Below are 51,204 nucleotides of genomic sequence, written 5' to 3' on the forward strand. Positions count from 1 at the left end.
TGTTAATCTCATACAAAAAAAAAAAAAAAAAGCAGGGGTGGGGGAGAGGTTGGATTGTTTCACATCCATTCAGCCTCCGCGCTCTGCAGGAGAGGAGCTCCGGCGCTGTTTGATCCCGAGCCTGGAAGCGCAAAGGTAGCCCAAAGCCGTTTACGGACGCATTAATTTCTAAGCCGCTCTCTGTGCCTGCTTGCAGACAGGAAGGAGCATGGATAGAGAGGAATTTGCTCTGACTAGTGCGTTGAGGGGATTTGCAGAGGTGGGGGTGTGCTCCTGTGGAAACTAAACTAAGGACAGTGGCTGAAGCGCCGTCACTGACAGCTCGCCATTTCTCTCCAAGCTTCCTTTTGTTTATTATTTCATATTTCTTTTGACGAGGAGATTTATTATTTTGCCAAGCAGTCATGGGGAAAGATGAGTGCAAAACAATGCTGGACGCTTTGAATAAAGTGACCGCCTGCTACAGGCATCTGGTGATCGCTCTGGGAAGCACCTCGGACTCGCAGAACCTGCGAGAGGAGCTGAAGAGGACCCGCAAAAAGGCCCAGGAGCTGGCCGTGGCCAACAGGACTAAACTGACCTCTCTGCTCAAAGACAAGAGCATCAGCAAAGAGGACCGGGCCGAGTACGAGCGCCTATGGGTGCTGTTCTCGAGCAGCATGGAGCTCCTGGAGGTGGACATGAAGAGGTCCCTGGAGATAGGGCAGGATTTCCCCCTCAAGGTGCCGACGAGACACCTCATCCAGACGGGGATGACCGGCAGCACCACCACCGTGGCGGCCCGGGCCATGAGCGTGCAGAACATGAAGTACGAGGCGGACAGCAACATCGACACGGCCGACCTGCGGGAACTGCAGTCCGAGATCTCCCAGGTGACCCAGATGATGGAGGAGATGGAGATGAAGGTGCAGGTGGCGCCGTGGGCCGTGGAGGCGAAGCAGGAGGCGGGCGCGGAGCTCAAGTCCAACATGAGCGTGGGGAACTCCTCCGTCGGCGTCATCTCCATCTGCGAAGAGGAGCCCAAAGAGGAGGAAGGAGGAGGCAACAGGGATGCTGGCTTCGCCTCCATCTGCGCCGTGCTCGTCTTCTTAGTCATCATCGTTGTCGCTGTGGTTCTGGGATATCTGGTCATCAATATGTCCTGAACTGTCTAACCAGCAGCAGCCCACCCTGATGGACACCCTGCGCGGCCGCCCACCGGAGCGCCACGGTGGCTCAGAGCCAGCAGCTCCACAGCATTGTGGGCATGAGGGGCTGAAAAATTGCGGACACACGAAGTTATACATTTTTCTCGGATTTGTGAATGTATTCGGTGGAGTTGAGGGAGTTGCACTAGATTTAAGAAAAAAAAAAAAGTTTAAAAAAAAAAAAGTATAATATAGGCCAGTGTGCGTGAGAATGGACGGCACAATTTGAGGTTAGCCAAGTGTTTTTGAGAGGCCAAGGGGTTATGGTATTTTTGGAAGAGTGGGGGAGAAAAAAAAAGTCATGAAATTACGTGACAGTGTCTGGCCATCAGGATGATACAAGCAACACGTAATCCAAGTGGATTAGTGGAAAAGCTCAAGCGTAAATGTAGCCTACACTTAAGTATTCCCCCTGATGTTCTGCTGATTGATGCTTTCAGTTTATGAATTTCAATCCAGCAAAGTCAGATGTGCTCCAGCAAAGCGAGCAGGGGGGGAGACAATCCGCAGTATAGTGAGAGAAGTAGGGTCATGTTATATGGGGACCCATTAGAGCCAGGGTTACAGTTAAGAGCTCCTCACATCACACAGGTTGGATGTGATCTAACCTGCACTGTTCCACACTCCTCTTAGCACAGTTTTAATATCAGATCTGTACAGTCAGATTGTAGAAGGCCTGCATCTTACTTCATTGCATTGAATCACAATGTGCTTCAAGGGAGCCTTGGGACCTAAGAGACTGTACACAGTCTATTTTTTTATTTTTTATCAGTGCACCCTTTCACTGTAAGCCTGTTCATGTTCCTTTTCAGGTTTTTTTTTTCTTTTCTTGCAAACAGTGTTGAATGTATGCATCGCAACATGTGAATAGAGGGGTTTATACAGACTTCTGTGTCAGATAATGTACATACATAAGTATATTTATTATAATAAAATTTTGCAACACAGTTGAGAATGTGCTTGCAGTTTGCAGAAGCAGCTCCGAGGTTTTTCTTTTTGCATGGATTGATGAATGCAACATGAGGCCTATGAGTTAAATCTAATGGTTTTAGATGAGAGCAGATACTAATGTGCTTGACATACATACAGTACATCAGATGTACACAGAGGATTGTGTTGGTTTTTTTTAGCAGAGGATTATTGTCTTGCACATAAGCACCTTGGTGTTAAAATAGTGGTCGGTTTAAAATGAAAACAAGACTAGGACAGATGCTTTAACTCCCTAATGGTTTTAGTTTTAAGAGTCTTTGAAGGTATTTCTGGAACGGTACATAATGTAGGTGAACTGAAAGCTGTAAGAGCCAAAGCTGCACCGGTGGCTGTTAACAGGGACTGGGCGGTGGGACAGTTGTCCTGGGTCATGCATGATTTCATAAAGACATATTTTCATGTCTGAAATCTCAGTCTTAAAACCTTAACGGAGAGATGCTTGTTTGCAAGAGTGTGGCTGTTTTGAACTTTGCAAACTTTGTGTGATTTTATGAAATAAGATGCAAGAACAGCAAATGATGATGCTCTGCGGTGGCCGATCGTGTGTCTCCTTTTCTTCATTACAGTTTTAGAAAGACTGACCTAAAAAAAAATGCATTTTCAGTGGGGAGAACATTTTGTGTGCCAAAAACATGGGTGTCACTTTGATTCTCGTCACTTTACTCCTACCTTCCTTTCACCTGATGACAACCATGAGGATCTTTTGGTGACTTCTTTTCACAGTAACTGAACAGTAAAGCTCATGCAACATCATACCGGGGAAATATCCAAATGTTTCAAATTTAGTTCAACACTTAATTTCTTCCTCAAAACTGTATTATTTATTTGACACAAATTTCTCTGTGGGTGCAACATAGTCTTAATTTAATTCAATTACATTTTCCCAAACTGGAATTGAGATGATGAAATGATCAATAAATACGATAAGATAAGATAAGACTCTTTATGTGCCACTGTAGTCATACAGAGTGTTTGCTTTTGTAGCTCTCAGGGACCAGCAGCAATAGAGAACAAGATTAGAAAACATGAAGTTAAAATAAGTACCTATTACATTCTCCATAATTTATATAGTTTATGGCACCTTTTTGTAAATACATTTATGAAAAAGAACAGCACTGCATGACTATTTACAAGGTCTGCACCAGGAGCTGAATTAAAGACTGAAAATAGCAGACAGTACAAAAGGCCTTAGCGTGCTGCTAACAAATACTCCTCAAGAGAAGTGTTAAATTATCAATGCTGAGATGTTACTGTAAGGATTCTGTGTCTCTCCTCTGTTCCTGAATCACAAAGATCCTCTGACGTCAGCTAGTTTTTGTCACTGACTGGTGTTGGACAGAGTGATCTCAGGAGGATGAATACAACCATGTTGTCCACTATCACTGACAGTGCAGCAATTTTATAATCCTTTTTTACAAATGCTGACTTATTGCTCCAACGTGAAATCTAATTAAAAGTCTGCTGGAGCTGCTCAGAGCTCAACAGTTGCACATGAGATGAGCTCTAAATCCACTCTGAACGATCACCTCCCCCATCCTTGAGGAGGTGATCCAGTAATTGTATGCAGCAAGTAGACCGCTGGCATTTAAAGACCATCCAGCCGTCGTTGCAGGCTGCTAGTTTGTAAAAATCTAAAAGGATTAAATTCAATTACAGCCACCTTCTTCTTTTAAGAACTCCTTGTGGCAGTAATGGATTTGCAACAAAATTATATTTTTCTTACTGTAGTGTAAAATATTCAAGTTAAGATAGCAATCATTTGGGACATTAAATGTTTATTCAGCAGACTGCTTTAATGCCTTCTCCTGTTTTCCACTGTGTTTTAACTCTGACTGCAGTCTGTCTGTGGCTTCTCAGCCCCTCGAGGTTAGAAACATTAATAGAACGTCATGAAAAAAAATGCTGAAATGCAAGAGAACTTGACTCCTAAAAGCACTGAGGCCACTGAGCCGAGAGTATTTTTTGGCAGGACTTTGATGCATGAAAAAAAATCAGTGGCATGCTGCGCTCACACCCGATTCACATAGCAGGCTTTCTGACATCTTGTTTATCCTTGTTGTCATCTCACAGAGGCACCGAGCTCTGCTAACAATGAGTCATGAGCCTCTTGAAATTCACGACAGACTTACATTGTCATCCGGAGATCCAAAAATATGAGGGCGATTAATTAAACATGGGGAGGAAAGGGAGAGCATTTAAATAGTGGACGAGGGGAAGCCTCCAGAAACGCTGCACTTGCACTAAAAAATGTCCCTCCAAGAGGTGGAGGAATGTTCATGCACAGAGTCTACCTTGATGCAACTTTGAGACTGTTTCAGGCATGTTAAAAATGATTTTGCTGCAATCTCTGTTATATAAGCTGCTTCTCAAAATAGCCTCGGCATCAAAGTTTTAGAGCATGTGCTTCATTAGGTATATAGATTGACCCCTCACAGGTGAGTAAGTCCACTTCCTCTACAGCTGTTTGGAGGTGTTTTATCTGAATTTATGCATGACAGAGCCATTTATTTGCTTCACTCCACTCTTGGGAACCCATAAGCCACACAGACTGGTTCACAGAGAGGCGAGCCGCAGCTTTGGCAGAGACAGACCGCTGCATCATCACCTCATCTGGACGAAGATGGTGGGTTTCCAAGGCTGTGAGTTGCCATAGAAACCCTCAACGGACTATCCAGCGCAAACAGCACAGAAGGTTGAGCGGTGTTATCTCGACTCACCCCCTTCTGCCACCGCCATCCCACACACACAGCACTCGAAGCAGAAGATGTGTGGTGTGAGGACAGAAGGGGTGGGGGACGAAACCTCAGAATCCTCCCCCACGCTGGCAGATGACATGTGTCAAAAAGATGGAAACCAGACTGAGTGGTGCTCTTCTGTGCTGTCATCAAGTCAGGAAAAAATGCTATGATCAGGTCAGAGAGACTTAAGGGTACCTTACCTGGCTAAAACAGGAGCAACATTATAATACACACACAAGATTTCACAAGAAAATCCCAAATCAATAGATTTAATCACTCTATATATGGATTTGTACATCTAAAGTGTAAAGAGATGAGGAATTATGGCCAGAAATTGGACTCCTAAACTATATATTTTGTTTGTTTTAAAAGATTATGCTTTTTTAAAAACAACACAACATTTATAGTAACAAATTATTTTGACAGTTGAAGATCAACACTGACCAGTTTGCTGTGCATTGCACTGGATCTACTTGATTGTTTTAAAGGTCTAGTGTGTAGGAAAAAACCAGGATACAGGGCATACCATCATTGTGTGTTTTAGACTGGGGCACAAGATTAAACCAAGTGATTACAAGTAAGCATAATGCTACACAGTGAAATGTCCATTGTGTTCCCTCTGTAGCATTTAGCCATGCTAAATAACATGCCCAGCTACTGACCTGTTCAAAAAAATACCTGCCCACACACAGTATGAAAATGCAAACGCAGGCTGTGAAGCGTACGCCAAAGCAACAGGTAACAGGTAGTGATATGACCTCTACCGTAAGGCCACGTTGGCCAATCAGAACAAGACAAGCCAAAAAACCGCAGTTGCTGAATATCTTCACCCCGGCAGGTTTTCCAAAAGCTCCGTTTTCAGTTAACTCAAAGCAGTTTGAGACTGCATCTGTAAAAACAGCCAATTAATAATGAATACAATTGATCGTTTTAATAATTAATTCATCCATAAATGTCAGACAAAGGTAAGAACCGTTTGACAGAGATGATTTTTTACGAGTTATCAGTTTGCCATGAAGGACACTGCTGCGAGCAGGGAAGTCACCCAAAGGAGTAAGGGTGGAAGCCCTGCAGTGCCTCCACCACTGACATACGCACTCCAACTGAGAGTCCCTCTCAGTAGGAGTGCAATCATAACACAAACACACACACACAGACACACACACACCACCATTTAGCTGCAGGTGTTGTCTCACTATCCTTTTAATATATTTAGTTCTCAGCCTGTTACTATGGTTACTTAAAAGCTAAATTTGGTCAAAATAAAACAGTTACTGCTGTGTTTTCCTTTTAGTGTGGAGCAAACTAAAATTCAAAGACAAGGTCCAGCCAGCACGTATAAAACAATTTAATATTTATTTCCACATAGAACTCACTTCTTAATATTTCATCACAAGTTGCTCATAATTGACAAAATAAACTATTATAAAAAGTCAGATTTAAAGTTATACTTTTAATCAGAGTGATATGTTTTAAGGAACAATCTCCTTTAATCAAACAAAATTCAGCAGCGTACACCAAAACAAAGTGCCTGAACCACTTCAAGTTTGATCACCCTCTTAATGAGGCCTCCTCAAGTCCTGTGTACAATAAGGCCATTAGCATTTACTCCATATTTGTTAATTATATAAAAAAAACAAACTAAATCTGATGGCAGTGACTGTGACATAACAGTCCAAAGACAAAAAAAAAAATCAAATAACAAACCTTAACAGGCATTAATACAGTCATGTTAAGATAAGGGGGTTATACTCCGAAGAAAGGAGATCCAGGCTTGTCACTGTCGAGGACTCACTACGCCTTTTCCACTGAGCACATTTTGACATGTTACAGTGGGAAAAGCAAAGGTGTAAATATAAAACAATTGCAGTCCTTGCAATTTGGATATTGCACTTAGTCATATTGCAATTTCGATTCATTGTGCAGCCCTCATGTCGGCTATGAAAAAGCAGATGTTATCTGATATTAGCACAAACAGAGGAGTTGTGGGGCCTGTACTGCAGGTTGGGCAAGTCAAAGCTGACTGTTTGAGTCAGCTTTGCTCTCTAAGGCTTGTCCTACAACAGGGAGCACATGGTTGTACTTGGGCGTGATGGTGATCTGTAGACTTAAACTGTATGGATCTGAGATCAACATGCGGTGCAGTCCAGAATCCTGATGATGCTCCTGCGGAGGGTCTGCGCTCTTATCCGTCTCAGCCTCACCTGAAGTGTCCAATGGGTAAAGTTTGTCACCTGGAAAGACGGAAACAGAAAAAAGCAGACAGACATAGTTAATTTATCATTAGCCTTCATGTTACTGTTTCATTCAGAAACTTATCGTCATACGCAAGAAGATGAGTAACATGGGTAACATGATGGAACATCATGGAACGAGGTGTTCTTCCCGCTGTGTTTCATTAAATATATACTTTACTTAATGGACAATCTGCTTGGCTTCACTGCTGGTTTGGATGTGGAATAGATGAGATAAATGATCAGTACCTGGCAGCACCGATATGTAGTGTGGATCATTTATGACAACGGGCAACCAGTGCTCACAGCCCTCTGTGGCACGCTGGCTGGAGAAGTTGTGGAGGTCGTTCAGCAAAGGGAAGCGGCACATGCGGCTGAGCTCATAGAACTGTGGAGGGGCGATCCACAACTCCCGTGCCTGGTAGCTCTGCAGGACCTCTGAGGGTGTGGACCACTGAAACACACACACACACACACATACACACACACACACACACACACACACACACACACACACACAGAGAGAGAGAGAGAGAGAGAGAGAGAGAGAGGGAGTGTTTACCAATAACATAACGTTACATTACAATTCATCATCATTTCATAATCATGAAGCAACATTGAGTAATTTGGGGAGGAATGAATTATGCTTTGAACTGTCCTGTGCTTGGATTAGCTACAGCACTAGTTGTCTCAACCTAAACTGTCCTCCTTGTACTGGACAGTTGTTAACCTTTAACAAGATTTGTTTGTCAACTCACCTAACCCCTTTTAAAAAACTTTTTAAACCGCCTTTGAGGCCCTTCAGTCATTAGTATGACTGCTAGGGCTGTAACTAACAAAACTATCCATTATGGATTCAATTGATCTATTAATCGAATCACTGTTCTGTCTATAAAATGTTGTGTTGTGACAAAAGTGACATTTTCACATGGCTTGTTTTTCCTAACACCAAAGGATATTACATTCAATACAAGATATCTGGGAGTTCAAAAAGTCTGATAATGATATAATATAGTAGGTAGAACGTTTGTTCTCTAAAACAAACATGTAAAATACACAATTTCTACACAAATCCCTTTGAATTTTTCCAAAAAATGTGATCGATGGACGCTGAAACATCAACTTGTCAGTGCTCTCTGGTAAACAAATGATATATTAATATTTTAATATAAATTAAAATGTCTTTTTACTTATTAGCTGACAGATGTATCTGAAAGAAGATAATACTGAGTGTTATATCTGTCTGGCCATGTTATCGTTCTCGCTACAATATTAAGTTTACTAACGCATACGGAAGTTATAAGTAAAGTCGCAGCAGTTTGTCAGTTTCGCAGCATATCTGGGGATGAAAATTGATGGTTATCGTACCTTGCTCATATGCTTATCTATGATATTGGATTCTACTGCATTAGTTTTATTAAAAAAAAGAAGAAGATATATTTCTCCTCAATCATCAGAGTAGTTGATTTTCTTTTTTAAAGCTCTTATGATCACATATTTTTTGACTGCACACTCACTTGTCCATTTATTTTACTTATAGTTTCTGAGTGTGTTGTATGAACAGATTAATTGATTAATCACCTGAAAGCGCACTATTTCCTTCTCGTCCTGCAGGGTGTGAGGGATCTCCTGCAGGCAGCAGATGAAGAAAGCTGTGTCAAACCTCGTCACACCGTATCGACCTTTGGGAGTCAGCCAGTTGCCCCACTCATGTAAGGCCCAGATGTTGGGCAACACCTCCAGCTCTCTGCACATCCTGATGAAGTTGGAGGGGCACTGGTTCACCAGAGTCCTCCACTTGGTGAGTTCACTGCTGCACAGATCGTTTACTGTGCTGTGTGGCACATGGTTGTCTTTTATGCTTTCCAACGAGCTCTTCTCCTCCGGTTTGGACACCACCAGGAGCACTCCAGACTCCTCAAACGTCTCCCTGAGGGCGCAGATCCGGAAGGCGACCTCCCCCGGGATGGGAGAGCCCAGCTTCAGCCGGTCTGTGGCGAAGATGGGAGGTCTGCTCTCCACCGGCTGCTTCACACTTGTCAAACCAAAGCTGGGAGAGCTGCAGAAAGACTTGAAAATGTCCAACCATTCACTCGAGAAGTCCGAGGAGTCCACCATGCCGCCGGGAAACACGTAAGCATTGGGCATGAAGCCGCTTTTGCTGCTTCGTTTGAGCAGTAAAACGTCGTAATCAAAGCAGGACCTGTGCGGCAGGTGTGAGGGTCCGTGGCTGCCGGCCAGCGGTGAACCTGGAGCGGCGGACAGCGGTGTCCTTGACGACAGACTGTCCGCGCCGAGCCTGTGGCCCGCGGCTAAGATAAGAGTGGCCGCCTCCTTCCAGTGCCTCAGGGTGGTGTTCATCCTACAACTACCAACAGACGTTTTTATTGATTTTCACTCAGTGCTTCTGAAAGTCACACTCACGGGCCGCTCTGCCGGGGCTTCCTCGAGACATTTGTTTTTGGTGGAAGTGACGTGTTTTCAGGAAGGACACGAGCACAGCTGACACGAGCTGCTACCGCCACCTACAGGCTGAATGACCCACAGGCCCCGCATGTATTTTATTATGTGTCCTAAAAAAAAAATCGATTAGTGATTGATTAATCAGTCGATCGATTTTTACTTGTAAAAGTGCAAAACAACAACAACAACAACAACAATAATAATAATAATAATAATAATAATAATAATAATAATAACAATAATAATTATTATTATTATAAATCAAATCAGCATTGTATTTGTATGACATATTGGATGTGACTAATACTGATCAATAAATCATTTCAATTCCTGTTCTTGTACTTGCCCACATGACTTTCCTTCACTGTCAAACTGCTCATTTTTTGGACTTTAAAACTGTGTTCAATTTTCTATTATGCTCTATATCTATATTTATATATTATATCTATATTTTGATGTAACTCACTGACAGGCACACAGTGTCATTACCTTATATCATTAATTACCTTTTATATCATTACTTTATATGAACTTGTGTGAGTGTTGAGCCGTCCTGAAGTGAGCTGGTGTCCTTGATGTGTTTCATTTGTGTGTGAGAAACTTGCTTTTGTGTGTGTGTGAGGCGATCTTTGTGCTCAGTGCCGTCTACTATTCCTCCCTAGCTCTCCCTTTTCTATGTTTTCCTGCTTTACTCAGCAAGTGTGACTGTATCTGTATATGGTATAACTTCCACCACACAATGGAGCGAAGCCTAACATGGTAGAAGAAACAGAAGCCCATTTCCTGTTGGGTTAAAGGTATTACAACATAATCATTGTGATTTTGTCATTCATTTGCCTGTTTTTATGGGAATATTTTCATCCTCACTTGGTTGATATGCAGCTATGAAAGCACACAGGCTCACCAAGAGTGTTGCTGTAAATGCATGATCCTAAGCCCCAGTGAATGTGTGTGAAACTTGCACCGTGTTATTAGTCAGAAGTTCTTGTTTCTCGGGGTTACTGAGTTCATACGCCAATGTGTTAACAGATTACCATGAGCAGGCGAGGCTGTCTGTCTGTAACAACTATTTCAATTCTTTTCATAAAAACATGTCCTTAGTATTTCAGCCACTGGCCACAGGAGGAAAGTCAGTGTTACAAATCAATTGTGGATCAAACAGTAAAACTTGCACATTCATTAACGTCCTGTATCGTTTTTTGAGGATGTCATCTTTGAGATTAAGTGCATAAACACAAATTGAAACATTGGTAAAATGAAAAAAAGAGTTACTTTTGGTCCATTTTGGATTTACTTTACTTATTACAGTATTATGAATAGTGCAAATAAATACTGTATACAATACAAAATACAATGTATTGTGCAAACCTTCTACTTACGTCTGTTTATCACTGAGAATATATCATACTACACTCTGCACATTACGTTATGTAAGCTATTCCTACTTTAGATTTTAAGATTAAGAAATTCAACATAAAGCATGCCTTACATACATGTGCTATAGAAACTAATGCACAGATCTTAACATTTCAGTGTACATCTTTCTTTAAACTCTTCTCATATTTAACGTTTTGAAGGCTAGAATAATCTGCAAATATAACTCTGCCGAGGCTTACACTTGTGCACATGCAAGGGGATGGCTTGGGTCAGCAAAGAAGAAGCTTGACATTTCAATACAACTGACGAAATGTGATGATGCGCCGATGCAAAGGAGGACTCAGAGTGGAACATTACTGTGTAAAATGTAAGTTCTCGGACAGAAAGAGACTTTGCAGGAGAAGGAGGGGCAGAGTAGAGAGGGAATGTAACACACAAATGTGTGCACAGACACATACACATGCAGGGGTGTCATGTATCCTTATCAAAGAGGCATTGTGAGGGAAGTCACAGGTAAACTCAGACAGGAGGAAGTCTTTCGGGGCTTTCTAAAGAAAACTGAAACTGTCCTGAAAGTGTCAATAGTGTAAAAACTAGAAACTGTAAAGAAAATGATATAGTGTCTCCTATTGGATCAGCCACATCTAACTTTGTGAGCCCTTCTAGCATCTTCGTGGGATTTCTGGACTGGTACCTGAGCAACAGATGGAATGATTGCGATATTGCACTGCCATATATATATATATATATATATATATATATATATATATATATATATATATATATATATATATATATATATATATATATATATATATATATATATATATATTAAAAACAAACAAACTTTTTTCTGACTCAGATCAGTGTTTCAGACTATACAGATTCTACATTTAGTTGAAATTTCATGAATATTATCCAAAAAAAATTTGAAAATGTGAATGTGGTATAGTTCAAAACACAGATGAAAAATCCCTCTGCTTTTCCTAGCTAGTACGTTGTACACGAGACCTTTGAGCTCTGGATTTCACCCAGAAACTAAACTATCTCGGGAACACTCTGCTTCCCTGTCTTTACCCACCTCCTTTTCTACAAGGACTAGGATGTCCAATCAGATGTGGGAACCTCCCAGTGGAGGAGTGCGCTCAGTGGCAGGGAGCCCCAGGTTTTCATTTGCATCTGACATTCCTGCTCTGCTTCATTTAACTTGGCTCACTATTATTTGGGGTCACTGTAGCTTTGCTCAAAAGTAGCTACATTAAAGGTTCATGGAGCATCATTGAGGTGGTTTTTGTCTGACTCATGTAAGTGAAAAATCTGTTGAAATATTTATTTATTTGTTTATTGTCATGAAACAAGTTGGACGTTAGCAAAGTCACCATCAGATTCTGTCCTTAAAGGTATTTAGTGAACAGGACAGAATGAGTTTTTATGTTTGTTGCATGTATTTTTTTGTTGCACAAAACTTTAAAGTTAAACATTATCATGTGGACTTAGTGTATATTGTGTGTCAGTCTAAGTCAATAATTTAATAATAATCATAATGATAAAAATTTGATTATTAATAATAATAAGTGACTATGTCTGTTTAGTACTAAGATAGAACAGAAATCTGCCATGGTTTGACTTAAAATCTCCACACAAACAATGATTACACAAGGTGCATGACTTCTTGGAATTTATGGTGGTCCTCTCACAGCAAAGTGAAAATCCACCCTAAACCAGAATAAAGAAGTTTAGCTACTTTTCAGTCGATGAAGCCTGTCCAGAGACTGAACCGGACAACCATTTCTTGAGCTGACCCACTTGACAGTAAGTGTATAAAAGATCACTTGATGTGGGCTGATTTGTGGCACACAGTGTCTTCATCTAAAGAAACACTTTGCAAAGTCAAAGTCAAGATTCGTGCAATAGATCCAGATCATGGCCTTTTCTAGTAATACAATCAGATTATAGGATTAACAACGTAAACACATTTGGTTTGGGGCGTGTTTTTTCCAGAGTTGTTTTGCCTAGCTGTTTTGCTGGACAATTTTTACTGCCAATATTAAGACACAGACTCCCTGTAAAGCCCTGATGACCTTGGACAAACACAACAAAGATGAACTGGTTTAAAATGTGTGCATACATTTTTGTTTGTGTACCAGCAGACTGACATGGATGAAGGAAGCATCAGGAAGAGGAAGGAGTCTCACAACGGCTCCACTGGCCGCAGCGTAAACGGTCAGACTAAAGACAAGCGACCAGAGAAGGCAACAGTGCTTCAAAAAGATGTGAGTGTGTGTTCCTGAGAAAAAGTCTCATTAGATGTTCGCACCATAGGATCCCACCGTCCGTGCCTTTTTAAAGTAATGGGGGCTGGAAGTGAGTACCAGGCAGTACCGCAACAACTGTCTCCTCCTGTTAACGCCACAGTGATCCACACAGTATTGCTGTCCAGCCCCCCTAAGCTCCCTAAGCCCTAAAGTGAATTTAGGGTGACTGAAAGGGTTTATCTGGATAAATTAAGATTATTATGACATTTTTTCTAAAAAAAAAAAAAAAAAAAAAAAAAAAATTAGTTACCTAATTTTTCCCCTCACAGTTCTGCAAAAGGTGAACTATACATGTTTATTTTGAATGGAATCAAAAGATGTCCGTGATGCTTGTGGCGGATGAATTTGGATCCATTCCAGTTTCAGGTGGGAAAGAATCACATGACAGTGGTCGTTAAGTTTTCATGTGCTCAGATAAGACAAGCATTTACAGCCATGCTACTTTGTCCTATGGGTAGTGCTACATATAAAGTCAGTAGGACACTACAGACATTCAGTCGTTCTTGAGACTTTTTCCAAAAAAACAAAAGTAGGCAAGCGTATTTATATAGCAGCCTTCAGAAACAATGCAATTTTGTGCTTTGCAGAAACATAGAATGATTTTAAAAATAAGATTTTTTTTGTGTTTAAAAGACTAAAAAGAACAAATAAATAAATAAGTAACAGATTAAGAAGAAGTTATGTCTCTGTTGGAAAGCCACTGTAAACAGTAATTTGGGAAATGTCCTTTCACCTGCACAAAACACACCAGCAATAGTTATTGAAATATTTCAGTCTGGACCAAAGATGTAGACCAATCAACTTATCGACATTGCCATCCTTACAACAACTCTGCTAGCACGGCTAAAAAATATTGCATAATTACATAGTAAGTGGTTGAAGATAATTTATGCAAAAATGTATACATTGCAAAGGATAATAAGAAACCTAAGACATTTATATATAACTATTGATATTTTACTTAAAGATGCATTAAGAGATTTTAGATACTATTTGCTCACTAAATGCTTATTACTAAATTCCACTGTATGTAGACTTCAAGAAAGTTAAAATGTGATTCACTGAAGTAACACCTACCTTTTTTATGCCACGTGTTCTCAGGTTGGTCTGTTAAGTGGGGTCTGTCTGATTGTGGGAACTATGATTGGTTCGGGCATCTTCATTTCTCCAAAGGCTGTTCTGCTGTACTCTGGAGCTGTGGGACCCTGCATCAGCATCTGGGCTACCTGTGGTGTGTTGTCCACTCTGGGTGAGAACGTCTTGTAAAACAATGCATGACTTTAATCAGCATCAGAGCATTTAGTTTCTGTTTTTGTATGGAGACAGGTTAAGAGATCCACAGAGGACTTTATGTAATATGATACAGAGAACAAGGACATAAAAATAACACTGGGGTTTAACTCAAAAAAGCAATACTGAGTTAATTGTACCTGACTAATTCATACAGTAATATAACAATAACACCAACGATAGCTCATGATAAGCCATTGGGTCAGTCCTATTGTCTATTCGCTCCTGGGTACATTTTTGACCCAATGGTTTTAAGTGCAGTGGTTCCCAACCTGTTTTCTATCATTGAATAAAGTGATGACCCCTGACTAAGTGTCACATTTTATGAATATTTTATATCATATTCAATACATGACAATACCAGCAGAGAACAACTGATAAACTGTACACAAACCCAAATAGTGAATAGATTAACTGCAGAAAGTTTGTGTAAAACTGATGTACTATTACCTGCCATGGCAGCGTCAGCTTCACCCCCTCCACTGGACGATGCAAAGCAGATGCACTGTACAGGTACCGTCAGCTTTGCAAAAACGGGACCCAAATGCAAACACTGAGGCAGGCTTAGATCAAAGTTGAAAGTACAACAATCCAAAATGTGATTAGGCAGGCAATAAAAAGCTGGCAACGAAGAGAATTCAGACAACTAAAGAGTAAAACAAAAACGGAGAACAAACCTTAAATCCAAGGGGAACAAATGCAAAACACACAAGGACCGGGGAAAAAACACAGGAGAGACAAGATGACAACAGAAGCGCCAAAAGGACGAGGACAGACGAACCAATAAAGAGGCTTACGTACAAACTTAACTACACTCTTAGAAGTAAAGGTGCTAACTAGAACCATAAAAGGTTCTTCGGCTTGTTACCATAGGAGAACCCTTTTTGGTTCCTGGTAGAATCCTTTTCTAAAGGTTCCACCTGGAACCCTTTCAGAGGGTTATATTGGGAACCCAACATGGGTTATACCTAGAACCACCTGTTGGTAATTGTCATTTTTGTGCTGGTTTAATGATAAAAAAACAACAAAAAAACAACAACACACAATATATCTCACCTTGGATATACAATTAACATAGTGTCTATTCAATAAAGGTACACAGTTAACTATTGTATGGCATGAAATGATGGAAAAAGATATCAACCATGGCAGAACCCAAGTAAAATTAATTGATGAAGGGGATTCCAGATACATCTACATTTAAAAATACAATTTAACACATGGGTAAACATCTGAATGTTTGAGGGTGAGGATATTTTAACGTCCATGCTTTCAATAATCCTTAAAGAACACTTTCTTCCAAAAAGGTTTCTTAATGGAACCCTTATTCTTACAAAGAACCCTTGAAGAACCCTGTCTTCAAAAAATGGTTCTTCAGAAGCAAATGGTTCTGGGTAGAACCTCAAGCCCATCAGGAAGAACCCTTTTGGATCCTTTATTTCGAAGAGTGTAATGAGGGGGTGAGACGCAGTTGGAGAGACACTGGGAACAGCGCGGTGCTACGAGGCTGATGTAAGACAGGTGGCGGGGAATGTCAGACAGGGTATGAGCACAAGAACGTCATGTAACTTCTAAAAAGAAGAAAGGGTCATTATGTCACAGAGTCTTGTTTTGGTGCCAGACTGTGGTGCCAGCTGTATTGAAGTCAATGAGAGAGGCATGGAGATACACACTAAAACCCAACATATCTACGCTGTGTGACTTCTGATAATGAAATACCTCCAGAAAGTGAAAGAACACCCTTCAGGGAGTAGGTTGACGTCTTTTTATTGACGCATTGTTCTTTCCTTGAAAACAAGTTGTAAAACCTAGTTTCTGAATTGTGGTCTTTCATTTTGTGGAGGCATTTCTTCATCAGAAGTCATACGACGCTGGGTTTTAGCGTGACTTCAATCCAGCTGGCACAACAGTCTGGCACCAAAGCAAAGTTCGGTCTTGACCCTTCCTTCTTTTGTAAGTTCCACCAAAACACTGGTGAGTAGAATAACAAGTTGTCAGAAAATTACATCCGGCAGAAAATATTGTATTATTGGCACTGAACCTTCCTTGAATTTTCGACCAGAAGGAATTTTATGATGAGTTACTTTGAAATGTCTCCTCTTCTCTTTGTGTATGTGTTTTTATGTGTGGCTACACAGGAGCACTGTGCTATGTTGAGCTTGGCACCATGATCACCAAGTCGGGAGGGGAGTATCCCTATTTAATGGAGGCCTTTGGCTCTGTCGTAGCCTATCTTTACTCCTGGACCACACTCATGGTACTGAAGCCTGCCTCCTTCGCCATCATCACACTGAGCTTTGCAGAATATGCCTCCACTCCTTTCTACCCCGGCTGCACTCCTCCTATTGTTGTTACCAAGTGTCTGTCAGCAGCAGCTATATGTAAGTTTTACCATTACTTGTCAGTTAATGGTTAAAAGCAGTAAATTACACGTAGGATCTACTGCAGCCTAGTAGCCATTGTTAGGTATTGATCAAGTCCTGCATTACAGTCGTAAAACTGGACTGGCTGCATTGTTCTTTCCTTTTCATTTCTGTGTGTGAACAGGATCTCAAGAAGCTTCTGTTAATCATCATGAAAATATCTTCTGAGTAATCAACAGGTCAAGTTAACATTACATTGTATAAATCAAGTTAACCATTTAAAGCTCATAACAAGAATGGTTTTATATTAACAAAATGCAGCTGCAGGAAATTGTTTTCAGCAATTAGTAACTAGCCGGGGAAGATAGTTGAGCATTTAGCAGCTAAAGAGTCATATAGCTCTCTCAGGAGTTGGTGGAGACCAAAACAGGCGCTAAAAGGACAATAAAAAGCTCATCAGGTAACACAGCTCTAAATAAATGTTAATGCTTCTACATTTTCTGTGAATTTGTTTATACTGCCCCCTAGTGACAAATAAGTTAATGCAGGTTTAAATGAGTTTATCTGCCAAAACAACCTGCTGTTTTAAAATTAACTTCTGATCTACAGTGCTTATCTTTTGAACATATATACTGTAAGTCATAATTAGCTTGTTTGAGGACTCCAGGTTATGATAACTAATAGGCTACATTTGTACAACAGTTCAAAAAAACAAAGAAAAAATATTTGATGTCATAAAAGTACAGTGTATAAATAATAACTCTTCGTTAAGAGGTGGAATTAATTTCAAATGTCTAAGTTGGAGCGTTGTATATAGGGTTAGGGTTAGTATATAGGCTAACCCTGTATATCAAAACATTTCTTGTCTCTTCTCAGTTTTGATCGTTATGGTCAATTGTTTGAGTGTCAAGCTGGCAAGCTACGTGCAGAACTTCTTCACTGCAGCCAAACTTATCATCATTCTTATCATAGTGGGAGCTGGCATCGGCATGTTGGCACAAGGTGAGCCTGCTGGCACTATCAGTCTCTTTAATACCCTACATTAAAATTGGTCGTTCTTTGATGAATCATTTGATAATAAGGATATATATTGTTGTGTATTTGTGTCCAGGAAAAACTGAGACTCTGTCAAATGCATTTGAAGGCGCATCGCCGTCAGTTGGAGCAGTCGGACTTGCGTTTTATAATGGGCTCTGGGCGTATGATGGATGGTAACAGTTCTATTACTATTACTTCACTTTACTTTGGCCTTTTAACAGGATGTATGGGGTTGACCACACACCTCTCTAAGGCAATGCATTGGCGTTTTCTTTGTCATCCAGCTTTTTCTGCTGTACTGACTTAAGGAATAATTAAGGAATAATAATAATTATAAGGAACACTGTGACCCTACTCAGCCTTCCAGTAAAAGTTAAAGTACTCATGAGGCGGCAGAAGGGCCCCTGCTAATGTAAAGCTACTGTATTATATGCAGTATTATCCAATCATTATTGGTATACCATTACAGTTAATGTCGATGTGGAGCCAATTCTAGCAACCATACTTGATCGAGGACACATATTCGTTGTGATCTCATTCCCTTTTTTCTTTCTTTCTTAGGAATCAACTGAATTTCATCACAGAAGAACTGAAAGACCCATACAGGTAAGACAAACTCAACCATCTGTCATTTTTAATAGGTCCTTATGCAACATCAGAGCAGTGTGTCTGAGAAAGGAGGCTGCACACCCTTAAAATGTATTCAAGCTCATAGAAGTATATTCACACTATGTAGAGCTTGTACCTCCACCAAGGTCAAACATTCACCTTTAATTCAATCAAGCCTCATCCAATAACAAACTTGATAGCCCTGTATCGAATTTAAGCTAATCAGATCTAGGGTCTGCATCAGATTGTTCTCACTCATAGATACCAGCCATCATCAAGACCCATTGATCCTGGATCCTGATGACGGCTGCCCTCTTGGATGCCCCTATAGTAGACAAAACTTTATAAGGTGCACTGCCAGTGGAAAAAACTGAAGTGCAATCTCTTCACTATTAATACTACAAAACAACTTTCTGTGCACTGGTACCCCACTGCATACAGGTGGTGCCCTTTTTTTAATGTATCTTTGCCCCTGCCCCTCAAACATCCTGGGTTGGCCACTGTTGTCAGTGAATATTTCACTGTTATGTTCAGTATCAACATTTTGGCAACTTGCCCATTATGTTAATTAACAACATTTCCTAATAATGTCTACACAAAAAGTAATTCAATCTGCTTTACGTTTTCCTCAAGATGTCTTTGTTGTGGCAAATTAGTTGTATACAGGTGTATAATACACAACGTGTTTTCCCGTCCACTGATCTCAGGAACCTGCCACTGGCCATCATCATTGGGATACCTTTGGTAACTGTGTGCTATGTGATGGTCAACATTGCTTACTTCACTGTTCTGACCCCCACTGAACTGCTGTTGTCTCCAGCTGTTGCTGTGGTAAGAATAGTAGATGGTTGCTGTGGTTATCGAGAGGTCTTGAGCAATGGTGTTTTAAAAGTAGTTTACTTTTAATTTATACAGTACGTGCAAATTTTTTGTTTACCTCAGAGAACTTTAGATTAAAGGTCAGTAACATCTTAGTATTCATTTACTCCGCTCCCTCGTCTTTTCTGAAGGGTTTGTTTGTGTCTCCTTAGACCTTTGGAGACAGAGTCCTCTATCCTATGTCATGGATGGTTCCTCTCTTTGTTGTCTTTTCTACATTCGGCTCTGCCAACGGAAGCTGCTTCACTGCCGGCAGGTAAAAAAAACAACTGTCACATTATATATGAAACACAGAAGCTACAGAAGACATTTTTCCACCTGAACGTATGTGCAAAAAACGCTTGGTGTGCATACTTGTGTGTTTGAGAGAGAAGTCGCAAATAAACAAGACATTTGAAAGTGAAAGTGAGACTGCTGGTGTAGAAGGAGTTTGGCAGACAAGAAGAACGAGTTAGGAACAAAAAGAACTCAAGAAGAAAACTCAACATAAAACTCTGTCTTTCTCTTCTCACAGACTGGCGTATGTGTCTGGTAGGGAGGGTCACATGGTGAAAATCTTGTCCTATATCAGTCTGAGGCGCTGCACTCCGTCCCCTGCTCTCATATTCAATGTGAGTCCTGCATGCTAAATGAATTTCAATTTGGATTTGCTTGTTGAGCACGGTTAGTAATTTAAAGCTGCTAAGAAGTACAGTGAATAGACCTAAAATAAATATATCTCCTCAATATTATAATATCACAGATAAATAATCTATCCACCATGTTAACAAGGTATTTGTTTAGCTAACTTTTGTTTGTTTTCTCTTTGTTTTAGGGATTTTTGGCTATTTTCTACATTATCCCAGCAGACATCAACACCCTCATTACCTACTTCAGCTTTGCTCGGTGGGTATTTTACGGTATGACGGCACTTGCTCTCATAGTCATGCGCTTCACTCGGAAGGATCTGCATAGACCAGTAAAGGTGAGGCCTGCTGACGGAGTAGTTCTCAGTTGTGTTTAAGCAGTCTGATTCTTTGTTTACCTGAAACTGCAATCTTTGTCTTTACATACTAGCCTAGTGTTGTGTTTAGGAGGAAGCAGAGCAGAGGACACTAAATATAAAATTTAGTGTTCAGATCCTTTACTTAAGTAAAAATGCTACTTCCAGCAAGTAAAGTAAAATCCCTGCACTGAAAATTAAATGTTACGCAAGTGAAAGTATGAAGGGTATAGTATCAAGAAAATATCCTTCAAGTATTAAAAGTAAATGTACTCAATGCATAAAAAATGGCCCCTGTGACTGTTATATTTATGTTATATCATTAGATTAATTTCACACATATAATCTATGTAATCACATGAAATATACCTAAATACTGTATATAAAAACCCTGCCACTATCTGACAATAATGTTGTATACTTTTTAAGGGAATTCATTTGGAGTTGTGATCACAGGGCAGAAGTAAACAGTGGACTTTGTGTAATTGTGTGATTCGGTACTTGAAGGTACCGATTGTCATACCAGGTCTGATGGTCGTAGTGTCCTGCTACTTAGTCCTGGCTCCCATTATTGATCAGCCAGAGATGGAGTACCTCTACGCTACCATCTTCATCTTCAGTGGACTACTCCTCTACTACCCTTTTATCTACCGGAAGGTCAAGTGGGCACGCAGACTCATGAGTAAGTTCATTCTTATTTTCTTTTACTGAAATTCAGGAGTTCAAGTTATTGAAATATTTCAATTTGTCCTTCAGAATAATAAGATTATAAAAAATACCTCCTTGTAGGACCCATCACGATGCATCTCCAGCTGCTGATGGAAGTAGTTCCTTCTGAGAAAGCTGAATGGGAGGGGACAGAGCTGTTGACTGAAAACAGCGGACCGTAAATTTGCCGCTCAGAGCAGCTCTAAGCTAAACATCAGAGCTCACCTCTATTGAATAGCTGCACGACACAGGTAAATGGGGAGTGCACTGTGTTCATGATCCTGTGTATAAGGGTAAGATGAAACCATTTGTCATTTGGGTTCAGGGATGAAAAAAGAGGATTCATGTTTCTGAAGTGTGTCCTGTAGTTACAGTATATTACAGAAGAGCTGGATTGACCCTATTCTCATGATGTCTTTCCCCACATGGAGAAATAAATCACTTACACAAACGTACCTTTAGTGATTGTTCAGCTACAAATGAAAGATGTTAGGTAGTATTTTACTACACAACCTTTTTTAAAAATGAAAAAATGAAATAAAAAATGGAAGCTATCCTCATAAAGATTTCTCCATGTAGCTAATGTGCAATAATTTTTTTTACTGGGCTAAAGATCACGTGATGTAAGCTGCTGGATGATTTAGATCTGAATGAATCTGCACTTGGGCAAAGGGAAATGGATTGTGGGAAACAACATGAAGGCTCGGCAGCAAAAAATGTCCTAGTTCAAACTGCTTTTTCTCTGAATCTTTTGTGAAACTGTACATTCTGTATATCATAAAGTCACAAACAACACAACGAAGTGTGGCTAATGGTGTGTGATTATGACATGTTGTGAAATATATTTGCATTGGACTGGAAAGGTAGAGGTGTTTAGTAGAACTTACAGTAGATATAGACACAGGTCAAACAACTGATCATGTTTCACATCACACTTGCATCTGATGATACTAACAATACAAGCAAATCACCACCTCCAGTACATGTCAGATATAATAACGGTCTGACTCTTCAGATCAACATAAGGGAACTTGCTTTAGTCATGTAATGCAGGTGAATGAGGTGAGAAAGACTTGAAAGGCAAACGTCTGATACTGGAAAATAATCAAATACATAGTTTACAGTGATATAAATTCAGTGATGGAATGTAACCAAGTACATTTACTTCAGTACAGTTTTAACGTACTTGTACTATACTTGAGTATTTTTACATTTTCTGCTTCTTTATACTGCAAATATTGTACTTTTTACATCACAACATTTATTTTATGGCTTTAGTTACTTGTTACTTTGCGGATTGCATGCTGCATGAGACCCAAAGAAGCACACTATTAAATGAATTTGTCGGCAAACGGCTTAAAAAGTAACACACTGATTTCAATAATTAGGAAAATCGGTCAACCCATAGTATACAGTGTATACTGTACATACATGTGAATAAAGGTTTAATTACTTACTTGTACTTTTAATAGTGAGTACATTTAATGCCATATTATTACTTTTGATACCTAAGTACATTTTATATCAGATACTTTTACTCGAGTAATATTTGTATGAGTGACTTTTACTTTACTCAAGTATGACTCTGGGGTACTTTTTACAACACTGTATAAATCTGAGTTGTTTGTTTTTACAGGAAAAATACAGGAATTGTTTATTCCAGTTCTGATGTACACAGGGTTTTTACAGCATCACAAATATTACAGACGTAGATTTAGCTGTCAGTGTCAGAATAAACCATGTTGCAATTTTTTTTATCCAACCAAAAATCCAACATTAATAACTTCACTAAATTCATATTTACCACAAGAGTAGTGTGAACAAAATCACCCATATATGTTTGTAGCCACAGTTGTTAATTAGAGTATCATGAGTGAGGCTCGAGGTCATAATTGTCCACTAGATGTCAGTACAGTATTGTTAAATGGAACTGAAAAGGCATGGAGGGTCTGTGTTGTCATTATCATATGTATACTTGCCCAATATTAATATATTATGTATTTATCATATATTAATGGTATGTATATTTGATATCATTATCAGTAATATCATACTACTTTAATGTTATTGTGATTAATGGCAGCAGTGGGAGCTCTAACAGTAGCAAACACCTTATATCTAAATTAATCTAAGTTAAGGGAATATGTCTCTGGCCATGAAGGCATTGTAGCTCAACATGATAATGAATGCAGGTCTTTGTTGCCCTCTGGTGGCACACAGTCTCACCACACACAGTCAAAATAGAATCTCCCATGTGCACTACCCCTGGTGAAGTGAAGGTTTCCTGCCGGAGGTGCCAGTAAAATCTGCACTGGCTGTGCTGAATGAGAGGACATTTTCAGAATAGCTGTTTCAGTAACGTCGGCCAAATTAGGTTGGAACTGTCTATAGAAGCAGCGTGTTGGTTGTGCAGCCCGTTGCGTTTGGCTCTGCTGACATGTACATGGCACTTTAATCACAGGATGCTGTTGTCCTGCAGAATCAACTCAACAGGTCCCTCACTAAGACTGAATATATGTTGGCAAAATGCAGGACTCCCCTGGCAGAGACGAAGTTATGTTTCAGAGCACATAGCTGAAACATAACATAAATGCCTCTGGCTTACATCAAAACCGTCCTCCTATATTTTTGGCTTTCTGAAATTTAGTAGAGTTGAGCAATTGCTCTCTGTTTCATCACTCTTTAATGGGCAGTGGTTCTCAGGATGAAAGAACAACATTTTCCATTTGGATCCACTCCGAATTTACAAAAAAAAGTCTTTAGTTGTGTCTTCATGTGGTGTTGGTGCTTTGAGATGATGCAAGACAACTCTCAATCCAGTGTCAGTGAGTTCAGGGAATTGATGACAATACAGAACGAGATCAGTGACTTATTTATAGAGATAAAATATATCTCCTCGTGGTTCAGACATCCACATTAAACTCCCTTATATCACATTGAAATGTGACTTGTGGTTCTGTGGTATAAGTGTGCCTGATGATATGTTTGACAAATGAGGCCACATTTATCTTGCTGCTTATGGTGGGGGTGGGGGCAGATGTAGCAGTTCACAGTCAAGTTGCATGTCATGAATATAAGCCTGCTAAACTGAATACAGATAGTGTCCTACTGCGCTGGCATTGTCAAAAGCACTCAAATCTTTCTTGACATTTTGTTAAGTTGGATTAGTGGTAGAAGTTGTACCAATACAACAATGTAAAAGGTCTCCATTACAACTCAATCATGCATTCTCAATCCTACTTAAGTAAAAGCACAGAGGTATTATCAGCAATGTAAATTACATTCCCTGTAGTAAAATGTCCCCTGTGAGTTATAAATCATTTTATATGGCATTATTTTATTCTGATCAATGTGTGAGTAGCATTTTCAAGGTGGAACTAGTTTAATCTCCTTCTAATACAACATTGTCTGATGATTTTCAACCTAGGGGTCACAGCCTGTCTACAGGGGTAATCTGGCTAATCTAAAGGGTCATGGTGAGATGATTAATGGGGGATAAAAGAAGATTTAAACATTCATTTTTCATTTTCCATTTTTGGGATTTTTCTCTAATGTTTGCTTTTTTTAAAAATAAAATATTGGCTAAGCCATCCGAGAGGTTTAGAGAGGAAATCTCTCTTGGTGGAACAGCTAACAACTGAGAGACATCTGAATCATGACAAAGTGAGTATGAGCTTACAAGTTTTTTTTTAATGTAAAATTAGAATTTGTAGTGTATATAACTGTCAAATAAATGTAGTGGATTAAAAAGCACAATATTTATCTGTGAAATGTAGTAGAAGATAATTACTAAGTAACATAAACTGGACATACACAAGTAAGGCACAAATAATCTTTTCTACTTAAACTGGCAATGGACACATACTTTTTTTAATTTTAATATATCATTATGAAGTAAATGTTGACTGCACAATGTAATGGCTACTGAATAATGACACCCTCTGCGTTTAGATTGGTTCCCTATGAGCCACTGGCCATGAAATCTCCCAGGAAAATGAAGGCTGACTGGTGATCCAGTCTTTGTCTTGTCTGTGTCCAACTGCAGCAATCAGACATTTTTATTTAATATGTTTGAATATATTTATAATACTTTATATTATGAATTGCATAGCATAAATCATGTAGCAGTGTGTGGGCACATACAGCAATAAAACTCATGAAAAATTATGCACATAAGATTGCACTGTTGAGCTACTTTGGATCTCTGTTGGCTGACATCCCAGCAAGCACCACACTCTCTGGGCAGTTGTTTGCTAATTTTGGGCCAGTGAATTAAAGGGTAACCACCAATTTCACACACTGAAGTGTGTTTGCAGATCTTGGAGTATACAGCATATGAGAAAAAAAGTAGTATAAATCCTTTTAGGGCTCAAGAGGAAGCTGCATGTAATCTTATAAATTGCTTCCAGTGATGTCACTTAGTGGCTAAGTTGCATTGTTGGTAATGTAGGCACTAGGTTTTGAAAAGCAGTTAACTGGTATAGCATTGCACTCCTGTAACAATGTTGGACTCTTTATGGACAGTAAAAACAAATGATCAAAAATCGATACAGCCTCATATAACCTCGTATCAAAACTTTCCTTAAAGGAGATGGCTGTGATATCATCTGTGAAGTGCATTTGCTTCTGTTTATTACCGCCTCTGACATGTCTTAATCAAACTCTGCATTAGTGCAGTGGCAGATTGATTGAACATTAATATGCTAAATATTCTGATGAAAATGAATGCGCGCTCTAACACAAACACATGTTCTGTACATATGCACGCAGCCTTGCCTGCATGGACACGCACACTCTCTCTCACACACACACACGTACAGTACACTCAAATATCGTCTCATTAATGGGTAGACAGCTCTGATGAGAACTCATCTGCATATCATTAGCATCACATTACTGCACTTTTCCAATCAGTGACTGAATTAGCATTTGGATTAGAACCTCGCAATCATTTTGGCGACCTTTCCAAAACCTGCATTATAATGTGTCACTAATGAACATATGCTACAAATGAAGTCCCTGTTCTGATTGTTTTTGGATTATCAGAAATGATGCTTCAAGACCTCAGAGAGGGAAAAGAATTTGCTGCTGATTTCAATTTGCAAAAGTTTTGGTTTTTAATTTCCTGGGCCGCCTCAGGGTTTATCTGACATCCTTGATATTTGACTTGACTTATTCACTGTTTGCTCCGCTGAGTATTTTGTAATATTAAATTAGACTTATTGGTTTGAAGTGCCTGTCATTTGAGAGTAAAGGCACTCAGCGCACTGATTTTGGCACCAGATGGCAGATGAAATTAAGTGAGAAATATCATCTATAAAGAGCCCAAACACAGGTGGGGAAAAGAACCAAGTATCACTTAAACACCAGCAGAAGAGTCTGTTTTGTCAACATGACCTATTTTCCTCCATTGGAGGGCACACTTGAATAAGCAGTGGCAGTGAAGTGAGGCAGAGCCATTTCATGTACACTGTGATCCTTTTTACAGTAGAGGATCTACATCCATTTTTCCCTGACACATTCACCAGATTTGTGGCTCACCCCCACCTGGCACCGCTCCCAGAAATGTCCTGGCATTGCCTTTAGTGTTAAGAACATTATGAAAAAATGCTCTTCATTTGAATTATTATGTTTCAAATGACTGTTCTCCCACAAATGTCTCATTAATAACTTTGTTTGACAGCCTCTCACTTGCCATTATCAATGCCTGTTTGTCTTTCTTTTTATCCCAGCCAGAATGTAGGCCCGCTGCTCATTTTCTTAAAGTCACACCATGTGACTTTCACTGAATGATGTCACTTGTAGTATTCATGGGGTAATGCTGTAAAATAACGGTAACACAAGTAGAAAGGAGTCTTTAAGCCATTGAATCGACTCAGTCACGCCAGTTACACTGCAAAATCCATCTTAAAGCAACATAATGTCACTTTTTCCCCTAATAATAACAGGTTCAAAATCATTTTGTTGGTAGTTTCTTGTAATAGGGTGAATGGTGTCTCCGTCTCAGCCACTCCGCCCCCTGTAACTTGTTTCTCCACTATGTAACTTCAGTGAGAGGGTAGGATCACAGCGTTACATACATGTTTACTTCAACATACAAGTTTTCAGCACATAACACTTTTATGACGTAATGAGTTTTGTTTGTAGTTAGCACCTACATTACGTCTGACAAGTTGTTACATATTGGGATTTGTATTTACGACAGTGGTGATACACTCAGAAACTGTGGGGGGTGCCAAATCACATAAAATACCAACTTCTACATAATGTTGGTTTAAGTTTGCTAGTGTTAGCCAACGTTAGCGACCATAAGCTACTGGTCTTACCCACTGACTGTATAAAATATGAACCGAGTTTCAAGGACTGATGAATGGAGCTGCCAAAGTGCCTTAAACCTGCATTTTCTGTGAAGGCCAACATGAGGCAACTCTCCTGGGTTCATGTAAGCTTATGAGAAAATGACACTACTTCTCATTTGATTTATTACCTCAGAAAAACATGGGTTTATGGTCTCAATCACTAGTTTCAATTCTTCTTCAATACTGAATGATGTTCATTTTGTAAATGATGGTCCCATTAATAGTAAAATAGATGATAATGAAAGTATGCTTTGGGCGTGACTGCCTTGTCATTGACGAGTCCTCGGGTTGTCAGTCTAATCCAATCAGTATATCTTCCCAGACCCCATCCTCTCGTCCAAATATGTTCACTTGTGGCTAAAAAAAAACCAAGATGGCAGCGACCAAAGCGCTAAACCCGAAGCTACAATGCTTCAATTTAATTCCGGTGCATTGTATGAGGAAGGCTTCCGAAGGCCACATATTCATTACTCTCGCCAGACTTGCATAAAACTGGAATCGTGACAATGATGAAACCTTTGTTGGATACTGGTGTTTTTGTAAGCCTTTTGATATTTCTATCATGATAATGTCTGACGCTCTACTTGCAAAGTAAAGTAAGCACTAAATTTAATTTAAAATACCTTTTATGTGATTGTCTCAACTGGCACTCAAGGAATTACACTTTTTCATGAATCCAAACCATTTGGCATGTTGAGGTGCCTTTTCTCTCTCTGACACACACACACACACACACACACACACACACACACACACACACGAGCACATACAGTTACGCACTTTTCTAAAAACGTGGATTTGTTTGTTTGCTGCATGTTTGAAGCGTTTCCAGGTGTGGACGAGCTGAGCCCAAGGCGGAGGATAGAGCTGTTGATAAATTGTTTATGACACGAGTTGACCCCTGTTTTCTCACAAACTACGCCAGCTTACAGCGGTTTTACAATAAAAATGACTTCGGCAATGACTCACTAAGTGGAGAGACAATTAATTACAACAGAAACCCAAACATCAGGGTGACTTTTTCACTGCCATCCCTTCTATTTCTTTTTTAGTGTCTCTCTTCCTGTACTATCCATCTCCTTGACTGCCTTCTTGTTAACCTCTTCCCTGCCTTTTTCTCACTCGCATCCTCTCTCTCTCAGTGCACTATCTTACACATACTCTTCCTCTCTCTCTCTTTCTCCTGCCAGGATTTTCTCTGTATTCCCTTTGATCTTCCTCCTCCTCCTCCTCCTCCTCCTCCTCGCCCCGTTGAGGATCTTCAGTAACTTTAATTGAGCAACTTAGAGATCAGTGGCTGATGCCTTCATGAACAGTCACTCACAGGTGAAACCCCAGTTCACTGCATATATTGTATGTGTGTGAGCGCATAATATTTAATAAAAGGTATTTGCATGCTTGTGTTTCTGCTCCACAAATTTGTATGCACATATATGCACAACTGTGTCTGTGTGTGGACATGTCAGAGATCGGGAGTGGAATTTAATAAATATAAAAAAGTGGTGCTTGCTAATTGTGTTGCTGTGCTTGCTCGCCTCTTGCGCTCGCTGTAGTTTCTGGCTGTTTAGCGGCTCTTTGATCAGCACATAGGGAGATGGTCGGGAGGCTGGTTATGCTGGCTTTTCGCCTGATGCACGGGTGGCTCCGCTGCACATGCTGCACACAGTGGGAGGCTGGCTTGTTGGTGTGTGTCCATATTTGTGTGTATGTTTGACAGAAAAAGAGGAGGAAGAGGTGCACAGGCAGAGATAGATAAAGAAAGAACGTGTTAATGGTGAAAGAGAGGAAAAAAGAGACAATGAGAAAAGAGAATGAGAGGGAATAATTGAGTGAGGGGGGGATAATTTGCCTTGAACGATGGAGTGCAAACAGCCTTTACTGGCTGCCTGGCAGGGTCCTCTCTGATGTTTATCCTGCCTGTTTGTACTTCTGAACACTATACCAGCAGCCGCTGCTTCTTCACGGCCAAGTTATGATCTCTCAGCCTCCTCGTCAAAGATGGTTTTCCTCGTCTGGAAAATGAGCATTCATGCTGTAGAAAACACCATATTGATAAAACAAAAAGCATTAAAGAAATCTAGACAGAACAACGACATGAGAGACTGCACATGAAATGATTTAAGGCAGACTGCATCAGCTGTTTTCCATTCCAGATTGTTTTTGTAAATATCACCAAATAGCCATTAAACCAATATCTAATCTAAATCGCCTGTTTATTCCAATCAATAATACTGTTTTCACAGTTAATGGACTGAACTAGGTGATCCTCTTTCAGGGCAAATCTACAAACTGTGACATGTTGCTTGTCATCCAGTCAGTAACAGCCCATCCTGCCTATCTGTGGATGGCAATAGATAAGAAAGACTCTCATCTATGGACAAATGTGTTCATATAGATTTCCCATCTAATCCATCCATAGCACGTTGTAGAGAGCCCGCCTCTCCTATTAGCAGCCATGAATCAACTCTAGTTTTCGACACATGGGGTAATACAAGTGAGGCTGGGTTATCAGCATGTACAGTACTGTAGCTATAATTAAAAATATTACATTGGTTCCACAGGATGGTGAATTAACACCTTAGATACTGTTTAGGTGATACTGGGTTACACCAAACATGAATAAAGTGTGTTGCAAAACCCCTCCACCTTTTCACCTGTAACATAAACAGGGCTGTGTGATGTTTCACAGATTATCAGAACTTCTGCTCCTTTGATGTGAGCTGCGGGAAAAATGAATTTGGGAGCTGCCCTTGTGGCAGAAACTCTCTTTAAAGAACAGGCCTTCAAGGAGCAGTTGCTGTATCAAGGAAATTTCTCTTTGCATTTTTACAGGGCTGTGTTGGTGTCCCTCTGTGTGAGGAGCAAACCCTGCAAAATATCCCCCACCATATCCCTCTGTGAATAAGAGAGGGGTCAAGAGACTGCCAGTGTGAGCTGTCATGCTGGATGTGAAGTGAAATACAGGCGTCTACATACATATCAAACCCCATATGGCAAAACTCAACATGCGATTACACTATTCCCGGTATCTTCAGCGAGCTGAATTTACTAACCCATGTTTGATCCAGTGTCTAATTAATTCCTTAAGTTCTTGTGTTTGTAGCAGGGAAGAGGAGAGAGGGTATACAGTATGTAAGGAGAGGGGATCTGTCTTTGAAGTGGTGTTCTGCAAACCTCTAGAGGACGACCAAGCCCGAGGCTGGACTCAGGCTGTGGGGAGAGAAGCAACAACTGCTTATCCACTGCGGGGCCAAAATTGGGGCTTGCCATGGCCATGTTTGCAACACAGAATTACCATTGTTATCTGTTTATCCGAAACAATATTTCCCATTAGAAATGTAATGTCCTAAAGCAGCAAAAGGTCAACAGAGAAAAGACTTAAGTTTGCTTTGATTGAGACTCAGAGGCAAACAACAACTGAGCCTTTTCCAGCATTGTTTGGCCCTGCACTGGAATATGGGCTCTCAGCAACACTGAAAAACGAGATTCTGCAATTCTCTGCGGTATACTCTTCCCTGTGCCCAACTAGCTAATGAACTATCAGCTATCTATCTTCATTCCACCCAGGGCACACTTGTCCTTCCCTGCAGACAGAAGCTGCTTCTTGGCAGGTCTTGCTGAGGGGAATCCAAACCTCCTGGCTCTAAAGTAAAGTGTATTCTTCTCAAAGTCATTTTGAGGTGAAAAACAGAAATCAGTGATGTTATTTCTGTTGCTGTAGACAGCGCCATTGATATTTGTAAACACGAAACAACCTCATATAATCTACGATCTACGATGCTACGATGTTAGCAAAATACCAAATCGTAGGTTTCAATCACAACAGGTTGCACAGTGGTTTTGGGAGTAAATGACAACTTGAGATTAATCTCACAAATAAACCTATTCATTTTGTTTTTAATTAACTTGAATTAGCCAACGCAATCGCCAGGATAAATGTTGGCAATGTACGCTTCCGCAAACCATATATTGCAGCTTTACATGTCTTTAGGTTCAATTTTCAATTTGATGTTGTGATAAGGCTGTGCTTATGCTCAAGTTAGGTTTAGGCACAAACACCACTTGGTTAGGGTTAGGAAAAGATCATGTTTTGGCTTCAAATACCTGCTTTGGCACCCACAAACACTGTGGGAGAAATCCCAAGGTCTTGTTAAAAGCACCCGGTTTTGTTGCCACAAACATGGCTGGACATGTCCCGACTTCCCATCAAAATTTTAAATTTTTTGTCGCAACAAGCCCAGCTGGGAACGGTCCTAAGGTCTCCTTACAATATCTACAAATATGCCTAAGTCCACCACCATCCCCTCCATCTCCCACTATGAAAGTCAGGTCATAAACATCTTATGTAAACGTGATATGAAGAAATGTCAATATGCTACATATCTCATGACAATTACAAAAGATATCACTGGTTTGCAAAAGTGTGAGTTTTATTTTGGCAACTGGGCTGGAATCATCAGCAAAAACCTGTTGGATCTCTCGTGTTGGTTGATTTTTTTGCTCATATTTCTTATGTTTATAATCCCATTTCAAGACGAACAACATATTCTGCATGATAAAAACCGAAAGGTGGAAATTAATTAAAATGAATAAAAATGATAAAAAGATTATGATGGCTTGGCTTTATTTAGGTGTATTATAAAAGAAAGCCATGTCAGTGAGCATGCATGTACAATGGGGCCCTTAGTTAAATTTCTGCCTGATGGGTCAAAATGAGACAGGCTTAATCCATGTTGCATGTTGATGTCTAGCATTTCACATTGCATCTATGAATTTGAATATTAGTTTTAGATGTTTCTTGGCAAGCAGAAATTCTGACCTGCTGATGATGCTGCGCAATTAAATTTCAGGAGTCACCACTACTTATTCAGCCTCTTGGGATCATAACTTTGATAAATGGATGAATAGACAAAAGGCCAATCAAGCAGTGCTTATCAATTTATTTTACTCTGCAGTGTATTAAAGTGTTGGACAGACAAACACAAGGTAATCCTGAATGATGGGCTGTGATGGGGTGAGGACAGAGATTCAGCTAATGGACATTTAAGGTGAAAAGATCAATCAGTAAACCACTTGCTTCTGTCTTGTAGGCATGTCGTTTTGTCAGTTACCACTTAACCAAGACAATCATTTGACTCGTACTCACAACAGACATCACGATTTATCAATTGCATTTGTAATGGCTGCATTTGGGTATATTTTCTATGAAAAACACACAAAGAGCATTAAGTAACAATTTCTTCATGGCAGACATTTTGACTTGTCAAATCAGGAAAAGCACAGCTGTGAACCAGTAACGTTTCCATTAAGTGTCCCAGTAAGCCATGTAAGCGAGTGAGCACACACAATACCAAACTCCTGGAACTGGATCACCTGAATGGAATTCAGCCGTGACTAATCTTAGAAATTAAACATGTGCTTTACCTGCTCTGAAAAGCTAAATGTCTCCCGTGAAAAGGGTGTATTGTATTTAAGCCTGAACAAACAGTGAGCAAGCATGGACAATACCAGGAACCTGAAACTGAAGCAGCTATATGGAATTCTGCCATCATTTATTTCCTTCTTTTTCTTTTTTCTTTTTTAAACACTTGTACTTTTCCTACTGTGAGGTGTCAACATGTGCCTGGGAAAAAGGTCCATTACAACGTTGTTATTTTTTCTAAAGGGCCTAACAAAGGATAATTTTCAGCCATGTAAATTCTATCAGCCAACATAAATATTATGCGAGTAAAATGCAAATGCTTTTAGGAAGCACAAAAACATACTGTTGAAGGATTTGTGTTTCCCAAAGCACCAGAAATCCACAATAACATAGGTGGCATGTTATATCATTATTTTACAAAAAAATTAAATATGCAAATATTACTGTGGAAAGTGAATGAAATATAGACTAAATTCAATTTCTCCTTACCTAAAATATACCTGGTAAAGTCTCTGGAGACCCACTGTACCACGGTGGTGTGAGATTTCCAGTTGTAGGTAGATAGTTTTGTATGGAGCATACCATCTTAACCCCCTCAAAATCAAACCTTTAAAATCAACGATTAACTGAAATCTTGTGGCATTTTAGCTTACACGATATTAAAATGATCGCAACTGTATTTTTATGCCACTTTCCATTCAGCGCAAACGCGCCATTTTAACTTGTGTTCGTCCACTTTGCCCACACGGCTCCCCCTCTCTGGCGGTGGTACGCTCCTCGCTCCAGCTGATCGGCCCAGGATTCCCCGGTGGCTCTGTCCGTCGCTGCTTTTGACGGCTCCGGTGTCTCAACGTTGATTTAAACTGCTTTAATTTCACCGAGTCAGTGGCCGCTCGTGTCGGCAAATCGTTCCACGTGTAGTGAAACTTCCCGAAGGATAGTCCGACCGCGGGTGTTGACTCTTGTACTTGTCAAAGCCAGGGGATCTAAACGCAAAATACGAGGCCCTCACCCCATCCCCGGATTCACCTGCTACGCGAAGAGCCTCACACGGAAGACCGACATGGGGGACACGGGGAGCGAGGGCAGCAAGCCTCCGAGTAACGTTAACGTTATACCCCCGCGCTGCCACTGCGGTTTCTGGGGGTAAGTTTAACAGGAAAAACCACCAAAATGTCTTGTTTGTAGATGCTTTCTTTCTCAGCCAACAGCTAGCAGAGTGGCTAGCCACCAGCGTTAGCAGCTCAAACAGGGATGAGCTGCTTTTCTTGTTATTACCCCCCCCTCCCCATTGTTTTGTAGCATTAGCTGCTAGCTAACGCCAGCTGGCCTCGCTAACCTTTCTCCTGTAGAGGTAAGAGAGCGGGGCAGGAGTGTGGGATTAGCCCTGCAGGTAACGTGACAGGTGTGACAGCGCTAATAAACCGGCTGCTTTTAAAGTATTTATTTATAAATGAGGCCGTTTGTTGGGTACACACACACAGAGCAGCTGTTAAACCTTAAACAGGACATGGGTGGAAACGAGCACTGATGGTTTCACCAGTTCAAGCTGAAAGGCAGAGGATGTGCTGATGTACTGACAACAACACTGTCACACATACACACATTTAGACTACAATGTCACATTAACCCAGATGCGTTGAGGTGTTATCACATTTATCAACACTACTTCACATGACTTGTCAGACAGGTGTGTCTGTTACCAGTCAGTGACATTTCAGTCTGCTACATGTGTGCTAGACTTGTTTAATACACATACAGGCCCACAGACTACATTTGTAGTGATGATCATTATTTACAGTGTACTTAAAATGTAGCATTTAATACATAAACTTTAAAATATATGATTAGAAATACACAAAAGTGCTTTGAATTGAAGTTAATTCACAGTTTGTTTACTCTTTGCATTTAGTGGGTTAACCTACGGTCGCCATGAGCCAAGTTAGGCACAAAGGTCCAACTTTAGATTGGCCTGCTGTATTATGTTGTAAACATTGGGGGCATAATGTGGTTGAATGGTTGGACTTTAGTGAACTTACGTACTTTAAAAAAAGTGGAGGCTGCGTGGCACCCAGCCAGGCCAGTGGGGACTACAAATTTACTTTCTAGATTGGGAGATATATTGGTATCATATACGGTAGATAAGTGAAAACTTCTTCTAGCAGAACAGAATGCAGATAAAGATGCTTGGGGTAATTTATAATGATTAAATTATTATTGTTATTTGATATCTGGATTATTTTAATTCCCTATCATCATTGGCATCAGCCCCAACATTCCAGTATCAGTCAGGCTCCATATAAATGTTGTTTGTTGTTTTCTTTCCCCATTATTATAATAAAAGATATCAGAGCTGCCTTAGTACACTAAAGCACCCCATTCACTGTTTGCTTGTATTAGGAAGTGATCTGTTTTGAGGTGACAGCTCACCACTGACTGCTTGGATAAGCACGGCAATGATGTGAAACAAAAGCTATTGTAATGTCAGTCACCGGATTTCAAGTGACTGTATATAAAGATATTTTTAAATGCTTTCTCACAAGAACGTGATGATCCACTTGACTAAAGCTCACGGGGGTTCGAGCTATCTGTGGAGTGTGCATCAGAATCACGGCATCATTGAGTCTCTTTCAGGAAACTAAGCAATAAAAGTTTCACATTTGCTCAAAAGGGTATTTTATTTTGCAGACAGACTGATGCTGTAAATGATGTTCAGACATTGTGACATAGTATCAGACTTTCAAAGTGCAATAACCGTCTCAGAAAATATCATGGTTTCATTGTATCACAGTATTACGTATTTAATATTATTATCGTATCTGTCACAATGACCCTTTAAGGAATGAAAACAGAAGGGTTTTCTGGTTGAACAAACACTGTATTATACTTTTGCCCTGACAGACAAGAAACTTTATATGAACTTTAAATATTTTTGAATAACAGGAACATATTAAAATTCAATACAACAGGTCAGTAAATGTATGATACCCTTCAATTTTCATACCACGTTATACCATGAAAGCAGTATACTGCTGCATGATGTGAGAGATGATTTTTTTATCTTTATTTTTCAAACCAAACTAATTAGGACTGCTGTCCACCTGAATAGTCTAAGTTGCACCTTCTCCATTGAAGATGAGAAACAGCATCACTGAAGTATTTTTCCTGACTGTTGCCATCGTCTAACATTGACACCATTCTTAGCTGCTTCTCATATGTTAAAAGTCAATTGGAGGTGCTTTCCAATCAGAGGGAAATCAGAGGTTTACCACACACTGTAGGTACTGACTAACTCTAGTAGACACAAAGCTGTGTCCCATTTCATGGTCCGGATCAGGACCAGTGTTCTTCACATGCATCCTTCAGAGTGGTACAATTAATTGATTAGTTGAATCTCAGTTTTTTTATATAAATTATTTGTTTATGTAAAAAAAATGGCAAAAGTCCACCTCCTGCACCTTCTCAAACTTTGACATTTTCTAGTTTTCTTACTTTTCTGTGATAGTAAACTAAATATGAAGTTGTCAACCGTGGTCAGACAAAATAAGATATTTTTAATTACTTTTTATAGACCATACAATTGATCGGCTAATTAGCTGTCAAGGCCAAGCTGAACCTGCTTTTTCTCCCTGAATTTGATGGACCAAAACTAATGGTGCAGTCTGGCAGCCCCTGTCAAAATGTTGAGTTTATGATCAAATAGCTGACATTGGAAACCTTGAGGAGGTTTGAAGATACCAGAGTTTTTCAGTGCAAGCTGTGATGTTATACTTAACCACAAGATGGGCTACAAAACAACAAAAAATGTATCAGGTTAGCTTTAAATATATCCATTTAACTACCATTTATCTGTAACGGCCCAGGGAACATGTCTCCTTGCGAGGTGATACATTTACCAGTGCTTCATGAATACCTGCACACATTCCCTAATTGATACAATGTGTGATATAATCTGACTTTGTTAGTTGATAGTGGTTGCCAGGATGTGTCATTACACTATTGACTAGAACACAATGCATTGTGAGATATTGAGGGTACACTGAGCAAAACATGCACTGATACTGTCCTTGAATTTTTGCCAAAAGCAGGCTGAATTGCTCACCTGTATTTTGAATAGGGAGCGTGCTTGTTGCCTAGTTATGAATGATTTGGTGATGGATTCCAGCACTGGAGTTAGACTCTCCTGCTAATAGGCTTTGTTGTGAAATGTGTGTGGGTCTTTGGATCACCCATAGGATAGGAGGACCGTTATATTACGTTATTGGGTTCTGAATGGAAAAAAAAAATGGGAATTGGTAGGAATCACCTGCAAGTTGTTTTGTATGCCGCAGACTTGTCAGCATGATGTATGACAACATTTGAAACACAAGTTCTTTCAGGTTGTTGCATAGCGTCAGTGCGATCACTTCTCATGTGTCTCTTTCATACAGTTTGACTTCCACATGTCTCCTCCTGCCTCAAATTTGTATTTGAAGATGCACATCCAGGTGCACAATGGGTTGTTGTGATTGGTGCACTGTGGCTTATAAACCATAATTGCATCTGACATTTCAGCAAGAGTTTAATGCTTGAACGTCCTTTTGTTATGTATCCCTGCGAGCAGAAGGCTTGATTGTCTCAAAAAGATCTTTGACAGGGAGGGAAAGAAAGACCTCTTTTGTTCTCAAATCTGGTATCAGACAGGTGACTCTGTGCCTCTTAATGTTGCAGAGTGCTTTTAGTAAAATCAAAAAGCTGGATTGGGCAAATTTGGCAGAGCTACACTCACTGTGGCTTTTACAGTTCTTTCATAATGTAGAAAAAGGATATTGAATGCCTTGTTGCCTTGAATATTTAGGCCTATGCATTTAGAGATATTTAAGAGACTGGAACCAGTTGACACATCACCCCATGATAAACAGTATATTTGTGTAGTTGTGTTAAGTTGTATCACTTGTGCAGACCTTTGGACACTCCATCATATTGTAAAAATATGGTTTACATCATATACTGCCTTTCCTGTTTTCAGTAAACTGTGTGGGATACACGAGGGGGAAAAAAAAGATTTCTCAAAGCTATTACAGTAATGCTGAAAAGCACTAAAGATTTCTGTTGTCAACACTGTAGAGAATACTGAATGAGTCAAGCAGCTGCTTTATCAGTTAATCTATCAATTAGCCCTATGTTGCTTTTCATAACAAAAAAATGTCTCAGATCAATAGAAGCAGAGTTTCTGCCAGTGTATTGCAAGCCCAAAGGCCTGCCGGGCATTAGTTGACATGCATTCAGGGAAAAATTGATTTATAAAATGTTGGTTAATAACAAGATGATGGTGGTGGAAAAAAAGACAGAACTCAACTCTGAAGGAGTATAGCACTGGTGAAACGCTCACATTTTCCCGGAGTCCAAATTGACGTCTTTAAATTGCTTCTTTTGTCCAACCAACAATCCAAAAAGCGAAGCCTCTTCATTTACTGTCATCACTGCCAAAGAAAAGCAGCATATTCTTACATTTAAGAAGCCGAAACAAGGAAATGTTTGACATTGCTACTTGAAAAATGACTGAAGTGATTAATTGATTATCAAAATAGTTGCAGCTCCATACAAATGTAGACCTGTGGAGTATAATCTCCTGCTTGGTGAGCACTTCTCTGTTGCTATTTTATTCCACATGCATAAAAGTTTGTCTGATAACTATTTCAGTGATGTGTGTGGGTGACAAAATGTCAGTGAATGTTCTCTATTAACAATCTTCTATCTGTATTTAGCAAGTCATTTTTAATTTCACTGCTTGTGTCACTCAAACTGCAGCACGAAGGCGACAGAGCCCATCTTCCTGTCTGTTCCAATCAGATGTTCTCATTAGTAACAGCAGTGGGCCAGCTACAAAATAGCCTGATTGTGCGCACTTTACCAAGCTTAACAAGCATGCAGCGGTTTCTTTCCCGCATGTCATTTCCTGCGTTTTCTTACCTCTTGTAATTCCCTAATTAATCAGTGATTTGATTACCTCTGATTTGTAAAGTTGACAGCAGGATATGACTCGTTGTTTACCCAGTATCGGCTTCCTCTCTACCTGTGTCCCATGATGATGATTCTCCTCTATCCTTCATTCTTCTTTCCTTCATTTTTCTTTTATACCCAAGACTACACACCAGCAGACTGACAGACAGTCCTGAGGTTGACTGCAGCTGACCCTACATTTAGAAATGAGGACAAAGGTGTGCAACGAAGCACCCAAAATAAATAGAATGTGACTGATAGCAGCGACCGTCACGCTCAGTGCGCAGACAGCAAGGACGAGGGCTGGAGAGGAAATGAGAGGAGCCCTCTCAGAGGAAAGCTAGAGCCATCTGTTGTGAAAGAGTTGTGCCACTGAAATCAGCAAGGCTTCAGTGATCAACCCTGTAACAACAGCTATTTCGAAACGATCTTTATCCATGATGAGGAAGGGAAAAGTATGTTTAGGTAGCAGATTTTTTTCCTCTATTGAAATCCATGAATGATTCAGCCAATAGAGGCCAATGCAGTTGGTAAAGAGGGGAAAGTTAATGAGGTCTGTAATATTCTCCATTCATGTCTCTCAGACCAGTTGAGTGGTTGTCATGTTGGATGTGTACATTGCCAACACACCGGTTGTTTGCAAAGTTAAGCCGAAGAACAAACCACCACTTTCTCCTCTATTGGTATCACATTGTCGGAGTCAGTGTGTGTTACAGCTGTACCGTAGGCAAAATAATATTCCTGACAAATCTATGTAAAAGTGCATTCAAGAGCAAACGAAAGATGACTCTCTTGCAGCTCATTTTTAAAGCTAGATTAGGTAAGTTTGATCGTAAGGGGGCAGAAAAACTTGTTAAGAAAGAGTTGAAAAGTTCAAACACACAGAAAAGCAGATCTGACTAGTCGTTTCTAACGCTTCTCATCGACCAGCCACTCTTTTACTATGATTCTTTGTTGCTTTACAGTCAGAAGTACAGGCAGCATTTGTCAGCTCGTTTGCTGGAACGATGAGGCTCATTTGATTAGCTGATTATGTTGAAAAATTGCTTGATGTCGAATAAAAATGACCTCTCTACATCTGTAATCACATTAAGAGTGTTTACTGTCTGCAACTTGGACGACCTTGGTAAACCGTAAAATAAGTGTACGGTTTTTAATTTCTACTTGGTAGTTTAATATTTAATATTCCTGTTTAGGTTGCAGAATGTACAGAAAAAAGTCACACCTATGCTAATGCAGCCTCCAAGCTTGTCTAGTACTTAGCCCCTGATAGCCTCATACCATAGCAGCTTTGGATTCAGTGAATAATTTAATACTGGAGCCTGGATCGCACTCTTCATCTTTTTCCCTACCAGAATCCCAGATGAGAAATGGAGATGAGAAAGTCTCAGCCTGGGACTCGGGGTCATGGAGACATGTTACTCTCGCTGTGTGGATACCCACCAGCAAAAGGCAACTTGCATTTCTTTTGGAGCTCTTATACAAGCAGTTTTACTCACACATTTGCTTCCCCTTTCTGCTCTTTTCCTCAGGTCGAGCAAAACTATGAATCTCTGCTCAAAATGTTTTGCAGGTAAGCTCTTATGTTTGTGTGCTTGTTTGGTCGCCCGATCTTGTGTCTATCATAGACTTGTGTAGAGCAAGCTGGGGGTCAAAGACTGACTTCACTTCTGTAGCTGTTCTGGAAAGACAGGCCTTGAAGTTATGAAAAGTGGAGAAAAAGTCTGAAAAAGAACTTGGGAGGGTAAAATGCAGTGATATAACTCTATTTACTCTACAGATGGTTATGAAGTAGTTTAAAGAAAAGATCATTTCAAACTGCATTTTAGCATTTTCCTCAGCTATAAACTGCATACCTTGCCTGTCTCCAACTGGAATTAGAAATTTTTGTTGGTATTTGCATAAAAACCAGGAAGCAGAAACTGTTTATGACAAAAAGGTGAGAGTTTTGTCCTTTGTAATTTATGACTCTTTAGAAACCTTCAAGCGTGGGACTTTTGCTCAAGTCTCACTCAGGCTATTGTTTAGCCTCTGACAAAAACAGTGAGTAGAAAACTGTCCATTTACACAATAATTAACTGTAACATGGTACAACTGTTTGTAAATGAAACTGAGCATCATCCAAAGATGCAACCAAGTTCCCCCTATGCCACACTTGCTTGGCCTACTGCCCAAGTAAACGACCCCTTCATACCCCAGAGCTGATAATCGTCACTATTTGACTTTTTTTCCATAGACATTCAGAAGAAACAGCCGGACGATGATTGTGCCTCAAAGGCCTCCTCGAGCTCCAGCAGCAGCCAAGCAGACATATTCTGTAATGACACAAACAGCAGCATTAGTCAATCACTGATGTCGATGCCTAACACATCAGAAGAACCTTCGCCGGAAGAGACGGCGGCGTCATCTCTACCTGCTCAGGATGGTAAGACAGCAGTTTATCACTCAAGAATGAATCGGTCTTCTTTTCTCCTCAAATACTGCCATGACCTCTTTATTATCTCTTTATGAGTGATTTTCCTTGGGCTATTGTTCACCGAGAGATATTATGTGCTCCATTTTTTTTTAAACCTATGAAGAGTAGATAACTCTTCTCTGAAGTGTACAACTTGAAGGGAATGTAATGTGTGTGTTAAAATACAAATATTAGTGGTCAAAACCACTACAAACTATTCCAAGTTTTAGTGGAGAGTGTCTCTGTAGAAGACTGCTACTTGTTTCTGCCAACCGAAGCAGCTGCAGTGCCCCTGCCCTGGCTATATTTGTCCTCATGGCACAGATAGAGAGAATGATAGGAAAGGTTATCCGTTCAGAAGTGAAGGTTTTAAGAGGACACCTACAATTGCCAGAGCATCGGTCATAGCTGTACAGTGACAGGGTTATTTGTGGAGGCCGATCCAGGACAGGACAATAAAGTGGCTACCAAGCAGATGTGTGGAACTTGTGAAAACACCGACCTGCTCTTCTTCTGTTAAGGTAGTGGTGTTTTAGTGATACACATGAAATACATGGTTAGTGCTGATTTTTAGATAGAAACCCTTGTCGAACCGTAATTCACCCACAAACTACAGCAACAACAACATTCATAAATATTCCCTCACTGATGAACCATCACGTTAAAACTTCCACTTGTCCAATTTTTAAGTTCGGTAAGCAACCCTATAACATGAATGACGGATTTATCCATCGGCCTCAGCTGTACTTAAAGATAGATGCTAGGACGCCGAGCTGGAACCTCAATGTATCAGAATTAACAGAAATTAATATTACAAAGAGTGAAGAAGTAATACTACTTTATAACCCAAAGAAATGCTGAATATCACCATTCTAGGAAAAGACAAGGAGCTGTATTTAAGTTAAAATAAAATAATAAGCAGTATATATTTAAAAAGGTGAAGTGTGTACATTTGTCTGAATTTTCAACAAACTGTTTAAACTGTCAGTTTTGTATCAGTCGTGTCAGTCGTCTCTTGGCTGGCTACAGTCTGCACACATGCACACTGCCAGCTCCCCGTCACAGATATCTATCACAGTCCCTTTGAAAAAAAGGCTCACTGCATAATAAAGGATTCCACACTCCCCAGTCATGGTCTTTATTATCCTGCTACCGTGTGTGGATACTGCGGTATCCGGGCAACCACCAGAAGACTCACTATCAGCTCCTCAGCCTTTTTACGATTATAAACTGTTTTCCTTTCAGGGCAACCCAACACGTGACCTAATCTGTCAATCAGTCGCAGTTTAGCATTCCTTTTTTTACATTGTGCATAGTATGTGTTGTATAAATTTAAGGTTTTTTTACATTGTGCAATTGTATTCTCTTTTTTTCGATATTTTATTGTTGAATTATTTATTTGTCTGTTCTAAATCAACAAATCCAGCCCTTTAATTTTCATCACAACAAAGTCTCAGAAGTAGGAAACCAACGTCTTTATGTCCTCTCTTCTCTTTAATACGATTTTCTCACCTCTTTCTCTCCCTTTTGTTGAATCTATCTCTCTTTTCAGAAGTATCCAGCACAGACGCAGTCTTCAGTTCACTCTCCACTCCCACAAAACGCTCCTTTGAGTCAGGTATGCCTCAGCTCTGCCATTGTAATGTCCATTACTGTGTTCATTGACATTGGATTGATCTCAAAATGGCCAGGTTAATTGTTCCTCCAGTGGAAACAGCAGAGGGAAGGATAGTGGGGATGCCTATTTGCAAGACGGTGTAAATGTAAAGCCAATCATATATATATATATATATATATATATATATATATATATATATATATATATATATATATATATATATATATATATATATATATATATATATATATATATATAAAGGCCACAAAGAAAGGAGCATTGTAATTCAGTAACTATCACAAGAAGGTCCGGTGTTTGGTTCTACAATTTAAAGAAATAGACTTGAATAGCACTTCAATCTCAAACATGTGCACACGTGCAGACAAGAGCATCTTGAGCACCACTGATTAAGTTAAACGAGACAGGTGCAGACTTTCTTCTCGTGTAGATTTTCCCATTCCCTTTCACCTTTAGGTGACACAACCTGCTGCTCTCACACACGTGAGCACTCGCACATGACTTAAGACAACTGCAGAGTAGGCAAGGTTCAGCGATGGTGTGTGAACACGTTGATCCCTTGTCTAATGCTGCGGGATAATGTGAGCACACACATGCACACACAGCACCATTTAAACCCTGTGCTCAGTTGACGTTTCACATATGACAGTCTCTCTAAATGGTGCCCTCTGTATGTCAGTTAAAGCCTGGATACACTGTGGCTTTGCTTTGCGCAACATTTTACACATCTGAATCAGTTAACAGTGCAAATGTGTTCATCTGTGCCTTCCAATGTTGTTTTGAATCACATTTGTCCTGTCAGACTATGTAAATTGGCCACAGAGATTCACCAGGATAACATAAGGCAGGCTGTTTTTTTTTTTTTTTCCTTTTCTGCAACATGCACTTGCACATGTACAGACACACATACAAAGGGATCGATGGGGCAGGGTAGGGGGATCTGGCTGCTCAGCTTGGCCTAGTTCTCAGAGATTTATTGAGCGCTGATCAGCATTCGGCTGGACCGGGGAAAAAGTCTGCAGGATTGATGAGAAAAGCTGAGTTTAAATTCCAGCCAACCAGTGGAACTCGCTGCATGCTCTTCCAGTCTCATGTGCTGGGTTGACTGTTTACTAATGCAGGACAACCATGAATCTCCAAAACGCCTATTTTATTTAAGAGGTGCTTTTGTTCCAGTGTGCCATCATCTGTTCTCTCACATTTGCAGGTCACATATAAATCAGACATGATGTCTTTATGATTTAAATGAAAGTTGTTATGAAGAGTCATCGGAGGTCTTAAGTTTTCTCTTGAAATTCTAGTCAAAGCTCCTGCCCTGCACACACAGGAGATGAATGCTTTTTGGATTATTATGTGGGTAGGGGAGTAATAAAAAGTGGAGAAGGTTTGGCTGCAGCTATATTGGTAGATTAATTATGTAAAACCATTTCTAGCAGGTCGATTAACCTTCATTTGCTTTTGTGTCTGTCTGCAATAGAAAACTGACTTCTTCATAGCTATTTCTGCCTTTTCATACATTTACATCTTAACATTTCAGGTTGCTAATACGTCATTGTTCACATAATTTTAGGAAATTACCTTTTGCTACAATAGACTATAGACAGATGGGACAAAGGTGTGAATTGAATAGACAAGTTTTAGCCCAAAGGAAATATAATAAAGATATCTAATACCCACTATTCAGCTATCAAGGTTTTACTGTTTTTCTTGTGTTATATAGCTCCAGACTTCATCAACAATACCTCCAGACACTCATGGTTTTACTTTTGTGAAAAGTACCGAGTATAAAAGTTTGTAGCTGCAGTTTTGAAACACAGCGATCGCACCTAATAAACTAATAATAAAAGCCTATGCTTACTTGTGTCTTCAGCCTCAGAGTCAGAAAGCGACGTCTCACCCGAGAAGCGAGCGAGAGTGGGTGAGGTGCCAGAGGGTGAGGAGTCTTCGTCATCATTTTCGTCCGCATCATCATCATCCTCGTCTCGCAGCGGCTCCAAACAGCGGAGCCGCAAACGTTGCCATCGCTGCCAAACCAAACTGGAGCTGGTACAGCAAGAGCTGGGTTCCTGTCGCTGTGGTACGACAATACAACTCTACATACACATAAACCAACATTAGAGCACATTATTAAAACATGCACAGGCTCCGCTCACATTAAATATTGGTAGCTGTTATTAAAGACCTCGGCTGAACTCCTTGCATGTGCACGAAGTTATAAATGAGTTTTTTCTTTGGTTAATATTGGCCTCATAAATACATAAACACGTTTGTTAACTTGTTGACAGTTCAGTAAATTTCTCATCCAGTGCGGCGAAATGCATCAGCTACCTTTGTGTGTGTGTTTGTGTGTTGACGGAAATGTCAATGACCAGAGTGCTTTTGCTAGCCTTAGGGGACCATTACAGAAAGCCTGAATGTTTCACATTGCACATAAAACATAAGCCAATTACCACGAACACTAATGCAGTTTAAACCAATACTTGGCTTGCTAATCAACTTGTTTGCATACAAATTAAAGTACTTAAAAAGTCACAGCTCTTCACAGCTTAAAGACCATCTGCTTAAACCCACGCAATAATTTCTAAATTGGAAATTGACTTGCCTTTTTCTTCCACCAGGCGCTGCGTAATGCATGGGCTGTCCATCCTTAATAGTCCAATGCTTACTATGAAAACATGCTTTTTACAGACTGAAGGGGAAATGGTGGCAATTATAGTGATTTCTGACTATTGCAGTAATTGCAGATTACTTTGCTAATGGTTCTGAAGAATGTCTCACAGTGTAAGCCAAGACGGTCTGATAATGAGATGAAAGCACAAACGCTTTTCAGAGTTTAAATGGGGGAGGGAGTGTAGCTGCGGCAGAATATCTGATCCAATGTTGTCACACTCAGTAGACCTCTGCTGTTACATGCTGCCTATAGTATTCATCTGAAAAGTAAGTTGTAAGTGCGATACAGAGTAAAAACTATTATATGTGATGTTTTTTGTTTAATATTACTGGTACATTAATGTGTATGGGGATTTTAGGAGAATTTACTGAACAGTTAAAGGAATATTTAATCATCCAGTTCATCAGAAACATTAAAAATCACCACATTTTGAATAACACATGATTACATTGTAATCTGTAAAGTAACTAAAGCTATCAAGACAAATATAGCGAGATGAAAATTAGATGCTTGCCTTGATAATGTAGTAGAGTAGAAGTATAAAGTCTCATTAAATGGAAATACTCAAGTAGAGCACCTCAGATATGTACTTAAGTAGAGTACTTGAGTAAACGTACTTAGTTACATTCTACCACTAATGGCTGTAAATGTGGTTTGTTTCAAATCAGACGTATTAACCAGTGAGTGTGACCAGGCTTCAGCTGTAAGGCCAAAATTGATATTACACAAATTAAATCAGCATTATCTCAAGACTGATGTGTTTTATTATTTTACTTTCTCCACTGAACGTGGCTCCAGCGTGAAAAAATGGAAAGAAAGTGTGAAAACAAGCTGTGGTATTCATAGTTTACAGTAGGTTGAGTAAATCATCACTCAGACATACCGTACATTATAATCGCAGAATGGCTGCAATCCATTTGGCAGCGGCGGGGATGCTGAAAACCACTTCAATAATTAGCCTATTAATAAATGTCCTTATGACAATAACTGTTTATATTTAAAAGACTGTGTTATGTGTGTGTGTGTGTGTGTGTGTTTTACAGCTACCCTTACTCTTGTGAAATGGCTGTTTTTCATTTTTACCTTTTAGGTAGAATAAATATTCAAGACATCTTAGATTTAATGCGTTCAAAACGTTGAATACTTGAGACTTACTGTACACACATGGGGTTTTATCATATTACCGCGAAGCATTCTCAAATCATTAAATGTCCTTCCAGCTCATTTATGTTTTAAAACCTTGATTCGCAGTGAAGTTACAAAACCTCCGCAGCGGGCCTGGTGGAGAATATCTGATTCGGGGTGTCTAATGGGGGAATTCAACCAAATCACAGTTTGTTATTTCTAACTTTTGAAAGTAGCACAGTGAAAGAGACCTGAATATCTTAGAAGAGGGTGCCTTTAAATTCAGGATAAATGGTGAAGGGAAATCAATTGATTTCCACAGAGATTGTTTTCAGGCAGCTAAACTCTTTTGCAATCGACTGTCTTGAGGGAATCATCATGTTTGTGTTTGTGTTTGTTTTTTTTTTGCCTTTGGATTAAATTGATATGTATTTGCTAGAAACATCCCTTTAAAACACTCAAATGTTACACAACTTTCTCCTTTCCACTCCATTCGTGTGCGCTGTAATCACAGAGGTTATAATTGCTTAGCAACCAGCTGTCAAACCGGGCTTTTAATCACCGCTCAATGAATGCCAGCAGTGTTATTATGTGTATTAATGAATGAATGGAAGACGATGAGAGCTAACGAGCTTCTCTGAGCTTATCGAGCCTCCTACAGTGGCAGGGCCTTTTGTCGAGAGCGCTACAGTAGAGACAGAGAGTCAATGAGAGAGATGAGGGTTGTCTGCCTTTGTTGAATGGATTCAGAAGAGGAAGCTATCAGCTGGAATGTCTTCTTTGGTAGCCGGACCTTTTGCAATGGCACGGCTGCAAAGCTTTAAATATTATCTGCCCTCAGCTGTTTAAAAAGAAGGCTTGTATATTTGAAGGGAGGTTATTTTCATGCACAGTGTTTGTTGCTTTTGTATGGATTGTAGTGGTTTCAAAAAACATTAATTAGCCTTCATGTGATATGCTTAACATGATGTTTATATAGCTTGTGTCACTGTGATATTTGTACATTTGCTGAGCCAGCCGGACTAACCGTTCTCCCTCTCTTTCACCCACCCTCCAGGTTATGTCTTCTGTATGCTCCACCGGCTCCCAGAGCAACACGAGTGTCTGTTTGACCACCTGGGCCGTGGTCGCCAGGAGGCCGTCCTAAAGATGGTCAAGCTCGACCGCAAGGTGGGCCGCTCATGCCAGCGCATCGGAGAGGAATGCTCCTGAGCGGCTTTACCCCTCCTCGAATCTCGGTGTTCAGACGGTGTCTTAGCACTAACAGGGATTACATTATGTTTTTTCTCCTTTCAGTTTGTTTTTTCAAGATTTTTTCCAGGATTTTTTGGATACAAACCTCCACTCTTTTCTTTTTAAATTATGCTCGCTCTTTTTTTTTAAAATCCCACTATTACTCCTGTCGTATTCTGCTTCTGTTGGCTTGATCATATCCCTGCTGCTAAGATGCCTTTTGGGAAAAATCCAAACCCAGGAATGACAGAACAATAAAGAGCAAAGGAAATACAGAATTTCTTCACTTATGTGCAAGCTCCTGACTACACAAGAGTGAGCAGAGTAAGAATGAATAAAAGGATGAAGAGAATAAATACAACGCTTTATACAAATGTTTGTCTTGGAAGCCAGTTTAAGACTAAACTCTTTACCTCAAAAGAAGAAAAAAAAGAATGACGAGGCAGAGGAGGATGAAGGGATGGTTACCCAGACTGTGCTCTTTACCTCAAAATCAGACAGAGCTGCTTTGTTCTCTGCGCCGAGCGTGGACTTTGAAGCAAACAGAGCTAGTCAGCCTCAGTTTAAGTCAGTGTCTTACTCTCCTGGCCGTCCACTACCCCGAATCCTAAACTTGTAGAAACACCTGTTAATCATCGACCTCAGGTTATCAGGACATCAAAGCCCAATCTTCACCTCTCCCCCCCAACAACTTGCATCCTTCTCTTTTCTACCGCAGGACACCCTTTGCTCCTCTATTTGTTTGTTTTAGGATTGCGCTGAAGGTGTTTCTGCTTTGTTGAGGAGGCCGTGACGGCCAATCAAACTGGGTTGATAGTGTAAATCCACCTTTATTTTGGTGGGAGTGAGCTGGTTGTCTTCGGATTGCGCACAGATCTGTCTTCACCTTTGGGATGTGATTGATCAGGACATTGTTTGCGGATTTTCTCTGTCTTCCTCTTCTCTGCCCGGACTTTCCCTCCTTTTTTTTTTCCATAGCCCTCCCACATGAAGACATGTCCTCGTCACACACATGAGACTCTTTTTCAGCGACGCGTGGATTATGTGTGCTGGATGAAACGTCAGGAAGACGACATCTGCAGTACGTGATGTGCATTAAAGTGTGCACACGACTTACCATTGGACCTGAAATGACTGCTTTCTACACGTCCACACATCGTTGTGCTTTTGTGAATACACAGTTCTCCTGTCGTTTCATGTGCTCAGCTGTTGTTCACATTGAGCACGAGCAGGCAGAAACATTGCTGTACAGGTCGAGTTCGGACTGAAGTTGAGATGGTTCCTGTTTAAAATGGGTGATGGTTGTTAAAGTTCAGGTTACTCGTAATGTCTTAGGCCTTCATTTCAATTATACACATTTTTAAGGTGATACTTGGCGCTAGCTTTGATACAAAAATTCATATTGTTTGGGTTTTTCACTCCTTTGATCAGTACTTTAATGTGTTTCCATTCACAGCTAGCATGATGCGCTCACGTGCATTCTCCTCCTCCTGCCTTTCACCATCCTTTTCTCATCTTTCCCCGTATTGATTGCTCTATTTTTTTCCTTATTTCACCCTCTCTGCTCCCTCCTCCCCTCCCTCTTTCTCGCTTTAGATGAGGGAGGTGGCGGCTGGGGTGAGCTGAAAGTTAAAATCAGCAAATAATTACTCTCCAAACGTTTTCCTGGTGGACTGTGGGAGGAATGAACAGAAGATGAATAATGAATGAATATTCTGTATCTTAAAGAAAAACCTTATTTAACCCCTTTTTGCTTTTCACTTACACTTTAGTGTAGAGCTGCTTTTTTTTCTTGGTTGTAATGTGGTTATGCCATGGGAAGATAAACGTGGAAAATTCAATATTTTTGTTTCCATTGCTTTACTTTTGGCTTCCCCTTTCCACCTTTTTCTTTTATTGAGAAAGAATAAACTGGATAGATAAAGTTTAAACATGTCTCGTGTACTTATTGATATGATGGAGGGAAATATGACGGAGCGTTGGGGAGTTTTCCTGTTTTATCTGTTGTGACTTGGATTATGCACTTTGCAAGTAGGAGATTTGGAAGTGGGATGAACATACATGTTTTGCAAAATGTGCATTTCTAATGAATGCATGTGTGAGGTGAGGTTGGTTGAGAGTCGAAGCCTTCTTGCAACATCTAGCTGGCTCTCTGCCGCGTCCTAACATCCTGCCAACTTTTTACAGTGATGTAAATGTCTGTTTACTGCTCACAAGGGCTTCTGTAAAGCTACTCCCATGTATTTAACAAATCTGTTTGTGCCCGTGTGTGAACATGTTTGCCCGCTAATGGAGAATTTTAACTAAAGGGGCTTCTGATGGCAGCGATGAGTCTTGTGGGCTGGCTGCACTAATTAATGTTGTGAAAAAAGAAAACATATGTAGCCGTGATCAAAAGGCATCTTCAAACGTTGAAGTTGGCCGTCCGCCAGCCTGAGCGTAATGTCTCACACTCCTCCTCGCTCCAAACACTATGGAAGTTAGCAGGCAAATGTGAAGTACTTTCTCTGTTGTCAAGGTGGTTGAAACTTTGAACAACCCTGTGGGGTTACAGACAGCATTCAGCCCTCTTAAAACTCGCCCTCTGTGTCCTTTTGTAATTCCTTTTTTACATCCCTTGTTGATTTTCTCTTTCAAGGTTTCTCGGCTTTAGTGTTGGCCTCCACGTTGTCTCTTCTGACAAGCAGATGCAGCTTTGTTTGGTTAAGAAAAAAGGTTTTGAAATTAAAAGATTTTATATTATCCTTTTCGGGGGCTCCCTCTATGCTCTTAAAAGCAGGCCATGTGTTGAAATACAATATATGATAACTGACTTTTGGACCTTGAAATGAGGAAATATATATTTTTTGGACACTGACACAAATTTATCTCTAATGAAGAGTACATATTTCCTGCTTTACATGCTTTTGAATCTGGCTGGAATACATTGTTCAAGTCCCCCTGTAGGCTTTTGAGAGCCCTCTCTCTTGTTTTGTTTATCACTGTCTGCCCTCTATTGTGTTTTATGTTGTCTTGATTATATCCTGACACACAGGATGAAGCACAGAGCCAGGATTGGGTGGCAACAAGGAGCATGAGATCTGTATTTGCTGGAGGCTGCCTGGTGTTAGAGAGGGATTTGGGGGGATAAGATGCTGTGGCCGGTGTA

General features: G+C 40.1%; 4 protein-coding genes across 5 annotated transcripts; 3 read left to right on the top strand and 1 right to left on the bottom strand.

Moving 5' to 3' along the window:
- Positions 1-404: 404 nt before the first annotated feature.
- LOC140994232 (regulator of G-protein signaling 9-binding protein) lies at positions 405-1,145 on the top strand. Its single transcript, XM_073463798.1, has one exon. The coding sequence runs from the start codon at positions 405-407 to the stop codon at positions 1,143-1,145; it is 741 nt and encodes a 246-aa protein (XP_073319899.1).
- A 5,107-nt stretch (positions 1,146-6,252) lies between these two features.
- On the bottom strand, positions 6,253-9,623 carry nudt19 (nudix (nucleoside diphosphate linked moiety X)-type motif 19). The gene is made up of 3 exons (XM_073464649.1): positions 8,731-9,623; positions 7,399-7,603; positions 6,253-7,149 (listed from the first exon to the last, which is right to left on the bottom strand). The coding sequence occupies exons 1-3, from the start codon at positions 9,508-9,510 to the stop codon at positions 6,929-6,931; spliced, it is 1,206 nt and encodes a 401-aa protein (XP_073320750.1). The 5' UTR covers positions 9,511-9,623; the 3' UTR covers positions 6,253-6,928.
- Positions 9,624-13,133: 3,510 nt separating this feature from the next.
- On the top strand, positions 13,134-21,355 carry slc7a9 (solute carrier family 7 member 9). Its single transcript, XM_073463864.1, has 12 exons — positions 13,134-13,262; positions 14,406-14,553; positions 16,733-16,975; positions 17,834-17,959; positions 18,069-18,168; positions 18,557-18,601; positions 19,312-19,435; positions 19,636-19,739; positions 19,998-20,094; positions 20,298-20,447; positions 20,973-21,147; positions 21,255-21,355. Exons 1-12 carry the CDS (start codon positions 13,146-13,148, stop codon positions 21,353-21,355), a joined length of 1,530 nt encoding a protein of 509 aa, XP_073319965.1. The 5' UTR covers positions 13,134-13,145.
- A 12,387-nt stretch (positions 21,356-33,742) lies between these two features.
- Positions 33,743-49,987, top strand: LOC140994754 (AN1-type zinc finger protein 3-like). 2 transcript variants are annotated; one of them, XM_073464523.1, is made up of 6 exons: positions 33,743-34,100; positions 40,469-40,509; positions 41,173-41,361; positions 42,947-43,009; positions 44,898-45,104; positions 47,881-49,987. In XM_073464523.1, the coding sequence occupies exons 1-6, from the start codon at positions 34,018-34,020 to the stop codon at positions 48,033-48,035; spliced, it is 738 nt and encodes a 245-aa protein (XP_073320624.1). In that variant the 5' UTR covers positions 33,743-34,017; the 3' UTR covers positions 48,036-49,987. The 2 variants fall into 2 exon arrangements, with proteins under 2 accessions (XP_073320624.1, XP_073320623.1); XM_073464522.1 differs by having other exon boundaries at positions 33,745-34,100; positions 42,944-43,009.
- The last annotated feature ends 1,217 nt before the right edge of the window (positions 49,988-51,204 follow it).

This window comes from Pagrus major, chromosome 4 (genome assembly GCF_040436345.1).
Source record: "Pagrus major chromosome 4, Pma_NU_1.0".
Classification (NCBI taxonomy): Eukaryota; Metazoa; Chordata; class Actinopteri; order Spariformes; family Sparidae; genus Pagrus; species Pagrus major.

What these genes read in the sequence shown, in the direction of transcription:
- nudt19 (XM_073464649.1), bottom strand. Translation starts at nt 9,510, where the DNA reads ATGAACACCACCCTGAGGCACTGGAAGGAGGCGGCCACTCTTATCTTA. An exon ending in AGGAAATAGTGCGCTTTCAG is followed by an intron (nt 7,604 to 8,730) that starts GTGATTAATCAA and finishes TGTGTGTTTCAG; the next exon opens with TGGTCCACACCCTCAGAGGT. An exon ending in CTACATATCGGTGCTGCCAG is followed by an intron (nt 7,150 to 7,398) that starts GTACTGATCATT and finishes CCGTCTTTCCAG; the next exon opens with GTGACAAACTTTACCCATTG.
- slc7a9 (XM_073463864.1), top strand. Translation starts at nt 13,146, where the DNA reads ATGGATGAAGGAAGCATCAGGAAGAGGAAGGAGTCTCACAACGGCTCC. An exon ending in GAACTGAAAGACCCATACAG is followed by an intron (nt 18,602 to 19,311) that starts GTAAGACAAACT and finishes CACTGATCTCAG; the next exon opens with GAACCTGCCACTGGCCATCA. An exon ending in GTGGGCACGCAGACTCATGA is followed by an intron (nt 21,148 to 21,254) that starts GTAAGTTCATTC and finishes ACCTCCTTGTAG; the next exon opens with GACCCATCACGATGCATCTC.
- LOC140994232 (XM_073463798.1), top strand. Translation starts at nt 405, where the DNA reads ATGGGGAAAGATGAGTGCAAAACAATGCTGGACGCTTTGAATAAAGTG.
- LOC140994754 (XM_073464522.1), top strand. Translation starts at nt 34,018, where the DNA reads ATGGGGGACACGGGGAGCGAGGGCAGCAAGCCTCCGAGTAACGTTAAC. An exon ending in CTGCTCAAAATGTTTTGCAG is followed by an intron (nt 40,510 to 41,172) that starts GTAAGCTCTTAT and finishes TTTTTTCCATAG; the next exon opens with ACATTCAGAAGAAACAGCCG. An exon ending in AAAACGCTCCTTTGAGTCAG is followed by an intron (nt 43,010 to 44,897) that starts GTATGCCTCAGC and finishes TTGTGTCTTCAG; the next exon opens with CCTCAGAGTCAGAAAGCGAC.